The sequence below is a fragment of the Aythya fuligula genome, chromosome 4, assembly GCF_009819795.1.
Source record: "Aythya fuligula isolate bAytFul2 chromosome 4, bAytFul2.pri, whole genome shotgun sequence".
Lineage (NCBI taxonomy): Eukaryota > Metazoa > Chordata > Aves > Anseriformes > Anatidae > Aythya > Aythya fuligula.
This window is the reverse complement of record NC_045562.1, coordinates 48,819,281-48,891,369: the sequence shown is the minus strand read 5'-3', so window position 1 is coordinate 48,891,369 and position 72,089 is coordinate 48,819,281. Positions and strand designations below refer to the sequence as shown.

Genomic DNA, 72,089 nt, shown 5'->3' with positions numbered 1-72,089 from the left:
ACTCGTTGGTCATCTCAGGTAATTGGGGGGGGGTACAGCAATATTAAAGCTGTGCAGAACACTCATATTAAACATTACACACAGCTTATAAAAACTTACTGGATATTTTTTTCCACCCAGGTGGAAGTTCACAAGACTCCTACACCAGTGCTGTGTCTAGGCCTGTCTCAGGTTCATCTGTTTAGGAACTCTTGGGGACCTTATTACTTCAGCAGCAGTGCTGAGTAGATGTGATACACCTTTGCACCATTCTTCGGCTGTGAAACAGCTGGGAATATCAAATGTTCTCTGTAGCCGAAAGCATTCTTCATCACCAGCTCTTAGATGGCAAGCAGGGAGACAAGACATCCATATCTTATCAGCCCTCTACACAGAGCTCCATCAACATCAACCAGAGCCTAAGACTGGGTTGCAGCGCATACTTCTGCACACAACTGGCCCTCAGAAGCTGTGGTTAGAGATCACAGGCCTTACCTATGCAGGGAAGTTTAGATGAAATAGCTCAGCTAGCTTGCTTTAAAGTACTTTGGGTTTGCACAAAACACACCATAACCATTTTGAACATTTATGACATTTAATAAGCTGCATTAGAATTGGTATTACAGAGATGTAGCTTGTCAGTTCTCAGTTCAGTAATGTAAAAAGGGAAAGAACATCTCTGACTACTTTAAATCAGTATAACCCATGTAGTTCTGCATCTGGAAAGCTAACTACTGGTAATCCAGGGACACATCCCATCCCACACAGTTTCCCTCTCCCATTTTCTTTATTCTGCACTCCCTTACCCCTATTGAAAGGTGCAGGGCTGAAGGACCAGAAGTCAGCTAGAAGGCCCATCCTTCTCTCATGACATACTCTTTTGTCACTGGCATTTTTAAATCACTATCAGCCAGCCTAGGAGTCCCAGTGCCAGATGCCAGAGAGCTGTATGTATTTGGGGTCACATGGGCAGATAAGTTTGGCTCTGTGCTTTCATGTTGCTTTTGATGCTGAAACCAGCTAATTAGAAAAGAATAGGGGGAAAACTGGGAAATCAGGCAGATCCTTCTGTGAAACACCTCTCCAGCAGCTTTACTCAGTTAAGTGTTATTTCTGGCTTCCATCAACTGGCAAGTGGCAATTTAGATAGGGTAACAAGACAATACTTGAAACGACCAAAGCCACCTTTGCAGAAAGCTATGGAGGATCCACACCAGATCTGATACCTCACAAACTTCAAAGGTGATGCCTCTTCTCCCATAGACAGATACTTGACAAGCAGAAATCTAAAGCCTGGGAAAAGGAACCTCTGAGCCTGTTAGACAGAAAGGGGTAGGTTTGCATCCTTCTTAGATCTTGCAAAAAGGGTTTGTTTGTTTTTTTTTTTTCAGAGTGGGCTTGAATCAAAATGCAAGATCATTTTGAAACTTCCTCACTTCACAACTTCAACTTCAGACCAGTAAACAAAAAATATGTATATATATACAAGTGTTCGTTTGCTTATTGTAAGGAGGCAAAACGATTTGTGCATTAGGGAGAACATTGACAGAAGTATCATATTTGGTCAAGAGGGCTTTTGAGCAGTTCTGCTAAAGAACATCCTCATAACTGGATAATCCACAAGGTGAATCAGGAAAACAAGTGAGAACCAACAACACCAAGCAGCAATGTCGAGCCAATCAATTCTGTATATTATCCACCAGCACCCCTCCAATACAGTACATTAATATCCCAGTCTATGTTATAATATGGGTATTCACTAACATTTTATAGGGTGTAGACAATGTCTTAATAAAAACCCCCGGTTTGTGGAGATCTCCCATCACATTTGCACAGATCGTATCTCTATTTATTCATGATCCCAGCACATCTTTTTGGCAACCAGAGCAGGGTCTTACACGGATAAGTAATATTTGGAAAGCGTCCATAAATTTTCAATCGTCTCTAATGCAGTCAACAGCTGGAAGCAAGCAGACGAGCCAGTTCAAGAGAGACCACCAACAAGTGCTGCCCGCCAGAGTTTCAGGGTTGTTGATGCAGTGATCTCAGCACCCGCAAGCTAAACAGGGCGCTGCTGGATAAAACATCCCCCGGAGGCTTGTGGGCACTGCTAAACACAGAAATTTCCCTAGATAAGCATTCCTCCCTCTGCACCAGCACCAAGTAAGCCTCTGCAATGGCAGATGACATTTTCATTGCAGGTGAATGTCCAACCTTTGGGTTTAACCCATCAACTGCTGAAGGTTGTGGCATGCTCTTCATTAGGGCACTAGGCTATTTTCCGTTCTGGCTGAATTTCAACTTCAAGAAAATGCTTTGGTAGGGGAGTTTTATAGTGTCAGTATCACAACTGCTCACAACACTCAAGCAATGTTCTTATACACAATGGAAAGCTTTCTTCTCTAATGGCAGGTGAAGTCATCTAATTTTATCTCTGCCTCCTCTTACAGCTGTGAGACTCAGCTGATGTCAAAACATTTGAATTTCATATGGGGAAAAGGCACTGAGGGAACACAGCATCACACAGCTCGTGTTTTGCAGGGATAGTCTAGAAAAAGCTATGGTAAGAAGAAAGATAATTGCTTCTAAGTAAGCTTGGCTGGGATATTTGGAATGAGATCCATTCATTTTAGTGCACTAGAGTTTATGGAGATCTAACCTTCCCATTGGAAGTTGTGCAAACAAGCTAAAATGTGTTTGTTATTTCGTAAGAGCTGCAGAACATGCTATGAGCAAATTAATAGGCATATGCACTATTCCTGGGTAGTTTGATAGGATACTAAAAACATTTTAGCAAGGCAACTCTTGACCAACTTCTGTGTGAATTACCACAAGACAATAAAAGGCAAAGAAATTCTCATTCTACCTTTCCTAGTCTCAAAACCACCGTCACTACTGCTGTCATCTCCTCTGCTGAGAAGAAATACCTGAGAAGTCCATCTGTGCTGCTCCTGGCTTGTCCCCCAAGGCAAGGGAATTGGTAATGGCAATATCACATATTTTGGTTTGAGGTCTCCAGGAAATTTAAACTGCAGAGCTGAGGACCAGAGCCTCCTTTTCATACACAAGCAAGCTTGGTGCACAGAAAGGTTCCAGTCCATAGTTTCACACATTTCTTTCTAAGTTGTATTTCAGCTGTTCTAAGCTCTTGACATAAAAAAATGGAAACACACTCTTAAATGACTTTCAACTTCACAACTGAGCCACATGCAAACACAAACAGAACTCAAGGACTGTCCACATGATGGGAAGAGGTAATATGCCCCAGGATTTGGGGCAGCAAGATCTTGCTACCCCACTGCTGTGCTCTTGGGGAACCAGAGAGCTACTATCAGACTTCTTTCCTATCCAGAAATGACTTAGGGTGTTGTCCAGTGCCTGAACAGACAAGGATACTGCTAGAGGGGGCAGCCTAATGCAATAGTATTAGAAAGATTAAACCCCCCAGCCCACACCAGGAGGGTATGCAATGGACTGTGCCTTCAGGAAGTACAAATAAATTGGTATTGCTGCACTGAAGTCAGGAAAGCCATGTCACACCACCCCAGGCTCTGACCCACTCATTATGAGGTGGCTATATGCACTGCCAGTGTTTAGCAGAGCAGCTATACATGCTTTCTACTAAGAGCAAGCTTGTTTTTTTTTTTTTCCTAGAAGATCATTGCTTTCAACTTTAGACCTTCCTAATCCCTTGACAGAAGCTTTAACCACAAGTTTGCTTTCATGCCGCAAGACATGCAAGTGACCACCAATTTCAGCTTCATCCCCAGAGTTTACATTATGGGCTGTTTGCCCACATTCGAAAGAGTGCCTGACATCAGGATTAAATCAACTCTGAGGACTTCAGTAGCTGGCAAGTCAGCTCTGCTTCCCTTCTCCGCCCGTTTATCAGATCTGGCCTAAATCCCAGCCCGTCCCTCTTATGAATTGTATCCTGCCCACAGGTATGCTCACAAGCTTTAGTTTGTTTGTTTGTTTGTATGTTTTTAAAACCGCTTTAGTGTTAGTTAATTAACATTTGAAGACATGAACTAAGGAAAAGGAAAATAGTCCTTCGGTTGAAACAATCCTACATCCCTTCATATTTTCTTAACTTTCTAGGACAGTCAAGTCCATGTCAGGGAAAGACAAGTTAATTCCATGTGGAGATAGGCCTTTATCAATTCAAAGCAGAACTGATTTGCTGCTGAAGACCTACAAAGCTAACATTAGTGCTTCAGGTATCACACCACTACAGGTTATGATGACAGTGAACACTGTCCTACACATTGTACAGATAAACTGATAAACATGCAAGCAACGAAAGAGCTGATGTAAGGATAATCAGTGAGCAATAGTTTATCAGATGGTTTCCATCCAAAAGCTCCAAGGGTAGTTAAAGCAGTAATTTAGCCTCATGCAGTCTAAGGAAGTCAGTTGTTATACTACAGCCCTAGAGACAAGCTGGGCTTGGACATAGCTTTGCAAAAGTTGGATGGTACAGCCCAGGGGATGTTGCAACATGACCTCACTTACCAGAAGAATATAGCTAAATTTAAAGAGAGATATAACAGCTAGAAGGACTGGGATGTGGAAACACATGCTTTGCAAGTAAATCATACTTCCTTTGCTTACAAGACTTTTTCTTGTGTCTGTGGATGAAAGAAGAGATACAGAGGCTTTTTTAATGAAAGGATTTATTTGTGAAGGGATTTTGTAATCAGGATTAGCTACTTAAAACCCATAAATCAAAGGACTGATTCCTTGCAACATCAAATGTCTAACTTTAGATGATGGCTAACTTCAGACTACTTAACCCTTTGAAATGCTGTCTCCTCATAACACTTAACATCCAGACATATCAAAGGTTTAAACTGCTCTAATTAATGCTGGGCACATCCAACTTCACATGGGAGAGGAGAGTTCAAGCCAGAACAATGACAGGTGAAATGTACCAGCACAGAGGGCTCTGTGCTACCATGGACATTAAGAGTAACTTTCACTGTCGACAAAAATTTCTCTAGCAAGACACTAAATCACATGATAGAAAACCCAACACCTCTTCACCTTCATTTTCAGTCCCCAGGGTGAGAAGATGACAGAGATACAGAAGGAAAGTCAGAATCCAGAAAGGCCTGTTGTTATCACACAGAGCCTTCTCACAGATAAAAGTTGGTGGAAAAATTCATCAGGATTGAAATAAACAACCCATCTCCAACAGTTCAACTGTTATTTTTCCATTCAAATCCATTGACTCCTTACAAGTGTTTGCATTGCAAAGTGCTGCACACTGCCTCTTCTGCAGCAGGCAGTTTGTAAATTTGTTCCCTAATGTCCATCCTGGTTCTCCACAAGCAGCACCCTCTGCTAGGAGCAGTTGCTTGAGTCAGCTTGGAGATCTGTGAGAAGCAGGTCTAGAAGAAAGCAGACATGGTATGTCACATCATCCCCCTTTTTTTTTTTTTTTGGAAGTGGCAGGACAGCTGCCTGTTATTACAGTGCACACCAGGAAATGTTTGGCTGCCAAGCAGCTCAGAGCCAGCGAGGGATTAGCACACAAACAGAATCCATGCACCTGGTAGTCACGCAGTTAGACGTGCCATCTTCATGGGACACAGTGCTTAAATCTCATTTACAAAGAAACAAAAACAAACCGGAATGACAATATCATCATAATTGTGATAAGTATTGGAATAATTTTGCAGTTTCAAGTCTATATTAAGTGGCAGTAGTTTTCGTTTAATTGCAGTAATCTGTTGAAAGACTTATAGAACTGCCATAAACGTAATGCTCTCAGTTGCATGCACAAATTGCTCATAAATAATGCAGGATCAATATCATTTTAAGTGACCAGAACCCTTATGGCTCTAAAGATACATAATGCAGGTGGTGCACGGAACTTAATGATTTCCTGTGCTCTGTGTACTGTAAAACGTTAATTTCCTTCCCCGATACCCTTCAAAAGGCAATTCTTTTTTTTTTTTTTTTTTTTTTTTTTTCTTTACAGGCACACTCCCACGAGCTGCTGGAAGAGTTTCTCCACCAGTTTCCCCAGGGCGTGCTGGGCTGGGTGGTGCCCGATGCCACCCCCTCATGCCCCAGCCTGGGTGGGGATGGATGGAGGGCAGCTGGGCCCTGCTCCAAGCAACAACCCCACCTGTCCCCAGGGAGCCCCCTGCCCACTGCAGGGACCGCTGCCACCCCTCACAGCTGGGATCAGCCTTGCACCCCCACATCCACATAAATGCTTCAACAGCAACAGTGAGAGGCCATAAGGTTTCTTCTGTATCACCAGGACGGATGATGCATATCCCCCCAAATAACAATGAACTTGTAACAGAGCTGCTGCACAGCTCACTGAGAGGTAATGGAACAAGCCTCAGTGTGCACAGGGGGTTAGGCAGTCCAGAAGAGATCAGTCTGGGAGTATTTTCTTCTGGATATGCATGTACTCACGAGGCCAAGGCAAATGAGTTAGAAGAGGCATTGGAAAATTTAGGATAAATGAATCCCATCTGTATTTCAGTATTACCTTCTCTGCAGGCTTATAGGGAGAAGTGACAAATGCTTTAAGAAGTTTCAGGAATCAGAAGACAGAAATAAGGTCTGAAGTTACTGAAGTAGAGCTGCCCCATCCTAGGAAAGAGGAGCAGAGAACAGCTAGAGAGGGCACTGGAGTTACCCTGACTGTGGTGGGGAAAGGATACCTCTTAAAGTGTAGCCACCACTGACCTCTCAGGGCAGCAGATATGTTGTCCACACTGATGTTATGTACCTCAGGAATCCCTAAGGATAAAACCGTAGGGGAAAGTAGAGTGCATTTCAACCAAATACAAGAGACCTTCAAGCTTTCCTGAGCAGAAGCCACCAATGTCCATTCAGTCACTGACTTGAAGAAAAACAGAAGCAGAAAACAGATTGTGATGGATCTACTGTGACAGCACACAGGGCTGTTTTGAAAACAAGTAGTTGTGCAATCACAGTAATATCTTAATGTTTGGAAATGGAAGACAACAGACAATTCTTTCCTTTGTTTTCCTTTAAGCATTTGTTAGCTACAATATTTTTTAAAAATTTTTATTTTTTATTATTTGCACCATTTCAAACTTCCTATTGTTGTTCTAAATTAAGAACTGCTGCCTACTGGATCCAGCAGCTTACTGCACTACTGAAAAGACAGGGCTAGGAATAAAGGTCTGTATCTTCTTGTCACTCCACCTGCTCCCCTCAACCCCCAACGTACTCCTTAACCTGGAAGACGCCTCATCTATTCTCACCTATTTTATATGATAGTTGAAAAGAGAAATCTACCAAAGAACACAATTCTAGGGTTGCATGGATCAACTAACTCAGAGGGAGCCATCTCCTTGCTACAGGGGTGGGAGGCCTTGGGGTCATAGGCACACGGGGGGAACACAGCAGAGAGCTGCAGCCCATTAAAAGTCCATTCACATGTATTGGCCTTCCCTGGAAAGTCTAGCAAGTGAAATAATTGGTAGCAATTCATGAAACTTCATCAGTCCCATTAGGATGTTACAAGCAGCCTCTTCTCTTCATGAATCCCTAGTGTTCAATTCACTTCCAGTTTTCTTGCCCAGACAAAATATTGTAAAAACAGAAAACTTGAGTCTAAAAATAACAGTTTCACAGTCTCTTAACCCTTCTAAGCAATTTCCCAACTGTAACCTTTCCTTCTTTATGCAGTGTAGCACTACTAAAGCAAATGCACTTCACTGTTCACAAGTAAAAACAAAGAAACAAAAAAATACTATTTTTGTTCCTAAATCACACTTAGTTTCAATGTAATATAGTTACATTGCACAATTTCACCAGGTACCTAGTACTCAACTCTTAAAACAATAAATGGCCACAAATAGATGAAAGTAATAATGGCCTGCACACATTACAAAAGTGAAAGATTTTTTCTTTTCCCAATAAAATAACATAGAATAGTCATGCCAGATTACTTCTTATTCCGTACAGAGACACCACAACAAAGCCACTGTTTTTCTTTTGACCATTTTCAATGTATAATCACAAGTCATACCATCAATCACTGCATAAAGCCCTCACACACGTAGACTTTCAGCATTTTTTTTTCCTTCCTTGGTTTCATTTTGTAAAGTCTCTCCCAGGAAGCCTTGTGGGAAGAGAAGATTGACAGAAATATCAAACTCATTAGAAACCAGCTCAAGTAGTAATTACAGGGTGCTGATCTGCCCACTAGCTTTCCATTAATTTTTTGACTTCCAGCCATCAGCCTCCTGTATGATTCTTCCAGGTGAGAGCTCCAGCTTGCAGGAGCCACTGTGTTTGCATACAGTACTGGTGAAGAAGCCAAGACTTACTGTTCTGAACCCATTACTCCTCTGCCCTGTTCTGTCACAGAAGTTACCTGGAGTAAAATTTCCTTCTGGAAAAGAAATAAAATGAAAAAAAAAGAAAAATTTACTTGAGTAAATCAGTAATTTCTATGCTAAGTAGAGAATCACTTTTCTGAAATTATTCATACCATAAAATACAGAAATGGTCATAAAAAGGGGTGCAGAATACAAGTCTTTTCCTCCTCCAGAACAACCCTGCAGCTCCATGTCTTGTTGCCTCATGAACTTTTTCTGTTTCCTGAGAAATGCTGCTTTTTCTTCTGTGCATCCTGAGATGCTGGAGAGTGAATATAAACAGGCACCCATGGCACTCCCTGTGCAAGTGGAAAACTCAGATTTTAACCCGTATTATACATAAATGGACTGAACCTTATCCAAATTACAAGCTTGAGGTAGGAAAGCTGTGGTGATGTTAGAGCAGCAGCCAGTGCACTGCTTAGATCCCTGGCAGAAGACATGCTGCTTTGTGGTGAGGTGGTATCCCCAAGGACTGACCATAACCAACACCAATGCCCTCTACTCGGAGTCACTCACTACTGCTTCCTCATTCAGTGACCCTCATCTCTCCCTCTATCTGCTTTAGCAATTGCGTCTAAAATGGATGCTGGTTCCCTTCTAAAGCTGCTAAAAATCAAAATCTCTAGTTCTGAAGCTGCTTAGGGAGAAAAATCATGGCAACTGCAATCCTGGATGTCCTTCCATTAGCTGTAGATGGCTTTCCAACACACTAACTCGCTTCATGCTACTAGGCAGGAAACATCTGTTTCTCTTCGCTCAACCAAGTTTTCCTTATAAAGCAGTCCTCAATATGCAGTACTGGGTCAGTTTGGACATAGACTAGCAGATGAGATATTTTTAATGTATTATATAAGTTGGAAGTGAATTATACTGGAATAGCTTCAGGAGGTCCACCTAGAAATGGTTCTCTTGACACACATGGAAGTACTTTATTTCAAAAATAGAAGAATCTGAGTACATTTGCACAGGCCTTTTTTGTTATTTTTTGGTTTGTTTGTTCTTTTTTTTTTTATTTTTTTTTTGAAAGGTCTTTGTCTGTAATATTCCCAAGTAGGGGTTTACTTAAGAATTACTCACTGCTCAGATGCACACTGTGCTTGAGAGCACAATTGCTCATGTTTTGATATTGGAGATTAATTCCCTTTTCTCCCCAGTGGTGAATTTGCCTAACATACACAGAGGCACAAGTCTGGAGAAAGGAAGCCTTTTACTTCAAGCTGTGCAATTCACGCAGATGCGTGGACAGTAGGTGACAAGTTGCACTAGCAATCTCTGTGGATTACTTTACCTTGTGCTTATAGGTAAGAGTAGTATATAATCACTACTTTTTGCAGTACTGACACTCATTGGGTGAAGTTTCAAAGAGTGTAAAAACAAAAAACAACAACAAAAAAAAGACCACTAGAGCATACTTTGAATAGTAATTTTTATTTCCTTAAACTATGTAGAATCTTTAACAATAATCAACTAAAAAAGAAACTTGAGTGCTAAATAATGTTGTGAAAGTAACATCGTGTATACACTAACTTGCATAAAAGACCATGTTGTTATGTTTCTATGACCCAGAATTGAAAGCATTTCTTTCATAGATTTCTTTCATTTAAAAAAAAAAAAAAAAAAAAAAAAAAAAAAAAAGGTAATTTACCTACTGCAGAATTCATTTTCCTTTATCCCTTTAAGTACCACACTTATTGAAAAGCAGCGAGTTCACACACAGTGACTAACGATGCTACCAGACCATGTTCACAATTATTTGGGGAAAATCAATGCATACTCTCAGGGATGTGAAAGCTGAGAATATGGCATCCTAAAGGCAGCTGATAACATTTTCAGGCAGTAAAACACCTGCCCATACTGTCAGTTAGAGCATTTCTGGACCAAAGTACGAAATCAGGCAGTTGTCATTTCCAGAAATGCTTCAGCTTGCACAAGTGCTGCTCCTGGAAAAGGTTCTGGTACCAAAAGGTATTGATAAATCAGTGCAACAAATGACAGGGGTTCAATATTAATTCTGTGTTCTATTGTGGGGAAAAAAAAAAAAAAAGAGAGAGAAAACAAAATTACAGTCACAAGCTACTTGGAATTTCTTCAGAAATTATTCCTTCCTAAGACCAGATAAGTCCCCACATGGAAAAGTGACCGTAACCACTTAAAGTCAATACAAGGTTTTCTCACTATTTATTATTTAAGAAAAAATACTTGTATGTAAGCCACTTTGGAACTTTCTGTATGAACACTTTTTTCATTTGGGAATATACACTTGCCCCTCTCTTTTCCAAAGTAGACATACCAGTACATAGAAGTATTAAGAAGGGGAAAATAAGTAAATAAGTAAATAAATAAAAAGACCCCATAGACAAAAGACTTCTGCTAGTCTAAAAGAAAAACATCCTTCTTCCCATATTGGAATTTCTTAATAAATTTGTTGTAGTTCACCATCAGCGTTCATTTTTTGAACTGGTAGGGCTAGCTGCTTGCTGATCCTGCTGTGGTATGTGAACCCATGGCCAACTCCAACCCATCAATGCCATGAAAACTGAGTATATCAAACACCTTTAGGTTAATTCGTAAAAGGAAGCAACCAGGCCTTGAAAGCACCTTTCTGAATTCTTCTGATCCTTTTTAATTTTGATTGAGCATGGCTTATCAGTTTTCCACAAAACTGCCCTTTGCTGCACTTGATTTTGATATTCAGGATCCATAGGATCCTGGCCTCCCTCAGTACATGGGATGCACTTTCTAGCAGTGCAGCAGAACTCCATACAAGTGAGTTTGTGTAAGAGAAGCATAGCCTTATAGTTAAAGGTTCTGAATATTGCTTCAAATACTGGATTTTACTTCTACTCTAGAGTCCTGACATGAAACAAGATTTCACACTAAACAACTTAAAGTATTTTTTAGAAGTGTTCTAAGCAAGGGTGAAAGAGAAAGTTAACAGTATGCAGCTGTAAACCATGAGAGAGCACTATTACAGCTATGCACTTGGAGGCCAAATTATGGCCATATAAACAATTCTAGCGTCTGAATCCTCGATCTTTCAACTCACATTTTATGCAACTTAAGCCATATAAAATATATTGACTACCAGGTAGTAGTTAGTACTGTTTTATTCAGTGTGACAGTTGGACAATCTGTCTGTGGTCAGTCACTTATGGGCTAGGGGTGTCTGCTGGAAGAAGAAAAGAAAAAGTGTGTTATCACGGCAGAAGATAGTGAATTTGGATGTGTGTGCTAGCTGTGGTTTCTTTGGGAAACACCAGCAGGGCCTGGTGATAGTCATGACTGCAGAAAGTCACTCTGGAGGTGGATCTGCATATTTTGTTTATTCCATCTGCTTCTTCCAGGGCACCCTGCAGATGGGGGGATAAGAAAAGATCAGAGGAATTTTTTCTACCTGCCCTTTATCTTCCCAGTACACTACCATATATCTGTAGCTGCCATGTGTATTGCTAATACTGGAGCTTAGAAGAAAGGCAATACATTAAGATGAAAGGAATTGCTTAGCAAAGTATTATGGATTTTCTTCTTCTCATCTTTCTGTCTCTTGGTTAGGTGCAGGGAGTGACCTTGCCTGAATAATGACCTATTTGCAAGTTTGTCACTGGAAATGTAATTTGTACAAAGAACATTTATACATTTGCATGTGCAGTTCTGTAGGGTGGCTGACCAAGTAATTGTAAAACCACTGCAAGCTCCCAGTACTATGATCTGTTCAGGACCATATGAGACCACAGTCATTTAGATGTAGATAACAGTGTGATTCCCCTTTAAATAATGAAAAGTATTTTTCCCTTTTATTTCATGAAAAGTTTGTGGACAAGCCCGCATGTCCCTTATTCTCCACTAGTGGTAAGTATGCATTCAGCATCTTTACTGTGGATAAGCTTTCACAAGAATTAATCTTAAAGAGTCATTTAACAAAGCAGATGACATGAAGGTGCTCTCTTAAGGGAGAAGACAAGTAATTTCCTGTTTCAAATAAAACAAATGGGGAAAAATAATATCATGGCCAAGAGACAGAAAGAATCAAATCTCAGTTTGTGTGCATGATTCACGATCCACTCTTAGAGTGATGAATGAAGCAGCATACTTCCCAACGCATAAGTCCTTCCTCCATGTACTTGGTTTTGCATCATTTGTAGAATCAAAACAATTAAATAGTACTTCACCCTCATGCTCCCTGTAGGAATTCAGATGCTCAAGTAACTCTATCCTTTCTGGAACACATTAGTTTCACAATAGGTAAGCAGGAATTAAAGACACTGAGTAATTTAGGAAGCAATGCAATACCTGAATGGGATGTATGACCTTGATTTGAAAAAGAAACTCTTCTTTTCCATCCAAAATGTTTTTCTTAATATTGCAAGAGTTAAAGGAGACATCTCCAAAGGTAGTTGCAAGCATCTCACAGTAATTATGTAGGGCTTACTAGGAAGACAAAGCTAAAGATCATATGGACTGTAATGGGTAACTTTCCTATCTTTTATCTCCACAGAGGATTCCTCATTTCCACTAGGCAAGGAAAGAATATCCATCTGCTAGTATGTCCTATAGATGCACTCTATAATTGATGCTCTGTAAGTAAAATCATCTGTATAGTACATTTTACAAAGAGACAGGGAAGTACATGCAAATCTGACCAAGTGTCTTCATTTAAAACGGCACTGCCAAACGTGGGTCACTCAGTCCTTTATGGAAGAAGATGAACTTAGGAGATCTATTTTCCATTCTTTGGCTTGATACAGCTGTTAGTGCTGTTGCTAAAAGCCAGTATTCATCTTTGAAGATAAGCTGCCCACATGTCTTTCTAGGGGAAGCCAGATGGTCGCAGTGCACCACTGATGCACAACTGCAGTGTTAGTACAGGCAGAGTGGAACTAATGAGTGGAAGTGTGGGTGGGATGCTCAATGGCTTAAACATTTGTTTCTTTTTTTCTTCTTTAGATGATGCTGGTGGTCTATGCAGGCTAGTAACCTTTAAGTTCAATTAAGGTTGTAGGTGGAGGATTCACACTTTTTTTTTTTTTTAATGTGTGGATGCTAATGAGAGCTTGCCTCCCACTATATCACACATCACCATTGGATGTGATGGACTCATAAACACCTAAATCATATCTAAATTTATATTTCGTATTTCACACAATTGTAAAAACAAGCTAAGATTTCTCATATAGTTACAATTAATATTTTTATAGCTAGTTTAGAGGTTAAGTGCTGGTCTTTCCCAGAAAGCATTGCAAAACATCCTTTAACAAGGATATATGGAATATTGATTCAAAGCAGCCCGACATTTAAAACTTAAAAGCTCTATCTTAGTGGTTAGCTTGGCAGTGCAATTAGGAAAGAACCCTGCTATCCTTGGAACATTACAGATTCGTATTTGGTTTTTGCTGCAATTGGTACTTCACCTCTTTTTTTTTTTCTTTTTTTTTTTCTAAATTATGTTATTGTGCTTAATGAGACCTTCCTAAAGATGTTGTCAACAGCCTGAGAGATGGCAATAGGAGAAGGAAGGAAAGAGCTCTCCTGGGAGGGTGAAAATACAGAACCCCAGCAGTAAAATAAGTGAATAAAAGCCCAAACAACACCGTCACTTTTTTTTTTTTTTTAAGAGGCAGTCCAAAACTGACCCTTCCAAAGAAAACAAACCCGACCATTCTGTTCCTCTAGCCTGTTCTGCTTTTTCTATACAAAATCTGATCATTGTTACCCAATGCTTCATGAAGAGAAAGAAAGTAATCTTTACCCCCAGTAGAGGTCCATTAATTCTATGAAATCAAGAGGTCTCCTTCTGGGTGTTTTTGAAACCTATATAATTCTGTTTTAAACACTTTATAACTTTAGTCATCTTTTCACCTCAGCACTTCAAGACAACACCCCACAAACTAACAGTTTAAATATGTAAATAAAAAAAAACTTGTTTAGGAGATACTTTGGGATCATTCACTTTTCATTTATTCTGCTGAAAATTATAATTGAAGACACGCACCATTCAATTTTCAAGGTATTTTTGTACTCTTCCTTTATTTCTCTTTTAAGCAATGTCAACACTAAGAAAAAATAGGGGAGTTAGCCCGATTTCCTAGAGCATACCATGCACAGTCACAGTACATCTACCTTGGCTTTCAGCCTGAACCACAAGGATTATATTCTTCATTGCCACTCATAACTTCTAGCTTATGCTTTCCAGAGTTAAATTCCTGAGTTAGACACCATAGTTCCTGCTGAAAATAATCTAACACATTGTAAAGGGAGAGTTAAGAGTACCTGAACAGGACTTGCAGCCGCCAGCACTCTGACCATGCAGAAACACAGTGGGAATACCGGAGGGAGGGGTATGGTTGCAATTCAGCCCTCTCTGCAGCATCGGATCTTCCATAAAGCTTGAGTTCACCTCCCCTCTCTGAGCTGAGACTCACAGCCTGGAAATCCTTCTCTGGACACTGGCACCTGCTCTGAGCAACATTCATCATTCAAAGAGTGGCAGAAAGAAAGCAGCAGGATGTAGTTCTTCTTTCCTCCCCTAAGGGACCTAGATTCAGTCTTACGGCATAAGCCAGTTCCCGAAAAGTAGTTCTCCACTTTGATTCCACTCATGGCATGCATGTCCACCTTCCATGTACAAAACTTGACTTATCAGAGCTGAGATTGTCTCCCAGCTGTCCTTCTACCTTGCCTCTACCCACACACATGGAGCACAGAGTTCCCTTAGTCACTTTTTATTGCCTCTGGCCCCAGAAATGAACTTCATCAGTACTAGCATTACTAGCACTGTTAGTTAGTAAACTGATAGTAATGTTAGTCTTTTGTCTGTGGACAAACTCTTTTATTGTATATGAAGAATATGGCAAAAGCCTATCTTACATTTACATGAGCATCAGCTCCATTTTGCCATTTGTTTGTTTTTAACTTGGCAGCAAGAATACCTTCCAAACCATTGATAGGAAGGGGAAAGTAACTCTTTAAGCCATCAAAAAAAAATATTTTCCTAAAGTTTTTGTCTCAAGTGTATAGTACTGAAATTCTAGATATTTAACAAAGCATGTACAAAATCAAAGCTGTCCATATAAGACATCTTTGTCTTAGTTTGGACAACAAATAACAGCTACAAATTACCACAGTGAAGTGTTCATCACTCAGACTCTCTGTAGAGTACCAGTATGGGCCAACAGAGAAATCCGGGTGTCACTGTTAATTTGGAAGCCTCCTGCTCGCACCTCCTAGATGTAGTGTGTTTCCCAATAACCACAGGGGCTGGAAGGTCTGTTCATGAATGTGATGGCCTCACCTACACCCATTCACAAGGTGTAGGCTCTGAGGTCAGAAAAGCAGCACAGCCTGAAAACCTGAGATACAACTGTGGGATTTCACATTGTTTCTTATTTCTTATTTCTGGTGGTTTGTAATTTCTAGGTGAAAAACTTCAGCAAACAAATCCTTATGGGAGCTGTTGATGAAGATGTCGAAAGTGTTACAGCATGAATAAATTCCATCCTGAGAATCTACACAGGATTCAGCCTTAGTTATTCTGTGTATTCATTTGTTCCCTGGCATGCAACTAGGTTAGAGTCTTAATCATGATATATCTATAACCAACCATCAGGCTTACCTTTAGTCAATTAAACCAAGCAAAATTAGACATCTGTTAAAATCTACAGCCCTTCTATGGCATTTCTAAGTCATGTTATTTACGATAATCAGCAGCTGTGAAAGTGAAGTCCCCACACACAAATGCAGAAGGCATCTTTCTTGGCAATTGCTCATAAGAGGGGAATCTGGAGTCGGCGCAGCACCGAATGCGAATGCGGAGCCGCACAGCAGCCTGCCTGTGTGCCTCTGTCCCGGGGAAGGGTGGACACAGAGCTGGGTCTTAAACCAGGACCCATGAGTGGAGCCAAGATGCTGAAAGCCATCATTATAAAGCCCGAGACAAAATGAAACAACAACAACTAACAGCTGGGTAACCTTTTTTGAAGTGGATGTGCTCCTCTTTTACTGTTTTCTGAATCTTCTTAATTTTGATTGGCTTTAGATGTGAAAGCCATTGGCAGACAGTCAAAATTTAAAATTGATGAAGTACAATCAGTCTGTTCATGGGACTCTTGGAAAAGAAAATAATGATCTTTCAGACAAAAATGTTCTGAGGAAGCTAGGCCACCATGTCAACACACAAGAAAGCAAACAGTGGTGCTGAAATGGCTGGAGCAAACAGTATTTTAAAAAGGGGTTTGTCCTGGAGGAGCTGTGGCTAATGTAGAGGCCTCTGTACTTGGTGATCTTCAGGATAGTCTTTTGTGCTTCCAGTACATGCTGGCAGTACAGCAAGGCCCGGGGGTCATACTTGATTTGTAGAAATTGCATTAGTCCAGAGGTGTGACCCAAAATAATGCAGTTCATGACACGATGGAATGGCATGCCCTGTATTGATCCAAGATTTAAAAGCATCAGCCCCACAGAGCATGGTCTAAAAAGACACCCCCAAAAAGAGCTCACAAAACACTCTTGAGGTAGCTGTGACCTGTGGATAAATTCAAGAAGGTACGTGAAATACTAGCTAGTGGCACCTTGCAGAGATGGGTTTGGGACATACAGTTGCATCTCTTCAGCAAATCTCTTTATGGGGTATACTCTTTATGGGGTATCTGTCAGATAATATGTGATTTCTGGACTAAAAATGGCAATAATAGCTTTCTGTTCCTTCAATGCCAAAAAGCGTGGTTACAGGTAGAGGAGTTTGATTTAAAAATGTGCCAATTTTTTCTTTCTGGTCAGCCAAGCAACATATCACAGGGGCACCAGCCAGAGTGCACAGGCAAAGGCTGGCCTTCTATGTGGGGAAGAAGGAGCAGGGGCTGGATTAAGTGGAGAACCTTTTCTTATGGGTTTATGGGATGTCTGCTAGAGTAATTTGAACACTTTGGAGCAGGAGAGGGAGGGCAGTGGGCAGCTTGTGTACGTGGGTGTGGGGGGGGGGGGGGGGGTGGAGCTGGGGAGGGGATGGAAAATCTGTAACTAATAGGCACCTTTTCATCTTTCTCACTCTGTTTTCTTTCCAGTGGTGCCTAGATAGGGGACAAATCTTCCTATAAACAGTAATCCTTTAGAAAGTGTTCAAGTACTGCTATTACTTAACTTCCTGATTAGTAGCAGTCGCCACCTGCTACTTCTGCTCCTCATTGTCCAGCATAATGGAAGTGTTCATTTCCCTGGCTGTGAAAAGGTAATGGGAGGGGAGTCCCTCTTCCCTGCTTTGGCAAAAAGAGCAACAGGCCCTCCTTTTCTCCCGTAACTAATCCCAGACCATGCTTAACCAAGAAAATAAAATTCTACTTCTGTTGACAAATAGCTGGAGAAGGCAGATTATGAATACTCAGAAATAAAAAATGGGGGGAATCATTCTCATCTCTTTGAACTAAATTAAGGGTTCCTGCTGCTGGGCTTTTTTATTGCCTGATCATGACTTTGAGATCCCAGAAAGCACTAAGGAAAGGCAATATAATCAATATTTTTGACACTTTAGACATGCAAAGACTTTGCAAAGACTTCTGTTTGCTTCAGAATTTAATAGCTGAAGCTGCCAAGAGAGCTGCACATGTTGCCTTGAAAGACAGCTGTTAAAATAGTCTCCTTTGATCAGAATTCTTCCATGTTTATAGCTAGAGCAAGACAAAGTATTATAGGATTTTCTTAGCACGGACTGAAAATCATAAAAAGAATGATACTTGCAAAACCTGAAAACTGCATTTGTCATGAGCGGGCATAACTTTTCAAACATCAGTTAAAAGGAGACAACCCTGAATAGACCACGAGGATTTTCACTTTCTATTTCCCTAAAGTCCTCTTTTGTTTTACACGGAGAGCGGTGGTGTCCCTTCCTAGAGAAGCACAGGCAGGCAGTAGATTAGTCCTTATTTAGATGGTAAGTTCCAGCCTATTTGAATTGAATTAAGCATTCTCCTTCCTTCTGTGGGATTTGTCATAAATCTTGAGTAAATATACTTAGCGCGATCTCAAAGACTGAAGTTTTGATTTCTCAGAGGGCTCAAATCTTTAAGCCTTAAAACTTCTCTTGTTTAAGAGAGATAAAGCAAAAGAATCTACTTGTCAAAACAAACACAGGGAAAAAAAACCCTCGCTACAGCCCTAGACATTATCTCAATGGGAAGTGGCACTCATTCGAGGCTTTTCGGTAGCATTCTTTGCCCAGGAGTGAAATCTATTATAGGAATTAGTACTGCCCCTTAAAATGGTAGCATCACTAAGAAGCAACTGAATCCATCTCTCTTTCCCTCTGTTTTCCTATCCATTCTCCTTCTTCCAAACAGTATTCAAAGGTTTCTTCAAAGGTCTTCATCCTATCTTTGTTGCCATGGTCTCTCACAGAGTTGAATCAACATCTTCAAAACTAATGCCTGCTCTAAACGCATTGTTGTTGGGATGCTGAGTCAGTTCTCTGCTGACTAGGGAGAAAGAAAAAGGATCTTTGAAAATGAGTTTTAACATTCAACTAACCTGAATGGAGAAAAACAAGACATCTATACGCTGCTAGAAAGAAGCAAAACTTCCCAGGGCTGGGATGCCTTGAGTTTTGGGAAGAAAACCAAATTGTCCTGAGGTTTTTGTGTCAGCTATGCTGTTTTTTTCCTCTTTCATTTCATTCACACTGGACCTGAGAAAGACAATTGCTTCTCAGAAGGAAAAAAAAAAAAAAAAAAAAAAAAAAGCAGATCCTGTTGATTAACACACGCACACACACCAAACTAAATCCTTGCAGTGGGGGTGACAGAGGATGCTTGGTATGCATTAGCTGTGACAGGCAGGGCTAGCTTTGGCATGCTTGAAATGAGTAGGGGGAAATTTTGAAGAAGCATCATTATTTCTAAGGGAACTAACAGGATGCTTGTTATCAGGTTTTCTTTTTGCCTCTCTTGCCTAACTTTCTTTCAAACACTTTCTTTCAAACAAGACCCATCTCTAAGACAAGTGTTTGTACAGCACATAGACAAATAAGCTTACTATCCTAACTTGAACTTTTCAGCTTTATTGTATAAATAAGAACACCTATTTGCCATGTAAATGAGAGCACCAGATGCTTCATACTTGAAGAAGAGACAAGATCTTTGACACAAGCTTGGTTGCATCAACTTTAAATAGTTTTTAGCTGCCTGCCCTCAATTTTTTTAAATCCTTTGAACATCTGTCCTTAGCCAGTGGTCTGGCATGGCATGCTAAATTCTGTATATTTGTTCATTATTCCTAGGGGAGGAATTTGCATTAAAATTCTGTTGGTCTAATTATATGCCTCAGCTAAAGAAACTATTCATCTGTCTACAGCAGACTTCACCTTCGCGAAACAGATGATGACTTTGCCAGAGACTTTCTGGACATTGTAGCAACTGAAGGTTTTACAGCCTGTTTGTAATATGGGTCATAAACTGAATTGAAGGGAAAAAAAAAATCAAAAGTGCTTAGATCCTTACAGTGCTTTCGAAAACAGCCCTTCATCCTCCAGGAAAATCACACTTTAATGGGGAAAGTTGTTTGCAGCAACTTAGGATGGGTAAAATGCTACCCCTCCTTCATTCTGCTACTCTGTCTCCTCATGTCAGGGAATTCAGGTAGTGAACTAGGAAAAGCTTGACAAGGATCTGAAGACACAGCAGAAGAGTGTGTTCTGGGTCTTGATCTCTGAGATGGATGGGACGCTGAATAGCTGAAGCATTTCAGGGTGACAGGATGCAGAAAGGAGAAAATGGAGCAAGAGCAAGAGCTCTGCCTGTAACTTGAGAAAAAAAAAAAGGGGGGGGGAGGAGGGGGAAGAAAAAAAAAATGTGTGAAGTATGTTCATTAATTGGGCTTTTAATTTGGGCAGTAAGTTTTCATCCTGTAGGATGAAGGTGGACACACTGAAATGGCAATGGTAATCATGGAATTTTGTTTCCAAAGCTGTCCACATTTTATCAGATTTAAAGATATTCCTAAAGAGACTGGATGCAAACTGTATATTGTGTGTATATTTCTGCTCACATTTTTTTCCCTTTTCTGTGACCAACTCACTTTTTTTTCCCCATTTTAATTCACCTAACTCTCCCCATTTCACTTCTAAATTCCTTCTTTCCTTACCTTTGTAATTACCTCTTTCAAAGTTCTTTTTTTTTTCTATGCTATTTGTCTTTCCTTGCTCATAATCCAATGATTTTCATTAAAAATTAATTTTCTTGTTCTCTTAAATTCCATCCTCCCAAAACTTTATTCCCCCTTGCTAGTATGCTCTTGGCTTTAGTCTATTTTACCATTGCTTATACACTGTTGCTGGAGCTTCCAAGGCCTTTTTAGGTTTCTTCAATTTATTTCCACTCTGATGAGCCATGTCAACCCATCAATCCTATAGCTCAATCTACCATCTACCATTACTCACACTACCTCATCACCTGATCTCTCCAACAGATCTCCTTTTTGAATACCAGTGCATCTGCATTGGTCTTTTGACATTCCACCTCTTGGATTCTTCCAGGCTTGTTTATTTTCTGCCCAACAAGTGTTTCTTCTGCTGAGCAAATTCTCTGAGCCCCAGCTCTTCACGTGTTTCATTATCTTTGTCCTAAAGGGGCTGCCCTTTTATCTGCCCACTGAAAACAACCCAACTCTCCTTCCTTCCCATGTCATCAGAGATCACGATGAAAGGAATGAAAATGAGAACCGTCTCCTCTCTGCTTGCCCACCTGAGCTCCCCCACGCCCTGCCTTCCTTGCAGCTCATAGCCTTTCTATGGAGAAGATACGCCTGAGCCTGCACAGTGGCTGTGTGTTTTCCCACTCCATGGGGAGCACCAGAAGAGGGATGAGCTCCACCCTCCTCCTCATCCTTACCACATGGTTGCCTCTGTCCTCTTCCCCTTCATGGGGAGATCCATGACTGCTGTGGCATCACCCTTGGGGATGCAGACCCCAGTCAGAGAGCTCCCCAACATGTCATGCAAGCCAGCAGGAGCGTCTGCCTCTGCTCAGGAAGGGCTAAGAACCAGAATAGCAAGGGTATTTCAGGTCAGGCCTGAGGCGAATTAGCAGACAAGTTGTGAAGCTTACACAACATGTGGCCACATTATGTGTGGCTCTAGTCAGCACTAATAGCCTGTCATTGAGCTCCATGTTTAAACAATTTGAGCAAACAGCAAACACAGAAGATGGGAGGGGGGGAAAGGCCTTCGAGGAATGAGAAAGATCAGGCTGCTCAGTATACTTGGCAAGCAAATATTGCAGTGGTGAGGACAGCAGAGTAACTGCTGGACAGGCAGAGGTGTGCCCGAGTCCATACCATGCAAAAGTAACATAATGCAATACTAAACATACAAAAAGTCATCGTCCAGTCTTAAAATTCACTCAGCCAGCGATTTTTAGAGCTGCATAGGAAATTGATTGTTGGTTTAGGCTGTGCCTGATCATGTGAATTATCTGAGAGAAAAAAATATGGTTTTGGTTTAGCAGCAACAAAACCAAAATGGGTGGGAAGGAAGAAAAAGAAAAACAAGTTTTAGTGGCAGCAAAGAGTAAAATCCAACCACATCCATGTAAATAGCATTGATACTAGTGTTGGGAAGTAAATATAAAAACATTTTAAAATAGAAGAACTTAGAAACTGTATTGCATTGTTTAGTATAAAAATAATAGGCTTTCTAGCCAGTACTATTAAAGAACGTATTTAATCCAGTGCAGAATTGGCTATGAAACCGTCCACTCTACCATGGGAATGCTTAGCTCAGTATCTGGTAGGTTGCCAGCCATTTAAAATGTTTTTGTGTTGGTTTAATGATTGTTCCCATGAGCACTGATGGTAAGGGTTGACATTAATTAAAATACTAAGTCATCAGAGCTTGCATTGTGGGGAGAGGGAGAATGGGCTGGATCCAATTGTCTTCAAGCTTTCTTTGGCCTTCCACATTTTTCTCTTAGATGCATCATACATGCCAAGTATCCTCTTAGCTGAGGTATAACAATGTAAACAGACTGTCTCTGCAAATATAAAGTAATCTTTTTAGGTTTTCCACACACTCTCATTTAACTGATTAGAGGACACTCATTAAAATCAGCTAATCATGTAATGTGGCTGTGTTCTGAATGCTAAACAAAATGCCTAAATGAAAGAGGATTTTAAAACATTGTCTGCCTCTTAATTTATTTCTACTGTATACTCAATGGCGTACAATACAGTAGGAATGCTGGGCCCTATCCTCATTAACCTCAAAACTCATTATCTCATATAAAAACCAGCCCTTTACATAGAGTGTGTTGGAAAAGGTACGAAGAAAAAGGATATGAAAGACAATGTGTTTGGGTACAGGCTCTTGAAACACTACAAAGGATTTCACTTAGAACTGTAACACTAATACAGAACATCACAAAATTGCAAGATGCATTGTTAAAATAATACTCGCTGAATTTGGACAGACTAGCTCTCCTGATGTCATTTATTCATTTCAGTAACAACCCAAGATCCGGATCTTCAAAGGCAAACAAACAAGAGTAAGTCGCTAAATACCTGGGCTCCTCAAAAGGCCACAGGCAGGGGTTGAGGCTGAGCTTTTCTGCCACCACCCTAGGATGGATTCAGCAGCCCCAAGGACACATCTCACAGGCAAGTGCTTACTGCTGCAGGGGCTGTGAGTGTTCGAGGGTAAGTTCACACTATACATGATGCAATCAACAGTCTGACAGCAATGACCGCTGTAGAGCAATGTCAAAAATCAAAGCAAGCCAAGCCCCCAGAAACCCAAAGGGACTTTTTTACAGTAAGCAATGCAGAGCATAAAGCAGCCCTGATGTAAAAGATGGAGCAATCCTTTCTACTTCAACATCTTTTCTTACTTTGGATGAGAAGTCAGGCCGCCCTGTGACTTTGGGTCTCCTCCCTGCATCAGGGGAAATGCAAAACCTTGAAGAGTTTCCTAAAACTATTTTCCCAGCTCATCCACGGGCACAAGTGATGGGGCTCCCAGTGCTTCCCTGTGACTGTGTAGTAGGAGCCCTCACCTCTGAATGCCTGCAGTGCTCACCATCACTTTGGCAAGCACAGACATCACCCAGCCAAGGCCCCTTCACTCAACCCAGGCACCTCTGTCACCTCTATGCCACCTCAGCATCTGGTGGGGAGCAGGGGTTGAAGATTTCCATGATGGCAAACCCTGCAGGATGGAAACACGCTTTGGCTATTGGGTGTGAAACTTCTCCAGTCTCCCCATGTACAAGTACCAGGTCTGAGAGTTCTTCATAAGCTTGTCCACCCAAGATGGAAGAGCGAGAGCAGCTGTGGGAGGCTGTGTCTGTGCATGAGGACAGGAGGCGTGACATCCCCTGGTCTTGTGGGGAGCCATCTATGAAACCAAGGGAAACATGTCTTTGGGGAAGGGGAAATAGCTTTGCTTTCTTCCCAATTCACTTTTTATATTAAACCACACATTTTCATCGAATCCGGCTGCTCTGCACAGAGCAGGAGATGGGGCCTGCTGTCTTTCCAACAGGCCAGGGCCCCATCGACGGGTCGGGGCCCCATCAGCGGGCCAGGTCTGGGGGGCTCGGGCTTTGTGGCCACCGGCGGCCCCGTCGTGGTCGGAAACGTCGGGGTAATCCGGGGAGCCGTCCGCAGCGAGTGGGTGGTCTGCGGGACGGAGGCGTGGGCTCTCCCCGCGGCCCCGGCCGCCGGCCTGAGCCAGCTCCTGCAGCTGGGCTGAAGGCGGCCCGCAGACCGCTCTCGGCACATTTCTTCATTTCTCACTTGAGTGCCCTTCTTTAGTTCCCTTTCAACTGCCCACTTTATATCGGCTTCATTACACCACCGCTCCATTTGTAATGTAAATCGGGAAACTCAGGGAAGTTTTTCTTTTGGCCTTGTCTACGGAAGAATACCGAGAGGTATTCAAAACGTATTAACACAAATCAATGGCACCAATAAAAGCAAAATCTCCTTAGCAACATAATCTTGATTGCAAAAGGAGAACTGAGAGCATTTAGCAGAACAGTGGCCCACATGGAATACGCATTTGTCTAGAAGAATGCAGCACAAAGCCTAAAAGAGAGATGCTGAAAAAATCCAAAATTAACTCACACTGAACAGTTACTCTTTTTTTCAAAAGTACACAATTGGCTACATTAAATCTATCGTGCGCTTTTCTGCTCAGCAACATTGTATCATACCGCTTTGCAAGCCCAAATTACAACAGCCGGAATGCTTCACAGCCCCGAGGAGCAGCACCCCTCCCCGCGCGCACGCACGTCTTGCATGTGTGCACGCATGAAATACATACACGCAGACACACACAGGTATTGCACACAGGAACTCTGTAAAAAATTTCTACACTCAAGGAGCCAAAGAGCTGTAAAATCTTCCACATACAGGAGAAAGAAGTTGGCTCGTTAAAATCTACGCAGTTTTTGGAGCCCCAGAGAGCGCAGGATGAGTTTTGTTCAAAAGGTTCAGGTTAACTCGTCGTTTGTATCTGATCATCATACAAATACCTGAATACATGGGTGGGAATGATTCCTCTGTGAATAAATGGCATCTACCTTAATGAGTTTGTTAGTGTATATTATATTGAGAGCAACAGTGTATTAAATAAACACGTATACAAACAGCTTCAACACCATTAGCCAATCATAACAATAATATCCATAATAAATCCTACTGGCATTAGGACTTTAAAAGCTTGAAGAAATCTGAACGTAGGCTTAACAAAAAGCTAGTTTGAGACACTTGAGATAGGCAATCCTCTACGCTTATAGTAATTCTACTCCTATAGTCACCTAAATTACCCCAAAGCATTCCCCTCCTCCTCCCCCCTTTTTTCCTTCTAAATCGGACAAACATTGATTGGAAATTAGAAGAGAACTAATTAGAAAAGAACTGTATTACAAGGCAGAAGTTTCTGGGGTTTTTCATCCCCCATCTGGGGTATGAAATACTGCATAGGTGAAAAACAGTAAGGCTTAGTAGACAGGTTAACAAATATTTTATTAGTTTGTAATACATACAACTTAAGAAACGCTTTTAAAATTATATTGGAGTCCATTCCAAATCTGGGTCAGGTCAGGAAAAACAATGCTGATGTATTAAATAATATTCTATAATTCAACAATAGATTAACTTCAGTAATTTAGCAGACATGGTTAAATAGTCTTAAATATGCGTATTTACAACTGTGCAGCCTTAAAAAAAAAAAAAAAAAAAAAGGAAAAAAAAAGTCCTTTTCTTTCTATCTTCTCTCTCCAAAGCCCTGTGAACACAGTACTGGCCTCTAAGCTTTCAGACTCTCACCCAGACTTAAAATGTTTGAAGAGGAATGTTACAATAGTGGAAATCACAGCAACCCTATCTTTCTAACCTCTTTATTAGAAGGAATCCTCAGTAGGCATAATTACCACCAAGTCTATATAAATAACAGCTTTTTTTTTTTTTTTTTAATATCCAGTTCCATGTTAAATTATTGCTTATGCATTTTCTGCTTGAAATGGATTTTTAGCATAGATAAAAAAAACATTTTATAAGTTTGTCATCTTGAAAGATAACATCCCATAAGTGACTTATTTTCTGTTACTGCTTTGTATGTTTAACACGTTTTTCCTAAGCACATACAGTCCTACGCAGTTCTCTGCAAACTTTTAAAGCAAGATGAATTACACAGGGTTGGTTTAGCACACAACATTTAGGCACTGTTTTTCTCGTTTATTGTTCCTTTTTACGTTTGGAATTAGTTTTGTATTCTCACTGCCATATTCAGTTTTCTACTGAAGAATCAAGTTACACATTTCAAATCTCTAACTACTGTGTTCCTTGTTACCTCGCCGAACCCAACTGCTCATTGGCAATACTAACAAATACGTACACTGCATATCCTAACAAGTTAGAAAGCCTGCTGCAAGCACAGAACAGAGAAAAACATTCAGAGTTGAAGAGCAAGATGCATATGTTGATAAAATGAATCGGTTTAAACACACAGCCACTAAAAATATCACTTATATTGCATCAGCGTATCTTTTTTTTTTTTTTTTTTTTTTTTTTTAAATTTCTAACCATGATTTTAAAAATGGATTCACAAACCTAAAATGCTGTAATGGAAAAATATATATATATCTTCAGCTAATTATGAAGTCTAATTTTCAACATGAGGCAAAATAACTTTAAATGATAAAGTTATAAACGAGGAAAAAAAAAGTGTGCTTCAATAAACATTATAAGATCTACTATCTGCCCTCCAAAAGTGAGCATTTGCCAATGGTTCCCTTCTCCATGAAAGTTAAAACTAACTACAAAAGTCTATTTTACTTACCTGAACTGAAATTATCCTAACTGGATCCTACTCCTGGCCCTCAGATATACTCTCATATGGCAGGAGCTGTCTGGGGAAGTCAAGAATTTTCTTTGGAAACAATTAGCCATGCATTACAGGCTCCAGCCTAGGAAAAGACTGGTCTGTACTCACTCCACAGCTCTCATCAGCACTTCCTTTTTGGTCTGGATATTTTAAACTAAAAAGATGCTGAGTTAAGGATGCTAACCTCCATATCTGCATAACAGCAGACGTCTATAAATCAGGGCATAATCAAAAGAAATTAATAACACACTTGTTCTAATAAAAATACAATATAAATGAAGACAGTTTAGATAATTACCACAATGGATTGCTAGCCTTTACTTAACTTTCATTATTCAATACAATTTCATATGTTTCAAAAGCATTTTCCATCAGACTCCGAAAATTTCAAACCTAATACTTGAGATCAGTCTTCTGGGTGTTGCTTCTCCTAATTTCTACATTTCATCCCACTAAATCTTTCCTAACAGGCTGTTGTATTCTCAAGAGGCAAGCATTTATGAGTCTTTATCAAGAAAATAAGTCTTAATGAAGTATTAATGAGCTAAATGAACAAGAAGATTTTTTTAAAGGTAACTACCATGAAAACAACAACATTTAGTTAATAGATGTATTATCCAAATGTCATGTGGCAGAGATACACCAGAGCAGTGTAAAGAAACAGTTTTGTGCAAGGACTCCCTTTTTAAAATTTGCAAAAATATTTTCTAATTTAATCCTGCTGACCGAAACATCACTGTGCAATAAGATTCAGTTAAAAAAAATAATAATGAACTGCAGAACGGTGTTACTAACAAAATAACTGGAATGGATGTCTGTAACTAATGAAAAATAAACGCAGGACATTTTCTGCAGTGAAAATTTTGCTTCTTGAGTATTTCTCCCCTTGAATCTTTTCTATTTCCCTAAGAATGATACAGTTTGCTCATTACCAGTATCCCGATTCATCCAACCGGCAGAGAGAAGAACTTTACACAAAGAACAAACACAGGAATGAAGAAGGTAGCACCGTTAGAAATAATCACTCTATCCAAATCGGGGGGAAAAAAACATATCATTTATCTTTATCCAACATAGTTAGACATTCAGCAGCCTAATAATACAGGGTAAAGAGAGCTCTCATAGCTGTATATTGATAACATTCATAATGGTCATGCATATTACAATCAGAAGTTTCCTAGGGTGCCGTTTGCAAAGTATGCCTTCATGCAGATAGGCATTCAGCTCATTAACTCCATGTTCATATTTCCTATTAGTCCCTGAGAAGTTAATATTTCTACCTACCATATGGCTATTAAAGGCATTATAACCATCATTACACTTGGCTGTTTGTGATGGAAATGCAACGTGGCTTTAGGGAGAAGCAGCACAGAAATTACAGCAAATTAGTGGTGATGAATGCAGATCTTATTCCTAAAATGCTTTCTTTTTGTAAGCAAAGTAGCTGAAGAGCAACACAAATTATTTTAGTCACGGATACAACACTAGCCAGTGCCTCTTACCCTTCTTTAATAAGTCACTACTGTGAATCCAAGACATCTGGGGCTCTGAGACCTCTCTAATTGAGCATTTCCTTTACATAAAATCATCTGGATTTTGACCTAATGTAGGGTCATCATGATCCTTCTTTTAATTACTCAACAGCAGCGCTTCGAGAACTTAAAAGAACCAGGGATTTTCTTTGCTTAACAAGTCTTTTGCCTCTTCAGCTAAAGTGATCTCTTTAAATTGTTCAGAATTCAAATGCTTTTTTTTGTGGCTTTTTTTTTTTTTTGGTAGACAATTTGCATTATTGCCAGCTGCTCAAAAAACCAAGCTGGGGCTCCCAAAACAAGGGGGCTGATTTAAAATTAAGACTTTGGGGTGGAGAGGCTGGGAGGAGGGAATAAAGACAAGTTCTTTTTCTTTGCCTTCTGGTTTATGAGCATTTACAGATCGCATTTTAAAGCTCTCCTCTACAGCTTTCAGAGCTAGATAAAATGACTTTTAGAAAAATAAAAACTGACTTAAGCAAGCATATAACTTTTAAACACCATGGTCTTGAGATTTACAAAAAAGGTAAGTATCATTTAAGAAATTAATTTACAGATTTTAATTTAAGTCCAAGTACTGCGAATTATTTTTATTTTTATTTTTTTACAATGTACTCTACTTTGAGTATCATGGGAAATTTTGGATTTGCCACAGACATTTTTGGATTTACATACATAGTTTATTAAAATGACTTACTGAGCTATTACAAAACATAACCTAACTTTACAAGCATTTTAATTTCTGGTGAAATTTGCTAATCCCAGTATAAACTTCATACCATAGGTATTTAACAATGGATAAGCTCTACAGAATTCTTCACAGAGGTTCAGAAGGGAAACCTTTCTGCTTCACAACTTATTTCTGGCTATCACTAAGAGAATAATCTATCTTAATTATATTACAGAAAGCAAGAGATCTTTATTGACCGGTTGGAGGCCACTATATCTACAAACAATTATTAGCTTTCACAGGGAGTCATTGATGCCTCTACCATTACTTTTTCAGGCTAAAGGTGACATAATTAGCAATAATCATTTGATAAATGATTGATATCAAGTGGCTTTCTCTCACTATTCAAGGAAATTGGAAATAGGTAAGATTATTTATATGAACTGCTAAATTACTAGAAGCTGAACAGATTAGACTATGTAATAATTACTTAAGCAAAGATCAGTCTATGTCTTAGAAGTCCTACTGTAACTTCTGGCCTGCTCCAACCATTGCAACTTCATCCTTTGCCAGCTGGACAAGAAAAGTAGTATCTTCTTACTGGCACACAAAATAACAAGATTTAAATATTTTAGAAACAACATCAAAGGAATAAATCCTGTTGACTGCTGCAGGCACTAAATAGATGTTTTATTAATTTTTTGTTATGATCAATTTCTACTGTTACAAGTACTGAATTGAAAGGAATTGCATTAAAATGTTTTATAGCATTCTTACTAGACAAGTGTACTACCTCAGCAGGAGAATAACACTTCCGAGCAAAATTCATCTAAATATAAATCCACTTTCTCAAGTCTCTTCGTAATATTTTAAGTCAGAGACACTGTTCTAATAAAATATCAGAAATACTTTAAGTGGCAACTTGTCTGTCTGCCTTACTATGGGATTTAGGCTTTTATTTGTTCAAAGCCCTACTTTGGACCCCTGTAATAGAATTCTCAGAGTAAATCATAATGAAAATACAGAAATGCCTGCTAACCAAGTACATAACAATAGATGCACCTAAAGTAGAAGAGTTCTTATATACCATTAGTACTTATTTAGAAGTTTTGCTAACGAGATGCTCTTTGTAAATCTTTAAGCCACACTTCATTCATTGCATTGGTTTCAGCACACATCACACTCAAATTAACTTTAAAATAAGCAGGTTTGGGTGCTGCTGGCAAGGTAGTCACGGAGTCACAGAATGTAGTATGGGAAGACGGGGTAGTAAATTAAGGTCATTAGCTAATCCTGAACTCATTGCTGTTATGGTGCATCTCATAAGCCATACCCAACCTGTCTCTCTGCAGTAAAGACCTACCAGTAAAAAACTGCATACATGAAACAAATCTATCTATACAGCTAACAGAGAATTTTGATAAAGTCTAGGTGTAGTATATTCAATATTCATTTTATTGAAAACTGAGACTCAATGAGATCAATATATATTTCTGGTCACCAGTTATTTTTTCTGTTCAGTTCCAACATCTCCCCTGCACCTCCAACCTCCAGAACCTCAGCTGCCATCAACTTTAGGCTTCTGTCCTCCTTCACAGGCTGAAATTGGTCCAAGATTATAACTAATACTGGGTAAAGGAGTGCTGCAGAACCAGATCTGTACTACAGAGGCTGACATTGATTTAAAAAAAAAAAAAATTGTAACTAGTTACTTTGGAGAGAAACCATTGTGGGCCCCCATAGACCAAGGCAGCACAAGACAGATATTTGTTAATTAAAAATCAAATTCAGTCAGGTCAAAGAAACACGCTTGTAGGCTTGTTGAAAAGCATAGTTGAGCTATTTTCAAAGTAAACAGCAGGAATCCACAGACAAAAGCTGAGCAAAGGATGTTTTTTGGGAGCAGATACAGAGGGCTTGGACTTTCTAGACCAATCCCACTATCAAACATATAATACTCACTAGAGAATATTTTACAGAGAATAAATATTTTGAAGACATAGAAAAATAGTTCACAGCATCAAGGTACCTGTAATATATTACCTTGAAATAAAACTTGTGTTTAAAAGATTAAAAAGAGAAAATTATTCTTGTAGTGGTATCAACTTTTCATCCATACAAATATTAAGCAGAGTATATCTGTTTTTCATATATTCACATTATTGCTTGCTACCACAACTGTACAAGGAAGATATTCATAGCTTATGTAAGTGTTCATGTACAGTAATTTTAGATACATAAAGCAAACTTTAAAGTATGATTGAGTAGCAATTTAAAAAAGAGCTGTGTGTGAAGATATGTACAATTAAGATACAAGCAGAAGAAATAAAATACAACTGGCCTGACCCAAGCATACATCATATATCCAGTTAAAAAAAAAAAGTCTTTATACTTGTGCAGAAAGTAAGCTTTGTAAACCACGAAAGCATAGAATGAGCAGAAGCGAGGGTGCAGTAACTAATCACCTAACACATTTAGATTTACACTGTTGTCCAGTGTACTTTGCTTTGATTACTTTTGAAACATGGCACCTGCATTTGGATCTGGAACTGTACTGTTCAAGATTTCCCCAGTAACTTTCTTCTGCTTATGTGGCTTTAAAAAAAAAAGAAACAACCCTGAAAGGTCCTCTTGGACAGTAAGTTTTACTAAAACAAGTCCTTCTGTACCCCTATATATTGTATGTGGTAAACAGTAGGAATAGAGCTGATACATGGCATTCGCCTGAATTAAAACACCTACATTATAAACTGCAATACTAATATATCGTTGAGATCTTGAGTTCTACTAATCAGACACATGCAATTCTCTCAGTGATCTTTCTAGTCTGAGTAATATAATTCTATTTTGCCTTTTTTTTTTTTTCCTTAAGTTAGAACTTCTTCAGAACCAGCTGACAGGACTTCTTCATGAAAAGCACTGAGATTTCTACTAATGCAATGGCATTTGGGTTCCAGAAAGCACATTGTCAAAAAAAAAAAAAAAAAATCATCTCCTTCTTCTGTTGGAAGAGGCTAGCCAATAACCCAAAAAGAAATAAAAATATTTACAACTGCCTAGTCACTGACAAAAGTTTAGATCTTAGAAGGTACTTCAGCACAAACTAATAATTAAAAGGACTTACACGATGGACAATCAATCAGTTGTGTCATTTTGGGTTTAAAAAAAATACCTGCTCACTTGTAGAACATTTTCAGCTGTGTATTTATAGTAATATATATATGTACACACGCGCGCGCACACATAAAAGACTCTCTGAAAATCAGGATACATTAACAAACAGAAGTAGGAAAAGTAATAACTTAAGTAGTAGGTAACATTTGCATGAAATGACTTTGCAGAGTTTGACCAAATGCACTTAGAACATGCTGTTATTAAAACAAACAAAAAACAAACAAAAAAAGAATGGAAACACCACAAGAGTCTGTAGAACCAATGCTATGTCACCACCAGGAGAGCACCAAGCAAGGCACCATTGGAAAGACAACATACTTGAGTAAGTCTCTATAAATAAATCATATGCTAATCTGGTCGAAAAATCGGTGTCTTTGGTAAAAATTCTATAAGGATGACCTGTATAAAAAGAAAAGAAATATATTATTTAAGAGATTGCAGCAATCCTGTTTGTCACAATGACAATTCACTTTTTTTTTTTTTTTTTGATGTACATCAAGTTGTCACAATGACAATCACAATACTTTCCTCAGGTAGAAAAATGTCAAAAATTCTTTTCAGACAAAGCCAAAACTCATAAAGAATCAAATGGAATTGACAAAGTTTGCCTACTAATACTGAACACATCTAAACAAACTGAAAGAACCTACTTAAGCGTTCTTTAACAAAAATTATTAGGAACACATTATTAAAGAGATAAAGATACTAATTCAAAAAACATAAAGCAAAATGCATGCAAAATTAATTTTCAATTACATGAACAATTCCCTTTACTTCAAATTTGATTCTGCTTAATATAGGATTCTAAAATCAAGTTTATACTTCAAAAACTCATATAGAAAGAGGTATCATCTACTGCAAATTTTGCATATCAAACAAACCTACAAGTAGTTAACAAACTTAAGTAATGTTTCTAAATGATTATGCCTCAGGTCGCAGTTGAAGTTTCAGCTATGTTTTGCATAACTATGTAGACTTGTTAGCATAGACAAACTCAAGAATGCAATCCAAGTAGTTATCCTGGTTTATATTCAAATAGAAATCTTAAAGAAAATGTTCACATGTACATTTTCACATTATACGTTTTCTTTCTTTAGACAGTCTTAAGATTACCAAAACACCAGCATGAGTGTATTAATAAAATATTAATAAGTATAATAAAAAATAAAATACTTTCATCTGATAGCATAACTAAGGATTTTTTTATTTACTTGTAAGGGGAGCTTGAGTTTCTGCAAAGTTAAGAAAGAATTTTAAACGTTTTTGATTGAAAAACGCAACTTGGCTGCTTAGAGAATAAATGCGTCTTTCTGTGATAGCACACTGAACATGAGAAAAGAAAAACCGTCACATTTTAGTTCTGAGGCCAACACTTTAGAAATAATGAACACTGAAATCACGTCTGTAAATCTATTTTTACAGATACTCAGAAGTGGTTTGATGTTTAGCAGGGATGCAAGCTGCTCAAAATCCATTGATCGCTGAAACAGGTTGACCACTGGATGCTTCATAGCTACCAGCACTTCCAATATTCAGGCAAGATTTCAAAAAGGAAGCAAGATGAAAAGCTGGAAATCTGTGTTTCTACCAAGAGAGTAAGGCCACCTTATATATAATTTAGCATCTCTGACAGTGGACATAGACCCTCAGGTGGGCAAAGAACAGTATTTTGCATACAGGGGCACAACTGAAAGCACTTATTTTGAAAAAACTGAGGCTAAGAGTTTATTAATTAAAATTAAATCATGACTACAACATTAAGAGCAGTTTTAAAGAGACTAACAAATTAGTTAACTGAGAATGAGGAAATGGTGTAGGGGAGTCTATTAACAAACCTCATTAAATACATGCAGAGATTGCATATTAGATGTTTCACAAATTGAAAATAAAATCTTAGATCTTTATCCTGTAAAGCTATATGTCCATGCTTACACAGTAGTAATGCAAATAGCTCATTTTAAATTGTATTTAACAGAATGAATGAACCACAGTATTTATAAACTAGCATTGTACATTTGTGGTGTGTTTTTTTTTTTTTTAATTGAATCTGCAAAACATTGGATGTGATAATTTTCCTTTAGAAAACCACTTTTTTCAGTGAGATAAAAAAACCTTCATTTAGGTGAAGTTCAAATCTACTTTCCAAAGTTTGATTTATGCTGTTTGTAGTGTCTTATCATACATCTAAATTAACAAGTTTTGTAGAAAAGGTGATACAAAGTGTCTACTTATTCAGTGAGCTGAATAGAGCTATTCTGTATAAAAAGGCATTTAAAAATCTTTTATGTTTCAGGCTAGAATTAAGATCTAATGCAGAAACAGGGAAAAAAGGAAAGGCTAAAAGGAAAAGATCATTTTAATATAATTTCCTACTACTTAATCAGTTTCTAAATCAATTTTACATGCATGATACCTTTGTTTCAAAGAATAGACAATTTTTCACACAATGAAAAATCACAGATAAGTTAGAACTAATATAGCAGATATTTCTCAAAGATTAGTCTTTATTTTTACAAAGTTAACCCTTCCTGTCTCCTACTTACTAGGCAGTTTGCAGAAATCCCGCAAATTCTAATGTATCTTACACTTCAGCGGCTTACATTCATCCTATTTAGCACCCTCTGTCTACGTCCAAGAGATTTTCAAAACGGAAACATAAACAGCACCAAAAAAAGAGCAAGAAGGTTGCCAGCTAAACAAACTGAAATCCCACACTGGACATCATTCATTTTAAACTGCATATAACTTCTCACTGGATGTTTCTATGAAGTGCTTATGGGGTCTCAGCCAAAGACTGGAGTTTTAATTTTAGAGTGACTTAAAAGTATTTTATAGCAACACCAATTTGAGATAAAGATACTTTCAAGACAGTTGAGGTAAGGGGCAGTTAAAATCTAAAAAGGCTAAAGGTTTCTTAAGCTCCAACAGCTTAGTTGAAAGGTCTTCTTCCATACTTTTAGACTTGATTAGCATCATATAAAACAGCCATATCTGACTTGCTGCGTAACCAAAGTTGTGGTTATTCTTTATACAGCATCTAAAATTTCACACTCCATCAGCACATGTTCGAGCTATTTTATCTTGGCAATTAATTTATTATTTTTTAGAACACAGTGAAGCCTTGTTTTCAAGTCATTCATAACTTTATAAATCAGTCCTGCACATGAAACCATGCATCTGTGAACCGTAGAAAATCCTTGCACTCAGGCGATTAAGCTCCTGACACCTTTGCTGATTAATAATCATGAAAAGAATAAGATCAGAAGCAAAATAAATGATCATTTAATAGAGAAACTCACAAAACAGCCCTTTAACTTACATATTCCATCATGTTATTCGTTTCACATTTCCTTTTGCTTAGTCTCCAATGCAAGCACAGCTAGACAAGGAGGAAAGAAAAAGAAGAAAAATGAGCTGTATTTTATTGCAGCACACAGACTAGCCCATTTGTCCACCTTTCATATTTTTCGTTCAACAAAAGCATCTGTTTCCATACTGTGCAATTCAAACTCCAACAGTACGAAGCTGCTCCCTGCGGCACTCACCTTGTGGTATAACCTATTGTTTTCCCATTCTAATAACTTCTCAATCGATCTTCGTGTCTGGAAGACAAATGAGAAAGAATTTTACTCTTGAGTGGTTTTAGAAAAACTTTGTTTTGCAGCTGCTTTTGTGTGAAAAGGAGAGAGGTACAGGACAGTGACTGAGTACAGGGTGGTCTGTAGTACTATCAAAACTTCCCTGGTATTAAATAGTAACCAGCGCAGAAAACAACTTTTCGTGACACCCAAATAACTATCTTCAAAACGGTGTAGAAAAATCTAACCATTTTGGAACAAAAGCTTTTCTCACATATGTTTTTATAGCAGCTACAGGTTCAAAGCCTACTACAGAAACTTTAAAGTGATCCAAGTATAAATGCAAGCATAAACGCTGCTCCCTAGTACCCGTGGTCTCAATACACTGCTTCTTACAAAGCTGGTATTTGAACCAACAAATGTTACTACGTCAAGTACAGATATACAATAGCCTATTTGAGAAAATAAAATTAAAAAAAAAAAAAAGTTACATTTATATCGAGATTCTAGAGAGCAAATAACCAAACGCAGAAAGTTATGGTAACTTGCACAAATTTAACTTACAAAATCTAGGATTTGTATAAAGAGCAAATCCTGTATATAGGAGCCTCAAGCCAAGTTTTACTGCCTGTCTTTACCACACTTGACACTTCAGATAGAGGATTCTGAAATCTGTTCCTTCACAGCTTTAAGACTACACACGCCAGCATTAAAGGACTTTCTGTGCTGTAAAGTTTCACGGCATTTTGAATATAGTTATTCAGTTATATTTACATTTGAGAAATACATTCTGACATTTATGGTCATTTGACTGCCAGAATATATACTGCTTAGCTCTAAATGGGATTTGCTACTGACTATGAATAAATAGAGGATAATTCATGGTGCCAGGTGTTAAGATGAGACCAACAGAGCTGCAGGTGCAAAAGGACGGAGCAATGACAAGGATCAAATACAACTTTGTGCAGCTGCAGCTTCCTTACAAGGCACAGAGGGGTGAGGGGAAGGGATGAGAAAGCATCTTGCTGTTATTACTACAAAATACAAGTACTGTACATGAACCTTAACAAATCAAACTAAATGCCGGCCCGGCAAAGAAGAACATCTGAACGAAATAAAAATTGGACAACAAATTATTCCTTTCCCATCAAATACTAACATTTTGCTTTTAAAACTCCAGTTAGCCTCCGGTGCAGTATTGCGGTAGCATCCAAGCATGCACTGTGGTCACATGATTAAAAATTAGATCATGGCTATCTATAAATAATCAGTGTGCTGAATTTTTATTACGCTGTATTTTAAAAAGCACAAGTCAGGGAATTATCCAAAAGGTGGATGTGCCAATGACTAATTTATCACTTCAGTTCGGAATTGAGTATTTTGAGGGTTATTGTTATTATTATGTTTTTAAAGACAGTGCCCTTTAACAATAATCAGCAGACCTCACTTGTTTCTTTGTAAAGATAGCCTTTTAGAGTCTGCTCTCCTTTTAAATGAAAATAGGGCAGCAGTTATGGTCACACTTTTGTTAATTTAGTTGCCAGTCAGCTCCAAATCAAAAGAAAATAAGGCTGCAGAGTGTAATTAACATTCAGTTCAGTCGTTTTGTCCCTTGTCTAGCCCCCAAGCTTTGTTAAAATTGCCATCTGAATGCTGAAGGCTGTAGGGAAATCGATTTGATTCTAATCGCACCATGAAAAGAACATGATCTAACTGCTTTCAGCCCTCCGTAAATCTGTACTAGGTCTTTAGCACAATGCAACTTCCAATTTAAAAAGCACTGAATGTCTCGTCAATGACTTTGTGAAGAAAAAAGAACAAGGAGCAGACATAAAAATTCCAATAGTTGTTTAAGCATTAAAGTTCATTTGCATCACAGCAAACCTGAAAAGGGCTGACCTCTCAAACCGCCTCTCAGGTCTATGAAGTTGTAGCCTTGACAAGCTCACATTGACAGAGCTCATTGACTCTGAAAGGCTACTCTATCAATGGTGAAAAATGGCAATAGGTTCTACTCTGAGCAGGCATCTGCCTGCCCACCCGCTGCTAAACCAATGGCAAAACCGATTCAAAACCTGAATCTACCTTGTAATCTTCCTTTCCAGGACCTTTTAATAATAGATTAAGATCACTATACAATTTAATTTCATTGTTTGCCCAAAGGGGTGTGAAAAACATCTAAGCTTTTCAAATTCCAATAAAATTACACATATATTACAATACATACACATAAATAAGAAATTGATAGGTAGTTATGCAGTATTAATTGGTTTATTTGAACAAGAAGCCAGTTTAAAGTCATTTTACTAGCATTAGATAAAAACACGGGCTGCCTCGCCACCGCGATTATTTGCTTTCCCGAAGCCTCGCATCCAGCCCCTCCTGTAGCGTAACTTGGGATATTCGGCCACAAAATCAGGCCATATTATCCATAAACTGAAATGTTAATGAAAATTAGACTGTAAAATATTTCTGCGAACCTCAGAGTTTGGAATAAAAAGAAATGAATTAAACAGCATCCCACAATTCACTATAGTAAGTTTTCTTCCTACTTGACAGGTGAAAAAAAGCACTTGCACGTGCAGCTTAATTAATCACTGCTCTTGACATCTCAATGATTTACAGTGAGGAGCAGGTGAGGATATACAAAACCAGAAAGGAACACTTGATCTGAGTGTAGCATTTCCAGCACACTAGGATGACAAGCTTATATATTCTATCAATGGTGAACAGAAAAACCTATACAGCAAATTATTTGTTAGCCACAACAAAAGCACAAATTAAGTGGAAGAGAGACTTGCTTATTAGGAAGATTTAATACTAACCAGCTTTTACATTTTTTTTCTTTAAAAAACTCACACCAATATTTGAGCAAAGCTGAAACTACAATTCAAGTATACTTTTTAGCATACCAATGATAAGAAAGTATGCTTTGTCACATATTCTGTGAAAAGGAAGATAGTATTTAATATTATCTACACGATTTTCTGAAATAGGCCTCTTCTAGATGCAATCTATAATGAAACATTTCTGTAAGATGTCTGATTCTTTTGAGATGTTGATATATGACAGTCTCCTCCTGAAAAACTGGACTACCAAAGAAGCCCAACTCATAATACATGTTTACCAATTCCAGTTGCTCCCAGTTAAAAAAAAAAAAAAAAAGTTTTGCCCTTAAAGATGAAACACACTGGGAAGGTTATGAACTCTTAATGGAGAAATAAGGCAGTAACAAAGTGTTACCTGGACTATCAAATGCAGTATCTTTTTCTTACGTCTTTGCAGTGTCTAGAGAAGTTAGGTTGCAGTTCCAGATGCAGTTGTGATCTGGAGTGGGAGTTTGTGCAGCCACAAGGCCCCTTCCTGCAGTGCCTGACCTGGAACATGCATGCTGCACCAAACGGTACTTGTGAATGGGCCAAGGCTCCCTGAGCTCCTGCTGTAAATCAGTGAGGGACTAGACAGTATTAAACAAAAGGTCTTACATGACACCCAAAATGGTGCTAATTTGATTACCTCCTTTGCCTTAAATATTTAAGTGGGGATACAAGATAAACAGTAACACTTCAACGCTATCAATTTTATCCATAGTTGTCTGGTAACAACAGAAAAATCTCTCTCTACATTCATTTGATCTTTGACTTTGCAGCTGAAAAAATTATTTTCAAATTATTTTTATAAAAACTTTACCACAATGAAGTATTAATAATTTTGAATAACACCTTGAAAAAATACACTTCATGCTCAAATTTCAAAATAAAAGGATATCAGTTTAAGGAGGTTTCTGTTGATTGTCATACAACCCGAAGTTGTATTGTACCCCATGTAAGAAAAGCTAAGGATCCTGTCAGAACTCTGAACTACACCATCGCCTTTCACTCGAAGGAAAAAAGGATGGAAGCAGGAATCTGTTCATTCTGCAAGCAAAGACAGACTGGTCTACAAAATTAATACCCAAGCAATTTAGTTATCACTCCAAATGCTTTCAGAGATTTATTCTTTCGTTGAATTTTAAAAAGTACACTTGGATCAAAAGTGTGGGTATATAGTTAATGTTGATGCACTATTGAGTATCAATGAACCATATTTCTGTTAGAAAACTACAAACAAAACTGGATGAAAAAGTCCTGGTACTGAAGATAGTGCTGCTACACAGCTGGTTGGTTGTTTCTAGCACTAAAATATGCTCTCTGTAGAGTTCGTACTTTGTGGACTGTGGAAGAGGTCTAAACAATTTAAAGTCCTACTCTGGTGGCACATCAAAAATGTCAATGTTGTAATCAAAACATACATAACTGAACTAAAAGGCATCTTTATCTGTGCTGAGACTACATCATACACAAACTCTTCAGGAACTGTAAACTGGTAAGTTTCCCATCTTACTGGGGAATTCTCTATTTGTGAAAGGCAAAGAGGATGTAGATGAAAGATGAGCTGATTTCAGACCCTGTCTGTTAGACCACATAGGTGTATCTTGCACCATCTTTCTTATTAGTAGCTGGGACACTTCTTACTAAAGATTAGCTACAGTGTGCTCAAATCAGAAGCCACTGCAGCATCAATGCAAGAACGTGAGCAAAACCCATATTACATGGATTGAAGAGTATCTGAAAATAAATGTAGCTATCTCATGCTTTTCATAAGATCTTGAAATAGCTGCCTTGCCCAAGAGTATTATTACTGCTACATCTCATCTTACAGATGATTTTGAGCAGAAAGTTAGCCCCATGATCAAACTTCCTGATGAGGCAAAGAAATATCTTCACCAAAATTCTGGAGCAGAAGCAACTTTGACCTCACAGACATCACTCTGACCTCAGGGAACTTCCCCTTCTAAAAGGCAGCCCTGAGGATATTGTCCCAAACACAAACATGATCCACAAACTAACCTAAGTTGTATGGTTGTTGTTCTCAAGCCTGAGTGGGTACCGCAAGGACAGGCAAATTCAAAGTCTAATTAATCGAATCAGATCAACTACTTTCCAAAACAGTCTCTTGTACCACATCGGTGTTATTTAGCCAAAAGAAGGGATGGCTCCAGGAAGACCCAATAGCAGCCTTCCTACACTTAATGGCGTCTACGGAAAAGATGGAGGGGGACTCTTTAACATGGAGCATAATGATAGGACAAGGGGTAATGGCTTTAAGCTAAAAGAATGTAGATTTTAATTAGATATAGGGAAGGAATTCTTCACTATGAAGGTGGTAAGGCACTGGCACAGGTTGCCCACAGAAGCTGTGGATGCCCCATCCCTGGAGGTGTTCAAGGCCAGGCTGGATGGGGCTTTGAGCAATCTGGTCTAGTAGGAGGAGCTCCTGCCCATGGCCAGGGATTGGAACTAGGTGGTCTTTAATTCCAACCCAAACTATCCTGTCATTGCCTGCCGATATAAAGAGGACAAGCAGTGTTATTTGACATTATTACCTGTAATGGTTTTGAAAAGCTAAGCCAAAAACCTAATACATATTCCTCAGAGACTCTGGTTACCTTGATTCCCAAACTCTAAGACTGTTTAAGAAAGCACTAAATCATGAAAGAGGTAGAGAAAGGGGAATGTATGTAGAACCTGTGCCTATTATCCAGAGCAACAACGGAGAACATACATTTCATTATTACCAACAGACTGATGGTACGTTGTACCAACACTTTTGTAATGTACTGATGGATTTTTTGGTACAGTGTACTGATGGTTACTAAGTGAACATTATCTAAATTCATGGCACAGAATCAGCAGTTACCAACTCAGCTCACATCAACAGCAGTGCAATGAACTGCTTCTAAAGTATCTTTAGCATCCAAAATTTGGTCTGCAGAAGAAACATGATAGAGAGGAAAATTATCAAGGAAAGCTCCTGAAATTTGATTGGTAGAGTCCTATATAAGTTTCCTCTCAAGTACAGACAATCCAGAAGACTCAAGATGCTAAGGCCAAAAGATACTTTGTTTATAATGTTAAGAGTTAGGTCACCAAACAAGAAGAGCTAGCTATCTTCACTCATAAAATGACAGTAAGTAGAGCCAACTGCTCTGGACAGTCCCTGCCATGGAAAAGCCTTGTAGTGGAAATGGTCTTGACCCTGGGAAAATTAGCATACTTCCCGTGAGAAGGCCTGGGTTGTAGAAAACTCCCTTTAATGGGCAGATACACGTTGACTTGATCTCCGAAGCATCAAGATCTTAACTAGGACGAAATTCCAGCTCTAAATCTGTCATTGTAAGGGAACAACTGGGCATGACAACGAAAGGTGTTCACCTCCTGATGAAGGTGAACATTCTTACAAAGGGCCACAGAAAATGAACATGGAAGACTGAATAGACCATAGCAGGAATGAAAAAAGAACTGCATCTCTACCAAGTAACTCATCTGGTATTGTCTACTGTGGGAAGTTGTAAACTGAACACAGATGAAAATTTTACCTCCATCCCCCTTTTTAAAGTTACAAAGATGTTAAGTTTGGATTGCAGTCATATATTTCCAAAGTATCTAGTAGAATGCTATGGAATATAGTTCAAGGCCAGTGTAGGTAGAAAAACTGAAGAATCTCAGGTTACATCTGTATTAGAAAAACTAGCTGTGCCCAGAAATATTCCCATTCACTTCAAGCCAGCTGGCAGGGAAGAGCTTACATCTTTATAATAAAGTTTTCCTAACTTCCAAACTACCCACAGCGCCTGCAACATCCTCATAATGCCTAGGAATTGTTATACATACAATACAGGACCAACGCTCGCCATGGACCTTCCTTAAAGTACAAATAATTCCTCAATACAAATTATTGCAATTCCTAGGAATTCCAGGTTTCATTTATTAATAGGAAGCATTTGATTCCTGCTGTTAGGAACATCTAAGGACAAGGGGCCAAGAATGGAAGTTACGTGAAAGGCAGCATAAGGTAGTGAACTAACTTTAGCAGGCCCCACAAAATCCTGTGTGCATGTTGAAGAGGATGACCCCTCTGAAAGGAATGGCCTGTCGTGTCCTGCCTGCCTAGGGCCTAACCACAAGAATCCCAGGCATGCTGATCCCATAGTTCATTAAACAAATTGGAAAAAATAGATCTGTCTACTCTAAAAAAAATCCATCACTATCATAATTGTTGTTCCAAATGTCAGCAAATTTGTTCCAAATTTCAAACGTTATTTTTATGGAGAACAATAAAATGGTCTTTTCTTCTGCAGAAGAACTGCCTCCCTCACCCTTCCACCACTTTCCTTAGCAGCCTTGTCTCTTGAACTGTTTACTCATGTTTTGTTCTCTCTCATTTGGAATAAAACTATTTTATATGCAGTGCTTGAGTTACTAGAGTGCTCCATTTATGCAGAGAATATCATTTTATCCTAGTTTCCTTCAATAAACTGAAAAAGAGAACATAACCCAATGCAAGGCCATTTTGAAGAAAAGCAAGAGAAGAGGCACAGAAACGTCACTACCTCATGCTTGCCAGCAGGTCATTTCTAGTTTCTTATTTTCAGTACCACAGCCCATGAAGTTCAATGAAATACTTCCTACTTAAGTTTAACATATCAATTTCAGATAGTTTTGGAGTTTAATTCTTCCCTTGAGTCTGTATATGCTCCCTTATTTGGCATCACCTACAACTTGCTAAGGACAGAACCCTACAAATGACCCTTCCTAACCTGACGTCCAGATCTGACAACCAGCTAGTTATTCTGAAAAAGCATGGTAAGAATGGTCTGCCTTCGCTACATGAATCTCAGCCAATTCATATTTGTTCAGAAACATGTCAAACAGGACACAGAAAGCAATCCTAAAACCAAAATACACCACTATCTGTGGCTCCCTCTATATACCTTAGCCATCACAATAGAAAAGGCTCTGTAGCATGGAAAGCATTATTTAGATAAATATTAAAATGCTGAGAGATTTTTCCTTTACAAATGCTATTAGATTTTAAATGGCATTTAGAATATTCACTATGGAAACTAAAGATACGTGCTACATTTACAATTAACATGAAACTTGTAATTAAGAACCCAAGAAATTACACGTTTAACTTCAGAATACTTATTCTTGAAATATGTATTTATATTTGACCTATAAAGAAACAAAACTACTATTTTGTGACTTACATATACTTGGAAGTATTCTTCATGACAAGCTTATTGCCCTACCCTCCAGATAAGCTTGCAAATTAAAAGACATAGCAGAACTATTTGCTCCCACGCCTTGTTACCCACCAACTCACTATTCCACCCTTCAGAAAAGCACATGAAAACTCTTTATGGGGTGCTCTGAAGTAAATAAAACTTCTGAAAGACAGAGGCAGAAAAAAAAATAATGGAGCTATACATGTGATGACTTTACATTTATTATGTTCTGCAAACACTTGGCTCCTGTAAGTTCAGTAAGAGGAGGATTTAGTGACTCTTTTGACTAGAGTAACACTGAAGAACAAATTTTAATTTTATTTATTTATTTATTTACCATTTTCATTTTATAACAAATACTAGAAATGAGATGATTTTAAAAACTTGTGAATATAATTTGAAGACAATGGACAAGAATGTATATTCGATGCATACAAACTCTACTTTAAGAAGTTTTACTAAGCTGATTAGACCCCATATAGACTTTGCATGTTTTCAAGTTAGGATAAATAAAATGTGTTGGTGTTTTTTTTTTGTTTGTTTTGTGCTTCCAAATTAAATTACAATGTATTAAGAAATAAAAAACAAAGCCCCTTCAGTTTAATGTAATCATCGCACAGAGCTGTTTGGAAAAGTATTATCATAACAGAGCATCTCTACTGCCAAGTCCCTGGCAGAAAGGCAGAATGGAAAATTTTTCTTCAGTTTTGAAAATCAGTTAAATGTTTTCATAGCTGCAATAAACTGAGCTAATGTGCTTTAACATCACTATCAACCACAAATTCATTCTAGCTCCTCCACCGCATATTTAATTTAATCAACGCTTTGGAAGTTGTAATTAGCTTATGTTTATACAGCACTTTGAAGATGTAAACTGCTATGTAAGTGACAATTAATAATGGGGTTTAAGCAGTATTCATCAGCTTTGTGTGAATTCACAAATAAACAAGCAGCTCTTGAAAGTATTAGTTCAGATCACCCTTAAATATCTCATTCTACCCATTTTAAGAGATTGCCTATGTACCTTCCAAAACATGCAATTTGCATGTAGAATTGCAGTACCTCCAGATTTCTTAAAAGCTAGCATTCTACCATAGCTTTCATTGTTACTGCTTCTGTTGAAATTATTTATCCCATTTACACATCAGGAACTACAGCACTTAGTTAATACGGAAAATGAACGTCAATTCATTTGAAATAGTGGCTTCAAATGGGCACCTCCGGCTGTAGTGCTTTTTGAATTATAATTCACTATGTCATTCTTTTTATTTAAAGAACAAAAACTTAAAGACTTAATGTCCATTTGTACAATCTGGAACTTGTCCCAGAAAGGATGGTACAATCTGAGTACAACTGCTGAAGATCATTGACAATCTAGATCTGCAAATGAGGGACTGCATTTCCTGCAATTTCCTTAGAGCTTTTACTCATCTAAATCCAATCAAGACCACATAAAAGGAAAGAGGCAGTCAGATATTGAATCAAATTAAACATTTATTCTACTGGTGAGGAGTACCAGGCTTTTTCTCAGATACCTCAATGCAAAAGAAGAAAAGAAACAATACCGTACAAAGACTTCCAGTACTAGCATTGAACAAAGCAATGAGAAGAAAAATACAGCGAGGGGAAAGCTTTTGTTGCATGGAAGTGCATTAAAGTGATATAATTAACAGTCAAGCTTACAAATGTCTGTGATTTAATAAATTTATATTTTCAAGCACCTGCTGAATTAAGGAGACAAAACTCATAACTCATTTTGCACCACACAATAAATAGATTATCATTATATGGCCAATCACCAGAAGTGTGTATTTTCAAAAGCCATTTACATTTGTGATAGCATTCCTACATTTGAATTTAAAGAGTTAATGAAAGTAGTAAACATACTAGAGAAAAATTAAGATAATCATTCAAATTTTAAAAACTGTGAAACTGTAGTATTCATTTTGTCTATGTGAACCTTAAATTTGTGTTATTCTTTTCTTCAGAGAAACTTTTAAGAGTATGTCAGACTGATTCAGCCTTATGTAGAGACATTTCTTAGTTGGTCATTCTGTGAAAAATTATTCTCCTGTATTAAAATCAGCGATTCTATAGTTGAAACCGACATTTCACTTAATAAAAACTTAAGCCTGAGAAAATCTCCCACTTGTTGCATCACTGTGTATGCAATTCAACAGAACAACTGGGTTAGTCTTCTACTTACACAGAAAACCATTTGCAGTTAGGAATTGCCAGCAGTACAAGCCATCTGAAGGGCCAAGATGAAGCTGGTATATTTATCTTGAATAATTAAAACAAGCTCTGCAAGTTCTACACAGATTTCAGTTCTACATGTGAACATACTCCTACCCTGAATCACTAGGGAAGAATACCTAAAAGAAGAAAAGAAACAGGCACGTCAACCTGGATGCCTGGTTTTCTCAAGAAGTGAATACTGGCTGCTGTGACTACACAGAACTTTCTTCCAAGACACAGTAAAGTCAGAGACAAGCAGTACAAGAGTTCAAACGTTATAACTTTGTGCTAAATATATTCATCTGCTATGTATAAACAGAACCGTGGCACTAGCAGAACAGTCCATAGATTGAAGGTTTTTTTAGGGAAAGTATACTAAATTGCCTATTTTCAGTTTTGCAGGAATCTGCTGATCAGTTCACCGATTAGAACCTAGATGAACCAGGCTGTCAGTTTGCTGTGCAGCTTCAGGAAACTCACACCAAGCAATCTTACTTTCTCCACTTCTGGAGACAAAAAAGATAGGGTCACCTCCTGCACTTGTCACAGCATTTTGACGTAAACTGATGGGAAGTCCCTTATAAAAGAAAAATCTTACAACATGTTGGACACAAGTCAGTACTGATATCTTAGGGAGTACAAAACCTGTAATTCAATGTACAAGGAATTTAAAGGATTAAAATCTTTCTGCTTGCCTAATCTTGTTCTACTAAGGTACAAACTTGAATTCATATATACCTATTCAAGCAACACAAGCAGCAGTAACTTTTCACTGCTTTTCCACGAATAGTAGCCCTGACTAGAATCATTACAAATTCCTCTGCTTGTTTCTTATACTAGAATTTGCAACTGTGTCCTTGAAAATATTCTACAACTTTCCTCCTTATCTGCTCAACCAGGGGAAAAAAAAAAAATCTATCCCAGTCAGGTCTAGTATTAAGAATTTAAATCTGGGAAAGGATTCTTGTCCCTTTCAGTTCATCGTTAAGAAAAGAAGTCTATTAATTCTTCTCTGTATTATACCCTTCGGATGTCCAACTGACACTGAGTTCTGAGTTCTCTAAAAGACAAGCTCGTAAGCAGACATCTATTTGTTGCATTGCTGTTACAGATAAATGATGTTGCCATAAGATCTAATTAACTTACCGGATTTTCATTCTGGGGCAGTAATCAAACTGCCTAAACATATGTATTTGGTGCAATCAGAAAGGCTTCAGGCCATCCACAGTGATACAAGACATTTTGTTTAGGCAGCTGAGTCTTACCCATATTTTCATCAAGACTCAAGCTTGGAAGTCCAGCATGAGTCACCCAACTTTAAGTGCTGGAAAATGTGTGAAGTTTCTTAAACCATCTCCTCTGAACAGAGTATCCACATACTTTTTTCCAGATTTCACTTTTGAAGAGAGCTTATCTTAACTCCTATTCCAAGCTAACTTCAACTGAAGCACTTCTCTGTTGCTTCACTAGGTTCCTATGCAGTACCTCCTTCCTCAGCTTCAAACTCTGCTTCCTAGCCCCAGATGCTACAAGCCCTTGGCTTTTTTTTTTTTAAATACATTGTTTAACAAAGTCAGAATGTTGATAATTAGTGACTTTTAGTATTAGGTTAAGAGGCACCAGGTCAGAAAATGAGAGCTTGAAGCATCACCCCATCTTGCCAAAAGCTGATGATGTCACTTTGTACCACCATGTTACATGTTACACATGTTATATGTTACATCCTGCTACAACAGCACATTATGTGAGAAAACAGCTCAAACTAAAGAGCACCAGAAGCTTTCTCCTTTATAACTTAAAAATTGACAGCAGCCATACAAACCATTGTTTGTAATGAAGCTTGGAATGGAGAAGGTAGTCTTCTCTGCAAGCTAGTTAGATCACTAACTTATCTGTTGATGCAATCAACAAATTCTGATTTCTTGCAGTAGACGTCCAGGATATACGGTTATCCTACAGAAAACTCACTCGTTCATGAGAGCTTGAAGATGTAAAACCAAGGGCTTGATATAATTCATGTTGACAACAACTATATTTTTTTAATTGGATTCCAACATTACCAGCAGGCTATTTTGTACGCAATTAAAACCAGTCATAAGTAACCCCTCGGAGGGACTAATCATTAAGCTCTACACAAAGTTAGAGGAGAAAAGAAATGTGTACAAGTTTTGTTCTGCTTTGATCGTCCTTTTTTTTTCTTTCCAATACATGGGGATTTCAGGCCTCTACACACTGCTTTTGCAGCATCTAATGCTACCACTGATACTTAAGACTACAAAAGCAGCTTGCCCAGCTTCTGGTTTTAGTAACGCCACCTGCTTGAGCATGCATGCATTTGTGCAGAAGCCCAGAACTGCAAATGCTCGATCAGTATCGAGAAGACGTGCAAGGAAAATTTTAGGGCCATATTGCAGAAACGTATGGTCACTGTCAACTTTAGAACAGCTTGATTTACCAACTGTGTAAAATGAGGACTTTGATAAAGAAAAGCACAATGGTGTTCAATGTACTCTACAACAATTTTTAGTATAAAGGGATATTACACAAAATAGAACACACACAAGCCTTGCCACAAAATGGAGAGACTAACAGCACCAATAGTGAGGAGAGGATGCAGAGGCACAAGAACTTCTTGCAAAGAAGCAAAATAGGACTAGCCAAAGAATTTTTATGTATATGGAAACTGAAGAGATGAGAGGGTGACCTAATTATGTACTCTGGGGGAAAGGAAGTGAAAAAGCAGGCACATGCAAGGAACTTCTGTTCTAAGTAAGACACTTTCTAGTTGTTAATATAAGAAAAAAAAAAAACATTCATCTACATCTTGGAAGGAAGATAAAGAAATAAATCACTATCTTAAATATATTTTTAAAGCACATAGCTATTTAGGCCACGGTGTAATTAGAAGCTCCTCACAACAAACTGTCAGTCATTGCCCAGTTCTGATGATGCTAGACAGGGTACTGTGGAGAAGATGAAGCTATTAAAAAAGTACATTGAGAATTATTTCAATAACAGTACGTGCTGTACAGTACGTGTTTCTAGCAGAGACAGCAAAACTACCAGTCACTGAGTTGTAAGCTCAGCATTCTGACTGGGGCCTGTTGTAGCTTTAAGTGGTACAACAGACAACTGAGATCAAAATGTGTAAAATCAAACGCATCTAAGCAAGCTCTAGCATACAGTTTTTGAAGTTGGAAAGAAACAAACAAACAAAAAAAAACAAAGTGAGAACAAAACCAACAGAATTTTGACCATTGAAAATGAAAAAAATAGTTCAACTTACTCTTTTACTGAGGCAGATAACTGGCCACATACTACAACCTAAAGTGCAGCAGCAGCAAAGGCATCCACAAAGTAGCCATCGTACATTAACTGGAAGGTTCTTCTTAAGACAACTGTTAACTCTACTGATGCTGGCTTTAAATTCTTCAGGTGCAACCTACAAGAAAAAACAAACTTCCTAGTACCACAGCAGCACGAGTTATTGCTCCTAGAATGCGTAACACCTTGAACTCCTGCTTTTTTAATAGCAGAAGTTTTAAATTCCAATTTTTTATTCACCATTACTCACCTTTCCAGTTAAAGATGAAGGAAATTCTGCTTCAAATTTGTTGCTTAGTCCAAACCTGTAAAAATAAAAATGAGAATCATAGCAGAATCATAAATAAGATACAAACACCTGATGTGAATCCTGAGAGTATTATTAGAACAAAATCAGCTCAAGGAAAAAATGTTTGTTATTAAAAGTAATTGCTAAGATAATCCTAACAGACAAAAGTACGCCACCATAAATAGTCTGAAATCCTGCCTATAGACTTTTAGGCATTCTGTTGATTCTTCTCCAAACTCATCAAAACCTTTACAAGTACTTAAAAAGGGAGGCGAACTAAGTTAATGCCATGGCTTGGATCCCCGCACCCCACCCAGTACAGATGTATCTTGAAGAAAAGCTCATTTAGCAGGCTCTGACAAAAATAACATTAGGTAACTGTTCTAAACATAAAAAGGGGGTCGATACCAGCTTGCTTATTCCGAAAAAAATACTATTAAGTTTCAGAACACTATACTACTTAACAAAACATGGTTTAAATTTTACTTTCCAAAAAAAACAGTACCAGTTGAAAATAAAAAGCTATCAAGTAACTTAAGATGGGCTAAAATTACTGACTATTCTGTGTTGCATAAGGTCCAGATTATAAGTTTCACCTCGTCTTCAAAAAAAAAAAAAAGTCTGTTTTCTATCAGTTGATAGAAAATGGTTCGCAGGCAGGATTTATGAATGGATGAATTTCAAAGAAAACCCAAACGCTTTCTGGCATCCAGTCTGGGGTATAGCTTCTACGAGCAAAGCCACTAATAAGAGTGTATGACTGGCTACTAATCTGGTAAACAGCACTCCGTGTAAAATTTAATTTGCAATTAATAACTTCCTGAATATAAACCAGAAAAGCACTCTTACCATCAGATACTTCAAACAACTCAAATCAGAAATTAAACTGCTCAACTTGAATACCTGCAGCAAGATCCATCACCCAACTCAGCCATGTGTAGAAAAGCTTAGTTGAGCTTCCATAGCTGAAGATTTTAGAGAAGTAATTTGCTTTCACAATATGATTACTGAGCAGCTAGGCATTCCCCAGGCAATCTTTTTCTTACTAAGCTGAGCACTCCACATGTCAACAGAGAACTCTCTCCAAGTCATCACACGGTCAATGTGCAGTTAGATGCTGTACCAGTGGAGAGGCAATGCTGAAGGACCTCACAAAACCAACTGGCCAAAACCCAAGTGGCAGGTGAGCTTAAAGATAAATAAAATGTGCTGGGGAAAGGTGATCTAAACTATGCTTACAAGTTAGTTAGGCAGCTACAGATCTTGAAGGAGAGCTTTTATCACCACTCATGATTCTCTTGACTCATTGCTCATTGATAGCGGCAGCCATCAGAAGTGGGAACAAAATAATGAGCACCACTAGGTCTGTGATTAAGAAGAGCATCATTTGGACTCCCTGTACCCATGTATTCATGGGGGACTTGGTGGAGCTAAGAGAAAGCAGATAGAAGGAAGCAAACTATAATAAAGTGAATAAGTTGCTTTATGAGGCCAAAAGGCAGACAGTAACTTGGAAAAGAAAAGTCTGGGGGGGAGGTATATGATCAAAGTGCAAAGATTCAGGAAAGCAGCGAATCAGGTGAATGATTAACTGTTAATCACCAAATCCCACAACAGAGAGCACTCACAAAACTAGGAGGAGATTGGTTTAAAACAGACAAATGAAAGTGCTTCTTTAAACTGCAAGTAGCAAACTTCGGAGTTTGTTTCCACTTGAGATTATGGAGGCAGACTGCACCAACAGATTTTAAAAGAAGTTAAGCAAGTTCCCAGACAAACAGACACCAAAAGGAAAGATATTGTTAAAGTACACATCACCCCCTACACAACTGCAGATGCCAGAGGCTACCCAGAGAACAGACATCAGGAACAGCCAGACTTGCACGCAACCTCAAGGTAGCAAAGTCTGCTGCCAGAGTTTGCAAGAGCGTATTGTGCTGGAGGATGCTTTATCGATTTTATGCCTAGATAATTTCTACATATGTTCTTCAGGAAAAGTTAAACAAGTCATCTTCCTGCCGCTGACTGCAGCCCGTACCTTACTTAGACAGAAATTAACTGGCAGATTAGAGTATTCATAACTAGAATGGGAGCTCTGCAGTCCCTACACGCCCCTCAAAACAAAGCAACAAGTGAAAATCATTAACCAGAGAAATCCGTGGCAAGGTTGCCAGCTCATCTCAGAATAAAAAAAACCTCCCCCACAAACAAACACCCACATGCTTATTGTAAACACACCTCCACCACTGAAAACCCTGCTGAATATTCCATGACAAGAAGACAGCCCACCTTTCTCCAAAATCCTGAGTGAAACCAAGCGCCCAAGCAAAAGTTATGTAAATGTCAGCAAGAAGTGTCATGCCCTATCAGTTAAGCTACTTAAAACTGGCAGTATGCTGAAGCGGAAACCAGGGCCTGAAAAAATCCCTTGGATCCACACAGACCTCAAACAGCCAAGCCTGGTAACACCACTCTACTACATAATTCATCAAATCAACACCAGAGACAGATTCTCTCTAAACAGACTTATCTTCAAAGAAGGAATCACAAAACGAGCTTCATATACTTGATGCTTCAGCATCCAGAAGAGATTTACTATGAATAATGGAATTCAATACAAACAGTGATGATAGGGGAGTGGCCTACTGTAAGAATAATTCAGTCCAAAGCAACTCTTGGCCCACAAACTGAAATGAGGCTGAGCCCCAGACCATGAGATGAGACAGTTTCTGCTGTTCCTCTGCCTGCAGTGCTGAGGAAGCCCTTTACCCTGAGGCATAAGCAGGTAGGGCAAAGGCCCGGGGAAGTCTCCCTGCTCTCAGTGAAGTCTCAGGAGGACGTAATTGCAGTCTCATGCTGAGGTCTGGCCGTGAAATCAGCAGAACGGAAACAAGGCTTTTGTGTGAATGTGTGATCCAAAAGTATTTAGAAGTTAACAGCTTCATCAAATATAAGCAAATACCGATGCAGGTCACAGGAGATACACCTGACAAAGACAGCCCAACTGAAAAGCTCTGGAGTTAAGAGTTACCTGAGATTTGTCTTGTTTTTAATAAAAGCATCCCAGAATTTAGCATGGACAAAACATTTTCCCCCAGTCTCCTGTTTGGAAATAGTCACATCGCTTTTACAAACTCACTGAGTCGGATTTCCAGCACAGAAACTTCTGACCAACACAGTCACAATTCGGTGAATTTATAAGCCTAAAACTAATATGGAGACTAAGACTCCATTTTCGAGCCTTGTGGCAATGTTTAATATATGGTGGGGTTGCTAAACCAAAACATCAAAGCTAACCAGCTACCACCATCATCCGGAGCTTTCCATTTTACAGTTTCATTACCATATGTAGGTGGGAACAAAGTATGACTCCATACTTCAAATGCTTTGGTAAGTAAATGATACGATCCCAATGTTAATCACTCAGCTGCATGCTGTAATTTGGAAATTAAAATATTAGAAACTTCATGCAACACTAATACAGTTTCAGGGTAAAGATACAGCCGCTCTGGAAAAAAGCAGCAGAAAGCGTGTTAAAATCAAACGCCTGAAATCAATATTTTGGAGCTGCATTTCCTCACAGCTGTCCTCACATAGCACCAGACTTCTGTAGTATAAGGCACCATCCCCAGCAAGGCACACATTTCTCGACACTTTTCCTCACTTCACACCATGTCCTCAGCAGATCCATGCTCGCCTCATACAGGAGGACTTCCTTAAACCGCCCTGGAACCTGAAAAAGCGTTTCTCGAACGTGTCTCTGCTTGAAAGGTTCAGCTGAGTTCCTGCCCTTGTGAACAGCGGAGGGAACGAAGCAGTGAGATGTGGAATCAAAGGATAACAGATTACAGCACAGGACTCAGCCTACCTCCAACCTTTTTGCAGGCTGCAGCTTATCTTCCTGACACGTAAAACTGATAGACGCTATCTCCTTCCTCTGTCATCTCTCGTGAAGACACTAAGCCATTTTTCTATTGTTTTCACCTATACTCCTTAGCTCCACATATTCACAGCTCTTACGAAATAAACACATATTCCACAAGTCTTATTAACTCTCCCATCCGTAATTCTTACATAGCCCTCTTTTCACTCACATGTCCTTGATACAGAGTATAAAATGCAAAAACACACAGGCAGACTTGAAGAAAGTTAAAGAAAGTTACTTGGGTGAAAAAAAGTGTATTTTGTGAGGGCTTTTCCCCTCCTGCTCCCAAGAGCTACCTTGCATCAACACGTGATGCACCAGGACAATAAACAGCACAGGAAGGCGTTCCCCAGCACATCACAACAGCTCTCTGTCAGTCTGGCACTGCAAAAGGCTACCAAACCCAATTTTACTAATGAATACAGGCTGGAATAAGGCAAATGTGTCTTAACTGGTCAACGAATTAGGAAGCCCAGGAAAAGAGTTACCGAAAAACACAATCTGGCAAACTACCACAAACGGTCTCTGCGATTTCAGTCATCATGTACCTCTCCTACCACCCTAACAATATTTTAGAAAAAAAGTATGAAATACCTTGAATTTTCAATTTAGTAAAGTAACACAAGTTCTATATTTTCCCAACTTTCAAGCGTCTTGCCACTATAAGAGATCACCTCAGTAATCAAGGACAAACTCAAATACTACTCCTGAGCAGCAAACTATCTACCTAAATATTCAAAAAAAAAAAAAAAAAAACACAATGGTTTAAAAGGAGGCTTTGTAATTGTGTGCAGCAGGCTCCAAATAGTGAGTTTAAGATAACTCTGTGCCACGTAAAAACCCCAAACCCTGGAAAACCAAGGCATTCAAGCGTTTTGTTTGGATAATATTTACCTTAATTCTTTTGATTGGTTTTAACAACTCAGCTTAGAGAGGACTCTCACGCATTTCCACTGTCTGTTGGGTGAAATCAAGTAATAGTAAATGCCTTTCTGGCATTAATCTGTAGTCATGGAAATGACATGTTTCAAACTCAACATTATGACTTCTATACAAGATCAGAGAAGATATGACAGGAAACTGTGAAAGTAGAGCTTTTGTTTAAATACACACGCGGCAGAAGCAGACAGCAACTCTTTAAACAGCAGAGCTGAGATCAATACAGTATTTGCTTTACTTTACTGATGGTTTTTGCCAGGCCTTCGAGGCATATTGATGGTTTTACACAAGGCAAGACAAATTAGTTATATACATACAGCTTGACCTATTCCTTAAATTCACTGAGAGAACATCCTGACAGTGATCTAACTTTTAATAATACGTTTCTCAATCATTGACAAAAATCTTATAGGCTGTACAAAGGTAAAAGTGGCGGATCCTATTCCGTGTTCACACCCAACGTGACAAAGTAGATGAAGATCCAATTGCCTAATTTTGGAGGTGTATGTTCACATTCAATTACTCACCCCAAACCTATAAAACTAATATTTTGAGTTAGATCTTAATGTTCTAACGATGTAGTGAATATTAATAAACAATTAATGAAGCAACTATCCGTCAGCCGCAAAGGCCGTGCTAGTCATGGGCACGGCATGCAGGCTTCCTCACAGTGCCATTAACGGGCCCCGATCTTGCCTTGCACAACTTGCCTTCGAGTACGGAGAAGAAGCCAGCATTTGCCTCCATTTCTGTTCTTCACACTTCTTTCTGCATTTGCCAATAGGGCAACTGCCTGTGTTCTCGACCTGCTCACCAGAAACACCGTAAGGCTTCCGGAGTGTTTTCACAGAAGCCAGACAGCCGCTGGATGGTAACAACTTTTCGATCACAGCAAACCGGCACGCAGAGTCACACGCTGAATACTTCTGAGGTGACATTTCTGCTCCCTCACCGGGCCTACGCGGCCTCGTGTCCACTCCACATCCTTCCAAGCCTCTCCACCACGTCTTATTTCCTGTTTATAACCCGCCTGCAAACTGCACCGCCTCGCTGCCAGCATTTCGTAACGCCGACCCACTACCAGAGCAGCGTCATATCGGAGAGCCACCAAACTGATCCGAAATTAAAGCCAGGCTAGGGACAGGTCTGGATCTGAAAATAAGCAGTTAGTGGGAGCCGGGGCTGTAGGATACGATCCCTGACACTTTTATGCTGCTGTTGTGAGCCTGGTTCCCTGAGCAGATATGGATTTATGTATAAATATGTATGCGTATATATATTTTTTGATGTTTATATATACGCACAGATGTATATGTGAAAGTTTGCACTGCAGCATTAGTTTCCAGGGAGGTATTTCAGCATCCGTGAGTACATGGCACTCAGGCACCCTGATCTGTTGCATTACCCACCGCACCGCGCTGGCTCCTCAGCAGCACACAACCCCCCCGTGGCACACTCAATCGCGACCACACGCCTTAATCGCGACTCGTCGCGATATCGGCTGCGCCTCACGGGCTCCTCACCCGCCCCCGGGGCTGGGGCTGGCACCGGGGGCACCCCCAGCTGCTTCCTCCCCCCCCTCCTCATCCTCCTCGTCCCCCCGGCCCCGTCCCCGCCGCCCTTACACGGTGACGTGCCCGGAGCCGCGCACCACCACCGGGTCGGGCGAGTACTTGAGGAGCTGCTCCTCCAGCGCCCGCTCCTCGTCCTCCTCCTCCTCGTAGATCTCGTCGAAGTCCGCCATGGCCGGGCCCCGCCGGCGACGCTGCGAGGGGACGGGGCTTGGCCGGCGAGACCAAAGGGAGGAAGGGGCCGGGGGAGAGGGCACCGGGGCGGGGGAGCGAGGGGAGGGAGGGAGGGAAGGAAGGAAGGGAGCGGGGGGAGCCCCGGGGCGGGCGGCGGAGGGGCCGCGGCGGGGCGGCGGCGGCTGCCGGGCCCGAGGAAGCGCCCGTCACCCTCCGCGGGGGGCGGGGCCAGGGGCGGCGCAGGAACAACAACAACAACATCCGGCCCGCGGGGCCCCGCCCGCCGCTGCCAAAGGGGCGGGCAGTGGAGGGTGGGCGGTGCGGGGGTAGGGGGTTGTTCTGCTCTGTGGCTCGGGGTGGGCGGTGTCACTGCCCTGTTTTTGGTCCCTTTTTGGAGGTTTCATGGATGTTTTTAGCTGAGGGGTGGCTAGTGGGGTTTTCGGCTCGGTTGAGGGAAGACCCAACGGTGTGGGTCTGCTCCTTGCGCCAGCCCTCTGGTAGCCTCCCAGTCCTCCCCTCACAGAGGGGAGCAGTCCCTGTCGGGGATATTGCAGCACCAAAACAGGGAATCTGGAGGATCGCTCCCTTTCAGGCTCCCTTCCCACACCAGGGAGCTCTGAAAATGAACAGGGCTCTCATTCTCCCTTCAATTCTGGTGTTTCTCATAACCAAAACTTAGAGTTTAGTTGGGAAATGCCTGCCAGCAAGCATCAGGTAGGCTTGTTGGCTATTCTAGTAACAGGAAGGCAGTGCTGGCATGAGATTTAGCAGTAGCAAGGTGACATTTTAAAAGGTAGAGGAAATCTTTATCACTGGACGGTGAGCTGGTAGATCATGGTGGATCATGGAGGTGTTTAATGTGTAGATATGGCAGTTATGGTGACATGGAAGACTTTTCAGGAGACAGTTTGGGTCTGAACCTGCTTTTCATGAGTAGGACAAGAACTCTACCTCCCTCCTTTCCTCATTTCTTTGCTCTGTATATCCTAATCACAACAGTCCCGTCCTCGCATTACTTCACTGCTTAGATCATTTTTCCTCTGAAACACACTTTTTTTTTTTTTTTTTTCCTGTACTGTTATTGCAGCCTATGCACCAATCAGCTTGATTTCAGAAAGACTACATTGCCACAACCTCCATTACTCATAAAGATGTTTGTGGTGTATTTCTCAGGAATAAACTCTATACAAATATGTAATAGCGCCTACTGACTATGTAAAACCAGGGTAGAAGCAGTATATTTGTGAGATGTTCTGTGACACTGTCTTTAAAGGAAAAAAAATAATATCTATCACCGTCACACTGGAAAGCTAAGTATTTCTGTGTCATGACCTACTTGTAATAGGTTTCATTTCCCAAATAGTGAAATTCTGCAGAATAACACAAAATTCCCCTGAGTAATAGTTTACTTTCATAATAGTATGCTTATGAATTATTTTTTTAATGTAATTACTCTTCTTGCATATATCTTGCACATTGAAGTTAGAGTTTGTGGTTCTGATGACTCATTGCTTCTGCCTAACAGTCCTGAAATTGAGAATATGGACCAAATTTAATACTGGCAAAAGATGGTGGAAACCCAGTGAAGGTATGCCTCCTTATGCAAGCCCACTACAAATGAATTTGATAACTTTATTTTTTTTTTTTCCAAATGACTGTTTCACAGTAGCAACCAGATAATTGGAGTTAATGCTGCACAGCATCATGCTGTAAATCTTGGAGATGACTTTGAAGGGGTGGATTTACCTACATCAATCCATGTAGCAGAGCTGCACATGTCAGCTATCCTGTTTCAGGTCTGTGATCCCTGTGTTGCATGGAGTGACAAGCTTGGTTAGCTCATTTGGTCGGTTTGAGCTAAGACAAGGAAAAAATAAGTCCCAGGATTCTTCATCATCATATTAGGTATACATTACTCGCCTAACAAATATCTGTTCAATGGTTTCCAGCTGTTCCATTTATATAGAGAGGAAGAGCTATGACAAATATTAAACTTCTAGTTTGAGATACCCACGATGTTTCAGCACTCTGTCCATTCTGTAGCAACCGATGTACTCAAAGCACCGTGACTGATGGTAGTAGTGAGCACAAGCTACTTTGGTATCTCTGACTTCTGGGACAGCCATTAGCACCGAAGTACACACAGCTAGCAACCACCTATGAAATATTCAGTTTAAGTAACATTTTCATCATCTCGCATGGGCACAGTTATCAGCTTGTTTTTCAGGCAAAAATGACCTGCCTTAGTCATGAGATTGTTGTGTCTTTGTGTCTCCTTTGCCAAACACCCTCACCAGCCATCTCCTGGACTACTCATGGACACAGTAGGTAAACTCCCTGTTTTGTGCAGTGGGTGTCCTACCACACACTGCCAAAGGTCTTGCCTTGGGCCTCTTCTCTCTTTCACGAGTATCACATAAGTAGTCACCCCTTCTCCACTGCTGTCGCCTGGACCCTCAGCAGCCACTCACTCCTGAGTCAGCCGTGTGCTCTGAGCCACCACAGAACATGCCTGATTGTAAAATACTGATTGTCTTTTTAAGCCACTTATTCTCTTTATATCTACCTACAAGATAGTAGGCTTAAAATCCAGTTTGAAGAGTACTTTGCTGCTGTTCCAAGCAGGAGTGCCTTCCCAGTGAATTTGTTTTCTGCATCTGCAAGTTCAGTGAGATAGAAGTAGTGCCACACACAACTCTCTTTGACCAAGGTACGTTTTCCCAAAGTGCTGCTCTGTAAGGGCTGTATACCGTACTCTAAGGGAACTCTAAATCATTGTCATGTTTCTTTTTATGCAGCTCTTTATTCCAATTCTCTCCTTTCTCTTTTGCCACCTGATATATTTCTTTTCTTTACTGTCTTTTCCTCTCCTGTCTGTATTTTTTTCCAACTTCCCCCTTTGTCATTGCTTCTTCCCACTATTGCCCTCTAACATCCCACTTGTCACTTGTTCCCATATTCTTTGGCCTGTTTCCTCCTGTCTTTTCCTTTGTTAATTAGTGTGTTGCTGGGCTTCAGAAGCCCAACAGGGCTCAACAGGGCATCAAAGAACAAGCAGTAGGTGCAGGAGTAACCTGGTTCTTTGAACTCCTACCACCAGACAGCAAAGCAAAGCTGGCAGGAACATCTTGTCTTTTTCATTCACTGGTTAATTGAGAGAAGAGGGGTAGTAAGAAGAAAAACAAGAGTGGGTGGGAGCAAGCAAGGGATGAGAGCAAGTAGGGGAGGATAGGATGTAAAGAAGCCAGAGATGGGAAGATAGAAATAGTAGACTACTACTTATTTGATGCCACAGGGAGAGTTGGGAAAAGCTACGGGACTGTAGCAAACTTCCATGGATACTCCCATCAGGGTGTGCTTTGCTTTTTCTCCACCTAGAACTCCTCTCACATCAGTCCTTCCCTTGCCACAAGGCCTCTCAACTCTAGATTGGCTTCTCTGTCCTGCTTAAATGTCCCGTTGCTCTCCACAAGGCTATCTAAAGTGCTACCTATAATTTAAACATTTCTGCTTGTGGTATCAGTCATCCCAGCCTCTAGAGTTTCAGCAAAACAAAAGTAAGAATGAGGTGTCAGTTATGGTAGAAATGTGGAAAGGTGAACTTGGGGAGGGGTGAGTCGACACAATTAACGCAGAATGTATGGTTAGCCGGGAGAGTGCACCAGTTCCTCTGAACTGATCATTTTGCAAAATCTCTGTGAAACTACAGGTAAACAAGGGAGGGTTTCCTGTGTGAAAAGCAAAGGGAAAAGGCTTGACACCAAACCTTGCTAATAAGAAACAGTTTTGTTACTGACTTTATGATACAGAATTGAGTGAGCTCTTAGCAAGAGATGGTGAATAGCTCCACTTCAGTTTTTGTTTTTATTAGTCTTTTTTCCCCCTGTTAAGCAATTTATTTTGTTTTCCTTTGGGGCCGACTTCCTATATTGCATTTATGTGAAGCTAGTGAGGAGAGTTAAAAAATATATTTCTATAGAAAATAGGATTTCTGAAAGAGGCTTTTTATAAGCTATAAATAAATTATAGAAAGTGTAGATCTCATGTAAAGAGAAAAGCAGATATTTCCGATACTTCCTTCCCAAAATTTCCTGGATGTATTTAAAAAAAAAAAAAAAAAAAAAAAAAAAAAAAAGACCCTGTAGTTTCTAGCCTGCTCAAGTTGGGGATGGGTATAGTTGAATTTCTGCTCTTTCAAAGAACACAAGACAAGATATTACTGAAGGCACTCTCCCAATCCAAGAAGAATTTGGAATATGCTAGACTTAAACACCTACTTGTGTTCCACATAAACTGCAGGCAAGATAAACTCTTGGATGATTTTAGATATGACTCTTTTTTTTCTTTGTCTTCAGTAGGACTCGCTGACATAGGAAATGTGTTTGGTGACCTGTTTCATCCCTTCCTATAAATAAGAGAATCGAATAAAGCACAATTCTTGCTGCTTTTTTTTCTATAATCTCTACAGTTAAGCAGAAATACACAAGAAGTCTCCATTTGTCATTTTGTGAGGTGAATGTAACATTGAAATTGATGGGGGTTTTCCATGCTGAAAGTACAGAAGTATGACGTCCACCAAAAATAAAAGTAAAACAAAACCATATAAACATTCAGTCAGAACAACAGGCCCAAGGTTTTTAAGATGGTCGTAGAATGGCAGAAGTACAATATTTAAATTTTCTTCAGAAGATCACTTTTAAGAAAAATATCTGTTGGAAGTGCTAAAAAAAAAAAAAAAAAAAGTATTGTGGCTGAATTCTCTGCTCTGTTAGAGACATAGACGTTGTTAGTTGGGTAGAACTGTAGTTGACTTCTTTCCTTAAAAAAAAAAATAAAAATAAAAATAAAAATAAAAATAAATAAAAATGAGGCTATTCCAACTGCTGTTGATGTGAACAATCATACCCCTTTGAACATCAGCAGGGATTTAAATGGGATTTAAATTCTATATCTTTATTTTTCCTTGTTTCATTTTTTTTTTACCTCCTTTAATGCCTCACCTGATAGTTTGTATTTATTTCAAGGTATTTTATTTCTCATGGGAAAAATGACTGAATGACTAAGGTGTTTACTCACCATCTCAAAGAAATAGTGACTGAGATGAATATTGATGACTTTAACTACTGCAAATGAATTGCAAATCTTCACTGTAACATGAAGTAGCTTTCATATGAAGCAAGTGTTAAGAACCAAATTTACTAATAAGTGAAATATAAATTAAGATAAAATGTTTTCATGTAACATATTTGAAAGAATTAGACAATGCTTCTGTCTATTTTTGCTTAAGAATATAGAGTGCCAAAGTTTTTATCCTGCTTAAAGGCAAATACCCTCTGCTATGCCACCCACATCTACCCAATCAGTCGGAAAACTAGAACTATGTATTCCTTTAGGATTGAGAACATAATTCTTTGCCTGTCAGATTATTCTGACAAATTACATTATAATTACTTCCTCATTAATTACTGTGACAAATGTTGATCTAAAGAAAATAAGAAAGGATGGCTTTCATGTAAAATCATCAAAACATGAACAACTAAGGTTTCTCCCAAAATTTCTCCAATCTTCATTAATGTTTGGGTATGCTAACATGCTCATATCTACTGCATATAAGCAAAGAGGTATTTCTAACATATCTCTTTCAGATAGAACAACTTTGTTTCTTTCTCATCATCTTTACATTACTTCTTTCCCACTTCTAATGAAATATTTTTCTTTCTGATAGCATGAGTCTTGACCAATAATTGATCTAACACCATGAAAAAAATAGATGCTCTTGTTCTGGGAATTGTTTAAAGTATGCCAAAAGTACTTACAGAGGAATACATTATGTTCCTAGAGTATGAGGTCCTCAAGGGAGGTAAAGAAGAATTAACAGTTCCAACCTCTGTGGTAAAGCATGAAAGATTTGAACAATTTGCAGCCTAAAAAAAAAAAAAAAAAAAAAAAAAAAAAAAAAAAAAAAGTATTTTCCTTTCAAAGCAAGAGAGATATTGGAAAAGGAATTGCCTTTCTTCCAGATCTGGTTCCTTCTTTGACTCCAGCTCAGTTTTGGCTGCTGGCAGTCTTGCCTGGACCATCAGGCCTGAGTAGCAGAGTAAAAATCTATGCGTTATCCCATCACCATACAAAGGATAGAGTTTCTTGGCACATGTGTGAACAAGTACATGTATAAGAGAAAAATATTGCTCATGTAATTTGAAGGTACTTGGTGACCAGATTTGTAAATCTTGTTGCAGCTTGGTCAGACTCTGGAGTAGAGTTGTTTTCTCTCCTTGAAGAGATGAGACTAAAAATTCTAGCCTGCAGCAGAGAATCAACTGGTAAATTTGGGTAACTGATCTGTTTGTACAGCACAGACAGCTTATATCAGAATCTCCTTGAGAGCAGGAGAACAAGCTGTACAAATTCTTTCCCACTGGACAGGAAAGATAGGAGATGCTGGATCTAACCCCAGTCCTGCAATGATCTTACTCTGTGCCCTTGGACAAAACTGTCTGAATTTGTACACCTTTCTTGTAGCAGGTGAGTTTTTGGCACAGCTCTCATTGACAGGCAAGCTCCTAGGGTTTTCCCTACTGGGCTATACTTTAACGTACAGGCGTTGTTTCTATGTGTGCATCTAGGAAGTGTGATCGTGGCTTTTATTTTTATTTCTTTGGTACCCTTGAAAGACCTTTTGTAGCTCTGGAGAATGAGCTGACCTCTTTTGTTCCCCTTGCCTGAAAAAGGTCATATTTTGTTTAACTAACCTTTGAAAACACCAGGCCAAATTCTACTCCCCCTGCACCATTCAGAATAGCTGCAGAGTAACTCAGTCTTACAGCTCAGTATTTAACTGAGAGTAGTATTTTACCCAAACCTTTCCACCTTCTGATGTGTTACAAGTCTATGTTTCAGTACTCTTGAGGATGCAGATAGTCTTACTTCTTACACACCACAGCATTAGCTGTATTCTAGCTGTACAGGTGTTTTAATGGGAATATTAGTTCTTTCGCTAAGCTGCAGCTAGCAGAGAGGACCTGGACTGCTGGAGATGTCTGAGCTGCTCTTCAAGCATCAGACTCCTTTTTGGCTGATGTTTTCTTCACCTGGTCAATCTATAATGGTCATTAGACTTTCTTAGCAATTTAAAATCATGATTTATACCTTCCTAGTCACATATTCTGGTGGTATAGGTTACAGTAATTCTTCCTCCTTCAGAAGATTGACACTGTATTTTTTTCCATTTCAGTCTCTTTCCTTTCCACTAGAGTAGTGCTCTGAACCTTATAAAATAGTTGTCAGGACTTCTGTCTTTCTTTTTCCATTAGATTTTGGTATAGCCTCAATGCTACAGCAGAATAAACAAGCTTTGAAATAATATACTTACAAAAAAAAAAAAAAAAAAAAAAAAAAGGTTTACTTTGTTCTTACTTTATTACTATGATTTTTCAAAGAGAAACCTTGAAACACAAGCTCAGACAATACGTTCATTATAAATACGAAAGGGCAAGCTATGCAAAACTTTTCAATATTGTTTTTAAAAAGTCTGAATTTTGTTTCCATTTCAGCTCTGTAATATTAAAAAACTATTAAAAATATTTTCTTCCTAGCTGAGTGATACATTGAGTGACTTTAGCCTGTACTTCACTGACACTCTTCTTCCTAAAATACATGGTTTTGTTACTTTTTCTAAAAGGTAGGTTACAAATGCATATCAAAAGGATGAAACTGTAAAAGAGTTGCTGCCAGCCACATACATTAGAGATTTGTTTTCACATATCATCTGCTTAGGCAAAGCTAAGTCTGTTTTGTGAAAAGGGGGCTGAAGAAATGAGATGGTATGCTTTTTCTTGTACAGGTTTAAAGTTCATACCAAAATTCAGACTGGTCATTAATTTGACAACTGAAAAAAAAAAAAAAGTATCCTTTTAGCACACGTGGTTCTGCCTTCCATTATCTTAACAACAAATGTTAAAAGGAGAAAAAAAGAAAGAAAAAGAAAAAAAAAAAAAACTATGTCATTGGTTTATATTGGATGAGGGGCAGTACCCAGAACAATGAACACAGATGGTACAGGCAGGGAAGATGCAACAAGGTACTGCTTCCACCCATGCTCTAGCTGCTCAGTAGACCTTAGATCCCAGCAATACCAATCCAGCAACATTTTTTAGAAAATAATCAACAGCTCACTCAAATAATCAACAGTTTACTCAATTTTAAGTCAGTACTGACCATGTCAAAATAGCTATTAAGCATTCTTTATGTATGTCATCACTCCAGAATAAGTCCCATAATTTCAACCACTGTTGTATAACCCTGTCAGAAATGTATCAAGTTTTCTCTTAAACTTTCATGTTCCCACTAGTAATTCCCACAAAGAGTTTCAGAACTTCACTTCTCTTATAGACTTTAATAATAATAATAATAATAATAATAATAATAATAATAATAATAATAATAATAATAATAATAATAATAATTTCCAGGGTAAATTTATGCATGACCAGGGTTTATCTATTTGATCTTGAGGTGATACTCTTCTTCAGGTGGAACAGTTCTTCTCTCTCATGGATATATATCTCTGCTACAATCAACAGGCATGCCTCCTGTCAGCCTTTATTTTCTTGGAGTAAATAACCCAGTGTTTTCTTAGAGCAAATAAGCCAGTCTCTTTGAGTCATATCTTCTCCTAAGGGTCCATGTTCCTCTCAAACTCCTAACACTGCTCTCTAGACCTGCTCTGATTTAGTATTTTTGGAACATGGAGATCCAAAGCTGTACACTACCCTAGACAAGGTTTCCCCAGAACAGTGGCTTGAAATATTTCCATCTCCTTAGTGGAATGACCTTGCCTGTTGTGCTCAGTGACTGCATTCACCTGTCACTTGCCATGCCACAGTGATGTTTCATAGTCTGGGATTAATGTGCCAGTGCTTATACTGGCTTTGTCATTGCACTGCTATTGCTCCTCTCCTCAGAGCATCCACTTTTTCCAGTACAGCACACCAATCTCCACAGATCCTGACTTCTCTTTGCAATTTGTAGTGTATGGCAAAGAGTATAGGAAGGAGAATATGCATGAGTATCAGTAGTTATACTCTTTGCTGTGAATAGCAAACTCCTATTGACCATGGCAAGAAACAAACTAATTCAACTGCCCTTGAGACTAATTTTGAGAAACTCCATCATTAACTGTATTTGTATCTGTTTCCTGTGCCTGCAAGAGTAGTATCATCTCTCTTAGGAAGTTCATTCCTCTGCTGCTCTTGGACTATCCCACATCTACACTCATTCCAGGACAATGCAAAAAAACACAAACTCTTTTATTTATTTAGTCTGGATAAGGTGGACTCAAAACTCACACAATATTCAGACTGGGAAACTGGCAGCTCCTGCACTGCTGTGAGATGTTTGATAACCTCTTCATTTTTTTTAAAGCCATGTTTAATGCCCACTCGTGTCAGTGTGTCTAAAAAAAAAAACAGCATTTCCTTTGGTAGCAAATTCAAAAGACTGCTTTTTGGTCACTGCCAAGCAGAATACTTCAAACTAAGCATGACCTCCAAGGATCAAAATGTGTGACAGTGGAATTTTGAGGCTGGAAATGAAATAAGGTGTTTAATATTACACAGAAGTTCCTGTTCTTTTCTGGCTCAGTACCTGTGTTACTACAAAGTGTTATGCTCCTGTGTGGCTTTGTGATATCGCAGTGTAAAAACAAAACTGGCCACAGTTGGTGTGGTCCACAGCCCACAGCAGCACTTTGAATCCTTGTGCTCACTCACATGAGCCTGGGGTTTCAGCTCCATCTTTCCCCATAAACCTCCTCTGAGGCTGTTGCAGAAATTTAGCTTTATCCCCATTAAGGACACATCAGCACATTTTCCCCTCATGTGTGTCATCATCTGTGCATGACAACAATTTTAGCTGCTAGAGCTCAAAACAAAGGTCATTAACTGAAACCAGGGCCCAGACTGGAGTGTCTGGTACAGTGTTGTCCTATATTTGCAGAGTATGAGGGATGTGGCAAAACCAGGCTCAGAGATACCAGGCAAGACTGCGGATAACAGTAATCTCGTGGGGCGTTTCCGCCCTTGGCTCCTCTGTATGACAGTGCAAAACCACCGGTGTTGACTTCACCATGGCAAGAAGGCACAAACAAGAATCTTCCTTTGCCTCCTGGCACTGAAGGGAACCCAGCAATGAGCTAACACTTTCTAAGAGGGCTAAAGAGGGAGAAGACCTGCTTCACTTAGGAAGAACCTTGCAAAATGAATAATGAAAAAAAAATAATAATAAAAGTAGAAAATGCAGGATCAAACCACGAAGGATGAGAGAGTGTGCTGAAGGCTGCCTCATCTTTGCCGGGGGCTGTGGGTGAAGAAACTCCCGCAGAGAAGGGAAGGGCCCCTGGGGAAGCAGGCTTCCCCTGCTCAGCTCGCAGCCAGCCCGCACGCCTCGGGCGAGCCCCCTGGCTGCTCCCTGCTGGTCCCCCGGGGCCGGGCGGGGACATGCGGGTGCCTGGGGGTGGGCAGAGCTCGAGGGGCACCGGGGTCGCAGCCGGGGCTCTGAACTGGCCCCCGGGCAGCGGGGAGCCGGGCGGGCAGCGCTGCGCGCTCCCGTCCCCAAAGCGCGGCTAATGAGATTCTTTGAAATCCTTCCAAAAAAAAAAAAAAAAAAAGGGAAAAAAGGGAGTTTGAACATTACATCCTTATCTTTGGAAGGAGCGCGGGTTTCTTGCCTCGGCGACGTCGCTTGTTAAACAATCAGCGGCGGAGCCCCTGAAAAGCGAAGGCATCGCACCCTCCTCCCTGAAAGCACTTCTGAGTGCCTATAACGCCAGGGCCTTTTGATGTCGCACAATGCGCGTTACGCCCCAAGATTGTCTCTTTGGACAGATCTACAACGCTTGGCTTCATGTTTGGAAGTTAAATGGACAGCGAGGTTGTTGAAACTCCCACGCCTGAAGGCAGCGCTCGGTGCGCTCCCCGCTCCTGGCCGCGGGTGAAAGAGGCAGGGCTGGGGCTGCCGGGGCTCCCGGCCTTAATCCGTGCTCCGGGGGAAGGGGGGCAAGCAGCCCGGCCCCAACTTTCCCTCTCTTTTCTTTTCTTCACCTTTTTTTTTTTTTTTTTTTATCCCTTTGGCAGCCTTAAAAATAGAAGCTGTTTTGCAAAGCGCCCGCCCCGCGTAGGTAGCTTGTGTCCCGGAGTCGCCGGCGATGTTGGTGCTCCATGAAATCAAAATTTATGATTATTCAAATGGTGGGGACTGTGAAAAGAGAGGAAGAAAGAGAGGAAATTAATATTGCAGCTGTTCTGCTGATTAATGAGAGATAATTGCTCATGAAAAGTCACCCCTGTGGCATTTTGTTGTCTCCTGGATCTTTGTTCTTTTCCACTATTATTGAGGACTTTCTTGAAGACTAAGCGGTTCTTTTCAATTTTTGGTATTCAGAAAGTGTTGCTTGGTTACAGATAATGGAGAAATCTCGGGCTATATTGGGTAAGATGTGCCACAGACAGCAATATCACAATGCCACTTTCAGAAAAGGATGGATACAAGTTAACGATGCGCTTTCAATAAAACATTAATAGACTTGTTCACGCTTTTATAATGACCTCATTAACGGGAGCTGGGGGCAAGTCCTGTCTTTTGCCTGCGCTCCCTTCACAAAACCCGGCTCCGACACCGCCGATTGCTTTGGAAACTAATCCGAAATCGATGGTAGGTTAGCGAAGAAAGAGCAGGAGAGCCCTTGGCCCCTGGGCTACCCACGCGTGGGTCTCCTCGGAGCATCCTGCCCGGAGTCACCGCACGACCCCCGCGGGATGCTGGCAAAATCGCGGCCGCCCTGCGAAGTTTTTTTTTTTTTTCTTTTCCTTTTCCCTTTCTCTTTCCCTTTCTTCTTTTTTTCTTTTTATTTATTTTTATTTATTTTTTTCCGCCTGGGAGCGCTTCCCCGAGGTGCGTTCCTTTCGGCGGGGCCGCATCCTGCCCGCATCGGGGCGGAGATGCGCGCCTGGGAGCTTCGCCGGGCGGCCGGGAGCCGAGCGAGGACTTGGGGGGGGGAGGGAAGGGAAGGGAAAGCGTTGCTTTTGTCGTTTAAGCCGTGAATCTCCCCTACATAAAGGTGTTCGAGACATCTGGAAGAAAAGAGGAACCAGCACCCAGTCCTGCGCTCCGCAGCCCGGGGGAGCGGCTCTGCTGTTCTTTTTGAAGCGCTCCACTTTGAAAAGGGGGCAATTTCGTTACATTCTCATTTGTTACACTGTCTTGAACTAAAGGCAGACAAAGCTATACTCTGTCACCCCGAGCAGAATGAAGGGAATCAAAGGATTTTCCCTTAAAAGGACTAATTTTCTCCTTGAATTATGAAAGTAATGGCTAGGTAACAGCCTGTGCTCTGTACCCAACTGCTTAATACCTTCTAAATCCTTCCACGTGGCTCTCCCAGTCGTAGCAATTAGAGCTCATTATAGGCTCATAAGAGCTCTCATTTCGGGGATTACTTAATGGACAATGAAATTTTATCGGACAGAATTATTGAAAAATAAAATTGTAACGAGGCCGATGTGATGTGGGCGCACGCCTTGCATCATTCCGCCTGGTTTGGGATATCTTTGCTTTCAAATGACTTCTTTTCTTGCTCCCGCTTTCCGGGGTGGGTTTTTCTTTTGCCCTTTTTTTTTTTTTTTTTTTTTTTTTTCCTCTCTCTTTTCTTTTATCACTGCGCTTGGTTTATTATAACAATTACAAATCGCAATTTTGATGCGACTCTCGCTCTGTCTGCTTTCCCGTCCGACAGCTTCTTCCCAGATCCGCTTCTATCGCTGCAGACGGCGGGTTTTCCACCCGGGCCGGCGGGCCTCTTACACGAGAAAATAAATAAAAATAAATTAATTAAAGGAAGAAAAAGAGGTGAACTCAAATCTCGGCCGGACGAACTGCGTTTTGACGGGGAGGGGGGAGCTGGGTGAAATCCCACTGCTGAGTACCACGACAGTGATTTAGGTGTCGCCGGGAGGCAGAGCCCCAAGGAGGGGCAGCCCTCGTGTCCCGGGACCCCGGCCCCATTCCCGATCCCGTTCCCATTCCCGAGGTTCAGGGCCTGTGCTCCGGGGCCTTGGCTGGGGTTTCGGCAGCAGTTTGGGGGAAAAGTAGGTGAGGTGGGAGCTGACCCGCCTAAAGCCCTAATTGTTGTCACAAGACGCGGGATTAGCGCATTGCTGGAATAGCTGTCTGTTTACACTCCGGAGCCCCGCCGTCCAGTAAACACTTTCTAATTGAATTCTAATCACATTCAAATAGCTCCATAACCAGCCTCAGCTGCAATTCATAAAACTTTAATTGCCGTCCATAAATCCTCAGTTCGCCGGCTACGGGGTGTCCCTAAAACTGGGATGCATCGTGCCCGGCCAGGGCCGTCGGGGGGAGCTGGGGGCCCGGCGCCCGGCCGGGCTGCAGCGAGGAAACGCCAGAAGTCGGGCACCATTCGTGGTTTTTTTTTTTTTTTTTTTTTTTTTTTGGCTTTAAACAACAGGGGATTGAGTGCGAGAGGGGGACCTGGGGGCTGACCGTGTCCCGGGCCGGCCCTTGTGCGCGACAGCCGCTTTTAGCCGCGGTAAGGCTCCTGGTTCGCTTCCCAGCCTTGCGCTCAGCCCCTGGTAATCAGGCGTGCTCCGTGTTTTCTGCTTTGCAGCACAATTGTCGCTTCCCTTTCCCCAGTCCAGTGGCACTGGGTACGCCGTCCTTTCTAAACGCATTCGCATCTGCCCTGCTCTGACCGCCGAGCCTCCTCTTAAACCGCCCTAAAACAGGTCACTGGAAAATCGCGTAACGTGCTGCAAATACCTTGGCTTTTTTCACGCAATCTGCAATGCTCGGGAGCCACCGACCGTATTTAGCTGTTTATCCAATTTTACTTTGAATGATTGCTTCAGCAGGCTTGGTGGAGATCAAAGAACCCCTCCCTGACATGTTCGCCTTTCATTAGCGCGGAGCCCCGGAGCGGCCGGAGCAGTCCCCTGGGAACTTTGCCGTTTCGGCACCGTTTGGGTAAGGAGGGCGCAGAGATTTTGGAGGCTTTGTCCTCTGTCTGATCGCCACTTCGGCCAGGATGGGGAGGGCGAAAAAAGCCCTAGGTACAGATGCGAGCACTCCATCCCTAACCAACCCATAACTTTCTATCCGCTCCTGTGGTGCCAAAGGACCCCGCCGGCGAGGAGATGCTCGGGTCCCCCCCTCCCTGCGCCCTGCAGCCCCCCGGCTTTGCACGGGATGGGGGGGGCGCTGCGATGTCCCGCTTCTTCCAGAGCATCACCTAAGGGGTAGGGGAACCCTGGGGATGTCCCCCCCCGTGTCCCCCTCGGCTTCCCCGCTCCTAGAATTTATCTGGGGACGAGGCTCAGGGCTGTGGTCGGCGGGCAGCGAAAGAGCACGCACATTTTGTGCCCCCCCTCCCTCCCTCTCTGCCCCCTCCCCGCCCCCGGCAGCCTCTCCTGCCGGCCTGGGAAGCCGGGGAGATTTAGATCTGCGAGGCTTTCAGCCATCACGTGTTTAAATAGTTGATATAAAACCCCAGCGCAGGGGAGCCAGGCGGGGGGACTTTAAGACCAGCCCTCTCCAGGGACCCTTTTGTTCGGCTCCCGAACATAAGCACCTTCTTCGCCTCGCCGGGACTTCAGCGGCAACTTTGGCCGAGCGGCACCGGCGAGCCCCGCCGCGATGTCCCGCTCCTTCTACGTGGACTCCCTCATCATCAAGGACTCGTCGAGGCCGGCTTCGTCCCTGCCCGAGCATCACCACCACGGCCAGGATTTCTTCATCCCCCTCGGCGTGCCTTCCCCCCTCGTCATGTCGGTGGCGGGGCCGGGCTGCCCGTCTCGCAAGAGCGGCGCTTTCTGCGTCTGCCCGCTCTGTGTCACCTCGCACCTGCACTCCTCCCGCGGTGCTGGTGGCGGTGGTGGCGGCGGAGGAGGAGGCGGCGGGGCCATCCCCCTGCTCAAGGGCCAGTTCCCCGCCGCCTCCGGCTCCCCCGAGGCGCAGTGCTGCCCCAGGGCCGGCCACGCTCAGCACCCTCCTCAGCACCCTCCGCCCGCAGTGCCCGCCGCCGCCCTGGGGCACCCAGCGCATCACCCACCTGCCTGCGCCGCCACCGCCTACAGCGTCAGCGACCCCCGGAGGTTTCACTGCCTCGGCATGGGTAGGGGCCCTGCGGCCACCGGGAGGGCCGGGAGGGGGGCGGTGGGACGAGGGGGGTGTCCCCAGGGGGACCCGCTGCCCCCCGGGTCGCCAGGCGTAGGATGCGCCTCCGGCGAGGGTGTCTTGCCGCTTGTCTCTCTCTTTTCCCCTTTTCCCCAATTCTCGCTTCTTCTCCCGTCAAGGAGGGTCCGACACCAGCCAAATTCAAAACGGGAAGAGGATGAGGACGGCTTTCACCAGCACCCAGCTCCTGGAGCTGGAGCGGGAGTTCTCCTCCAACATGTACCTGTCCCGCCTGCGGCGGATCGAGATAGCCACCTACCTGAACCTCTCCGAGAAGCAGGTGAAGATCTGGTTCCAGAACCGGCGGGTGAAGCACAAGAAAGAAGGCAAAGGCACCCAGCGAAACTCCCACGGGGGCTGCAAGTGCAGCACCGGCCAGGGGCACTACCCCAGGTCGGAGGACGAGGAGTCTTTATCCCCCTCATCGGCTACCGAGGAAAAGGAGATCTCCCCGCTATGAGCCCCCCGCCGCCCCCGGGGTGCAGGGCGGCACACCTGGGGCCGCTCGGGCTCCCACCCCGGCATCAGCCGTCTTTTGGGGTGCCGGTGCTCCCCTGGGGATGCTCCAAGCACCCCGTGAGCCCGGCAGCAGGCA

At 40.5% G+C, this 72,089-nt stretch overlaps 2 protein-coding genes across 2 annotated transcripts; one reads left to right on the top strand and one right to left on the bottom strand.

Annotated features, from left to right (window-relative positions):
• Positions 1-28,468: 28,468 nt before the first annotated feature.
• Positions 28,469-56,299, bottom strand: CHIC2 (cysteine rich hydrophobic domain 2). The gene is made up of 6 exons (XM_032186004.1): positions 56,126-56,299; positions 49,598-49,652; positions 49,310-49,465; positions 35,643-35,699; positions 35,417-35,476; positions 28,469-32,496 (listed from the first exon to the last, which is right to left on the bottom strand). The coding sequence occupies exons 1-6, from the start codon at positions 56,242-56,244 to the stop codon at positions 32,446-32,448; spliced, it is 498 nt and encodes a 165-aa protein (XP_032041895.1). The 5' UTR covers positions 56,245-56,299; the 3' UTR covers positions 28,469-32,445.
• A 14,655-nt stretch (positions 56,300-70,954) lies between these two features.
• Positions 70,955-71,954, top strand: GSX2 (GS homeobox 2). Its single transcript, XM_032186003.1, has 2 exons — positions 70,955-71,432; positions 71,614-71,954. Exons 1-2 carry the CDS (start codon positions 70,955-70,957, stop codon positions 71,952-71,954), a joined length of 819 nt encoding a protein of 272 aa, XP_032041894.1.
• Positions 71,955-72,089: the final 135 nt, after the last annotated feature.

Bases quoted from the DNA above. Each gene is read 5' to 3' on its own strand.
- CHIC2 (XM_032186004.1), bottom strand. From the start codon at position 56,244: ATGGCGGACTTCGACGAGATCTACGAGGAGGAGGAGGACGAGGAGCGG. The intron at 49,653-56,125 runs GTAAGGGCGGCG...TTATTTTTACAG, and splicing joins GGCTCCGGGCACGTCACCGT to GTTTGGACTAAGCAACAAAT. The intron at 32,497-35,416 runs GTAAGTTAAAGG...CTTTTTATACAG, and splicing joins CGAATAACATGATGGAATAT to GTCATCCTTATAGAATTTTT.
- GSX2 (XM_032186003.1), top strand. From the start codon at position 70,955: ATGTCCCGCTCCTTCTACGTGGACTCCCTCATCATCAAGGACTCGTCG. The intron at 71,433-71,613 runs GTAGGGGCCCTG...TCTCCCGTCAAG, and splicing joins GTTTCACTGCCTCGGCATGG to GAGGGTCCGACACCAGCCAA.